The 72,089-nt window shown below is 44.4% G+C and overlaps 3 protein-coding genes across 4 annotated transcripts; all 3 read right to left on the bottom strand.

Moving 5' to 3' along the window:
- Positions 1–31,852: 31,852 nt before the first annotated feature.
- LOC133883337 (uncharacterized) lies at positions 31,853–32,883 on the bottom strand. The gene has a single exon (XM_062322633.1). It carries the CDS (start codon positions 32,669–32,671, stop codon positions 32,420–32,422), a length of 252 nt encoding a protein of 83 aa, XP_062178617.1. The 5' UTR covers positions 32,672–32,883; the 3' UTR covers positions 31,853–32,419.
- Positions 32,884–36,845: 3,962 nt separating this feature from the next.
- Positions 36,846–41,547, bottom strand: LOC133930523 (pentatricopeptide repeat-containing protein At3g61520, mitochondrial-like). Of its 2 annotated transcripts, XR_009911770.1 has the most exons (3): positions 39,695–41,547; positions 38,458–38,565; positions 36,846–37,878 (listed from the first exon to the last, which is right to left on the bottom strand). XR_009911770.1 is itself a non-coding variant. In XM_062377184.1 (1 exon), the coding sequence occupies exon 1, from the start codon at positions 41,359–41,361 to the stop codon at positions 39,568–39,570; it is 1,794 nt and encodes a 597-aa protein (XP_062233168.1). In that variant the 5' UTR covers positions 41,362–41,547; the 3' UTR covers positions 38,900–39,567. The 2 variants fall into 2 exon arrangements, 1 of the variants encoding a protein (XP_062233168.1); XM_062377184.1 differs by lacking the exons at positions 36,846–37,878; positions 38,458–38,565 and having other exon boundaries at positions 38,900–41,547.
- Positions 41,548–42,305: 758 nt separating this feature from the next.
- LOC133930522 (potassium channel KOR1) lies at positions 42,306–49,770 on the bottom strand. Its single transcript, XM_062377183.1, has 13 exons — positions 49,463–49,770; positions 45,815–46,039; positions 45,510–45,573; positions 45,070–45,409; positions 44,657–44,952; positions 44,399–44,479; positions 44,197–44,295; positions 43,878–44,099; positions 43,581–43,769; positions 43,426–43,501; positions 43,032–43,326; positions 42,814–42,935; positions 42,306–42,714 (listed from the first exon to the last, which is right to left on the bottom strand). The coding sequence occupies exons 1-13, from the start codon at positions 49,696–49,698 to the stop codon at positions 42,437–42,439; spliced, it is 2,523 nt and encodes an 840-aa protein (XP_062233167.1). The 5' UTR covers positions 49,699–49,770; the 3' UTR covers positions 42,306–42,436.
- Between the last annotated feature and the right edge of the window lie 22,319 nt (positions 49,771–72,089).

Raw genomic sequence — 72,089 nt, 5'->3', positions numbered from 1 at the left:
CAATTGAATTGGAGTATCTTCGAGATAAGGGATCAAGCAGGAAATAAGACACGTGATGTATACAGGTTCAGATCCCGAAGAGGACTAATACCCTATATCATGTTTAGATGATGTTGTATATAGATTATCTCGAGTACAAGCAATATGGTTAAATCTATTATAATGGAGTAGATCGGATCTAAACTAATTTGCGGTTAAAGTTGCCAAGTATCTCCAAAGCTAAGTTCTTTATGCTTGCGTCAAGTTGTATAGGTGTTGATCTGTCATGAGTTCCTCTCGGGGGGTCAGAGTCCCCACCTTATAAAGAGGTCCTGGCACCGTCTTAGTCACAGCCATAGTCGATAGGGAGTCCTTCATCTTGTCAGTCAAGGCAAGGCAGTCAAATATAGCTTAGATACTATTCGTGCTCAAGTAGGTTAACCCGGTCGAGACCTTCTTAGTATAGGTAGTCGTGATCTCTGAGTATATCAGGTCTCAAAGATTCTGATCCGCAATATCCTAAGGTAGCCATCAGGTATATGGTATACCCTATCCATGTATATTATACTCCTTATGCATATATACCCAATAGTTAGATATTCGATAGTAGCCTCTAACTATACTCAGCGGATAGGATTTCCACAAGCGCCTACTTGAGTACTACCAAGTCTAAGCCTAGTCGAGCAAGGTAGATCAAGCTTGCAGTTGAAAGAATTGAGCAAAGGATTTTCTGTTCTATCAAGTGGAAATGCTATTGGGTCGAGTGCCGTGCTGTTGTCCGCACTCGAAGCACAAGAAACCTTGAAAACTCAACTTCTCAGCATCCGTCTCTGGGTAGAGTTAAAAAGAAATCTCCAAAATTTGGACCATTGGGTATAGGTGCATTTAATACACTTGAATGGGTGTGCAAAGATTTCGCACGATGCCATCACCCCATCTTTCACACCGAATGCGGCACCACAGTAACAGGAGTAGTTACCTAAAAAACATTAAGTACTAGGCTTTATATTCATACGAACATAGACTTTAGCTATTCTTCATCCTCTCACCACAGTCTCTTGCTTCAAGCTTTCACCTCTTTTCACCCAAGTGTGCGTCGCCGCACAGCAATCTTTCACCATGGCCTTCGGCCCTTCTGTGAACGTCGTTGCTCCTTCCTCACCTAAGAAAGAAATCAACTTGAAGGCTGTCAATGCCTCCTCCGAGCAGCTGGACAAGATGAAGCTCCTGATCGAAGTCTGGGGGATATCAACGATGCAAGAATCAAAACTCCAGGAACTCGAGGGCAAAGGAATCATTTATCCTCGTGATCTGGCCAACTGGAGACCGACATCCGGTGAGGAATTCCCATCCTGCCAATTTGATCATGAGATTGTAGTTTTTGAATCCTTTTTCCGCTGCGGTTTTAATGTTCTCCCTTCCAAGTTTCTCCTTAATATATTGGACGGTTATCAAATTGAGCTCCACCACTTGAATCCAAACTCGATCACTATGCTTAGTGTCTTTGTCCATCTGTACGAAGTTTTCATTGGTATTGAACCAAGTTTGAATTTGTTCAAGTATTTTTATCATCTGAAAAGGAATACTGAGTATTCTTATATCCCGGTTGGTTTGATCTTCTCCTGGCAAAAAGATTGCAAAATTCTTTGGCTTTATGTCTCCAACTCTGACCTAGTCGTCTCTCCATTAATCTATAGGGGTCTCTAGCCCCACCCAAATCCGTCCTGGTCGAAGAAGCATCGCGAGCTCGACCATACTGCCCACTACGTCAAGAAGATTGACGAACTTAGCAGAGTGGCTTAACCGGGTGGCATGTGATCAAAGACTTCATTAGTCTAAGGTCAAGCCACTTGGAAGCACAGGATCACTTCGCTTGGGACTATGCTGGAGATAATGATAGCTCCCGGGATGTGGTTGGATGTAAGATTTGGCTAGCATTTTACTGCTTCTATAGCGACAGTCAAACTCTTTCGAGTGACTCCTTTTCCTTCAACCTTGTCTCTGTAGGACACCAATGCTCAACTGAGCAAACTATTTACTAAAGAGGCACAACCATGCTACGTTCAGCCTTACTCCCTCAAGAATCCTCGACCACCAGTGAGAATTTGGTCATATTGAGAAAATAGTACTAATGATTATTTATTCAACCTGATTCATCTTTTTATTTCAGATTCCAACCCTTCATCAAGAGGATACGCCCTCCACTGGTGCCAACGATAAGGGGAAAACATCGACTGGTCAAGATGTCAAAGGGTCTCTTCGATCCAAGAGATCATCCTCGCCATCCAACCCACCGCCCCTCAAACACACTAAGGGAAAGAATCAACTTGTGTTAAAATTGAGTCCTTCAATGATCACTTGTTTATCTAAAACTTTGGTTGTCGAGCATATACCAACTAACACTTAGTTTGTACGAGTGGCATTTTTCTTGGGAACAACTAGTTCACCCCCTCAATCGCCCCCTCAAGAGACTGTTGTGCCTGATGACACGGCAAAAGAGGTAACTCTTATCAAGTTATCGCCCTTTCATTGGTCATTCTTCTTAAGGATCACTCGATAATTTCATAATGATGATGTTTTATTGTTGGTTGGTTTCTTACAGGCAATGATTTCTTTAGCTTTATCGAACTCCTTGGTTATCCCTTCGACCCAACCAGCTTCAGCTGCTAGTGTGATGAACAAAAAAGTCACATCAAGAGGTAGAAGTCAAACATTGTTTCGCATATCCTGATCGGTAAAAGTTTTTCTTGGACAATTATCTTGTCTCGCAGCCTTCTTTGTCCTTATGCTGCTAATTGCAGACCTTCCTCCCCAGAGAAGACAAAAGAGCAGATGATGAGCGGTTCAGCCAATCAGCTGATTCCAACCTCTCGAGTCTCATCACCCCCTCTTCCTCGAGTAGAGCAAACTTCTACAGATACGCCCAAGGCAAGCTTAGAGCATACCACAACCACAGTCCATGGAACAACCATTAACCCTTGGGCAGTGATAGAGGCTCACATAGCAGCTGCCAAAGCTCAATATATGGTTATCGACCATGCTAGTCATAGAAAAGCCTTAGAGGAGAAAGATGCCCTACTCACTGCCAGTAAAGAAAGAATTGATGGTTAGTTTACCCACAGATTACCAGTATGTGATTCAAATGCTAGGCAACTGATAAGAATTAGTTTTTGTTTGCTTTCTTAGCTCTTGAAGACAACTTAAGGATCCAACTTGAAGTTGTTGTTGAGTCAATAAGAATCCACAAAAAGGATGCTAATCAACAAGAAGAACTCAGAGATGCCTTGAAAAAAACAAAAGCTGATTGGGATGCCTTGGCCGCCAATCGGGACACTATGGCCACTGAACGAGATCAAACCCTTGACCGCCTGAACCAGGCAGCCTCCATAAGTACCAAGACAATGCTTGGTCTTCTCCAAAGCTACAACCCCAACCTTGACACATCAGTAATGACGAAGGGGTTTGGATGTTCAACAAAAGAAGCAACAAAAATTATTGAAGATGTTAAGCCCTTGGTTCCTGAGTTCATCGAATCTATGGCACTTGAGCTACCTAACGATGAGAACAAAAGTAGTCCTTCTGGCTAGTTTTTTGTGATTTCTAGCTCGAAACTTACTCCATTGGTTGGGGATATCTGTAAGCATTACTATTATTTTGCTTGTCCAATATACTCTTACCACTATTCCCTTGTTGATGACACAGAGTTAGCATAAGTAGATGCAAAAACCGGATAGTACATGCTAAAACCATCCTCAAAACCTACTTACAAAATATTTATCGATACTTGAAAGCTCAATTGAACATTTTATTAAATGCATTGGACCTCGAGTGACCAATCAAATTATTCTCAATAACAAGAAAAATACTAGTATAAAACTAAAAAGAGCAGAAAAAACACGATGATTTTTGCAAACTTTTAGCCAACTCATGTATTTTGACCAACGGGCAAACTTGAACTCGATGGAGAACACACCTGAGATCGACTAGAGCTTCAAAACCTTGTTGGTCATTAAACGAGAGATGTCTAACAATCTCTTGTGCTATTATACCTTATGAGGTATAGTTGTTCATCATCGACCCAACACATGCATCTATTGATTCTATCCAATGCAGTCGACGCAAAGTTAGATAAACTTTTGCAAAAAAAAATATGTATTTACAGAACTTGTTATTACTATGTAACCCCACACTCTCAGGCCGAGGAGGAGATTTCCTGAACGAAGAGTAAGAAAGAATATACATGTTTTTGGGGGAACGTCCCAGCCTGGAGATATTTAGACGGTGCACTATGGTATTACTATAGCTGTCATATTATCTTAGCCACCCATGATATGTAAAGGGGTGAAAAGCCAAAAGTACCCCTCTAGGCATATAATTGTAACATAATATCTTAGGGGTAGGCCGGTAATTTCCCTTGCCCCTTCTCTCTATAAATATGCCCTCCAAGGGCAGGAGAGGGAGGATCCTGTGGTTTTTTCCCATTACACAAATGATATTTCTTTCTCTCTCCTTTCCACTCACAGGCTCCGTCTCCAAGCTTGAGACTCCTCTTATGAGTGGGCCCTCATTGTATCTGTTGGGGAACGCCCTTCCGTGCCCCCAACAATGCGACATCTGTGGGGATGCGAACAAAGAGTCTTGCCGGAAGGAGAAAAAGAGAGAAAGCACCAAGCATCGCGAATAAGACGCTGGTGTGCAAGATACCTCCGGCCCAGATGTGCCGTCACCACACGATTAGGCGCGGTTTGATGCACGCGCAGCGACCACGCCCTCTGTGCGAGCGAGTTGTGATCAAAACTGCATGTGTACGCGCACGCCAGCCCGTACTTGGTTACACCTACAACTGCAAGCCAGAGTACGCCCTTGCCCACCCTCCGGAGAGAACACGAGGGCCTCTTAGACCCCTCTAAACATGCCCAGGATAAAGAGGATGCAGCTGTGAGCACCACTCCGTGAGCATAGCCCCATTGGCGTCTTGTGAGTGAAGAGCCCACACTTGCATCGGCCCACGCGAGTGTGAACAACGACTGTGGCGTGCTGCGAGCCGCTCTCAAGATTGTCCAGAGGAAAAGCACGTACGAGTGTGGCTCCCCATGCCCCTCCGGCCTCGAGCGAAGGCTAACCAATGTGAGAACAAAAGAAAAGGTAAAACCCATGCAAACCTCCTTGCACAAGGTAAGTGCAAGCACCCATTTATTATGCAGCAGTTAGATATACCTTGTTCATTACTAGTGTCAGCTGGTGGTCAGTTGGACCTGCAAGTGGACTAGCTAGTACTCCTGCTAATATTTTCATCGTTACGTGTGATTCTCTCGACAAGCGTCCACTCCACCTGGTCGCTGTCAGCTTTTGGGCGTTGGAAACCTCCGTTTATTAACACCAAAGATCTACGCCCAAGCTAGAAAGATAATGATGAAAAATGGAGTAGACCCGTTTAAATACCACGAGATAAGGTTATAAATGCTCCACCGTGCATGTAGTGGTAGAGATAGAGCGGAAGGCTAGTAAAAAACAGACTATCCCACCTAACGCACACACTGTCCACAGCAGAGCATGACGTTGCAACACTTGACAAAAGCTTTTGCATTCACACCATGACCAAGGGATATTTACTCTCATGATGTAAGAAATAGTAGTATATTTTATTTACCATACGCAGAAGAGATAGTAGCATGCATGTGGACAGTATGGGAGGATAATTCTTAACTTTTGCGGTACCCATGTTTTCTTACCGCTAGCAAGCTTATCTTATGTCAGCGTATCAAAACATTTAATGCACCTTTACTGTGGCCACTAGCTCCTATGGGTTGTCGTACTACCATATGCATATTCTAACAAATGCATGCAACTGGCCGAGGACAACCTCGAGCGTGTGCTTAGCTTTGATAGGTCCTTGAGTTGAATCAGCATGCTATCCGTCGGGTCGCTCCGGAGGCTGAGTGCCATGCGCCGTCGCCATAGACCATGTCGGAGGATGGGTGCTCCGAGATACGCTGGACGATGGGCAAGCCTGGCCAGACCGGAGCCTCCCCCAAACTCGGAAGCCTCGCCATACTTCGACCTCGACGAGCTCCAGTCTCACCGACCTCCGACACCTCCATGCCTTGCCATACTCCGAAGCCTCATCGGAGCCCTTTTGCTTGCCGGACAACCTCCGCGCTCACTACCGGAGCCCTCCGCAATCACTGTCAAAGCCCTTCATGCTGACGACCAGAGCCCTCCTCACTCACTGTTGGGTCAGGCACCAAACAGGGAGCACACAAGCTCTCAAGGAGCACATGCAAGCACTAAAGAGAATCTAACACTCAGACTCAACATGAACACACATGCAAGCATATGCACACAAAGAAGAAAGGTAACACTTCTCACACCACAGAAGCTTACAAATTGAATACACATGAGAGGAACACCTCACGGTCAAAGCTCCGTCCAGCTTTCAGAACCCACTCCGCTCTACGGCCGGAGTTCGTCTGCCTTGCTACTGACAGTGCCCATCTCCGGCCACCAGAGCCTCTAAGCCGTGTTGACTCCAGCCTCCGAAGTCTCTGGCCATGACTACATCGGAGCCTCCAAGCCACACCTAAACCAGCCTCCAGAGTCTCTAGCCACGACTACACCAGAGCCTCCAAGCCGCGCCTACTCCAGCTTCTGGAGTCTCCGGCCACGACTGCACTGAAGCCCCAACCGTGCCACTATGGAGTCACCTACACTAGCTCTGATGCCTCCAGCTGTGCCACTCCGGTGTTGCCTACACTAGCTCTGAAGACTCCGGCCACTCCACTCTAGCGTCACCTACCTCGGCTCCAATGTCTCCAACTGTGCCACTCTAACGTCGCCTACACCAGCCTCCGAAGCCCCCAGCTGCTCCACTCCAGTGTCACCTACACTAGCTCTGAAGCCTCCGACTATGGATGGGCCTCCTCTGGCTCGCTGCCATGCTAGAGACCTCATCTAAGCTCCTGCCATGCCGAAGGCTTCCTCTGGCTCTGGCCACCTCCGTGCCAAAGTCGGAGCTCCAACCCACCTCATCAGAGACCGTGCGTACTCACTAGAGGCCAGGCAGTGCTCTAAGCGCTTGCGCCGGCCGGGCTACCCTCTGGTCGACTCTCCGCCGGGGGCCGAGCTTCGCATGGCGGAAACCCCTTCGTGCACCTCTCCGAAGACCTTCCGTGCCCGAGCCGAAGGCCTCACCCAGAGGCCACTCACCCAGAGCCGGGCTCCCCACCGGAGCTTCATGTCCTCGACCTAGGTGCTCATGCATTAGACTGGCTAATGTTTGTTTCTTGCTAGCCTTCATCATTGCACTAAGCTTCCCATGCATGCACGTTCCATGGGCTCCGAGCTACTCGCCGGAGGAGGTGCTCTGGCCATATTCCATTTCGGGGGCCGAGCTCCTCACTGGGGGCCTCACTCTGGCCGCCTGCCTCGACAGAGGCCACACTCCGGCTGCCACCCTTTGCTCTCGTCGGCCAAGAAAACCCACCTCCTCAAGCTACGCCTGCTGTCGCAGGAGCTCGAACGAGCTAGCTTGCCCCTGCAACCTATCAGCAGCAATGCGGATTAGAATCCTGTGTCGCATGGGGCAGGTTGGCTACATGCATAATCAATATAATAAGGTACGTGCTAGACCACCAACGCGTAGTCTTTGCATGCATTCCTTTGCAAGGTATGTGTTACCCTGCTAGTGCATGTTCTTTGCATGCATATCCTTTACAAGGTAGTACTGGTGCATGGTCATGCCCATCACAGGCAAAAAAACCCGATGACTGGCACACATGTGCCAGGCGTCTGAGCACAGCATGTGTATTTAATGCTTAGCAGGCATGCACTCTTTTCCTCACACATAAAAGGAGCAGGGCATTAGGCCATGAATGCCACGTCTGTGTGTAGCTCTTGTTTTTTGTGATATATGCATGCATGCACGCACAACTTTCTCTGATTTTCAGGAGCCAGAAAGAGGACCTTGAGTGGGCCTAGGAGCAAGGAGTGGATGAGACTCACCTTCGCAAGGACCAGACTGGTGGACCCCCTCCAGACACGCGCGAGCCCCTCTGGCCTCGCTGGCTCCACCTCCGGTCCGATAGGACTGTAGCCTCGCATGCCTGAGGTAACATGCCTGAACTCCTACTGATCACTAGGTACGCCCCACTGCTGTTGCCTCAAGTTCAGCATCACTATTTACTTTCGACCTTTATATGGCATTCTAATACAATTAGCTATTCACTAGCAATAGTAAAACATCAAAACTTAAAGTTATACCTTAGCCTGGCATGCGCTAAGAATAGCCATATGACCTAGTCATAACTTATGCTGTAACTAGCTATTCACTAACAACAGTAAACAGCAAAACTTAAGTCATATCTTTATTCACAGTAGATAGCAAAACTTAAGTTATATCTTAGTTTAGCATATGCTAAAAATAGCTATCCAACCTAGTCATAACTTATACTACAACTAGCTATTCACCGATAACAGTAAGGTACCAAACTTAGCTTAAGTTATGCCTTTGCTCAAACAATGTATAGACATCAAAACCCTCCTCATCGATAGCATAGCCTCGGTGATGGAGATGCATTAAAAACCTCTGCACTAAAAGATGTCTTAAAAATCTCCTTACCGATAGCCTAGCCTTGGTGGCGGAGAGGTCTTAAAGACCTATCGTATAAACCCTCCGGCATCTTGAAGGCAAAGCCTTCATGCCGGAGAGGTGCAAAACCATCTGGCATCTTAAAGGTAAAGCCTCTATGCCGGAGAGGTGTAAAAACCTCCGACATCTTGAAGGCAAAGCCTCCGTGCTGGAGAGGTGCAAAATCCTTCGCATCTTGACGGCAAGTCTCTGTGCCGGATTAGTGTTAGAACCTTCATCATCTTGAAGCCTAGATAGCCTCCGTGATAGCTGTGGCATGCACCCTTCGGCATCTTGAAGGCAAAGCCTACATGCCGGGTCAGCATTGGACCCTCCATCATCTTAAAGGCCTAGCTAGCCTCTGTGACGGTTACAGCATGCACCCTTCGGCATCTTTAAGGCAAAGAGTCCATGCCAGATCAGCATTGGACCGTTCGTAATCTTGAAGGCCTAGCTAGCCTCCATGACGGCTGCGGCATGCACCCTCCGTCATCTTGAAGGCCTAGCCAACCTCCGTGACGGCTGCGGCATGCACCCTCCAACATCCTCAAGGCCTAGCCTCCGTGCCGGACCCGCGAGGACTCTACGGTATTTTGAAGGCCTAGCCTTTGTGCCGGAGAGGTCTAACACCTTATGCTCCAAAAAAATACGTCGGTCATGGCAAACTGCTAGCCAACATAGAATTCAGTTTTACCCCCAACTAACACAACTAAGCGCCCCTAAAAAATCGCATCCTCCAGCCGCTAGCGGCCGCAAAGTGCAAAGGGGTCAAGAAAGGGAGACAAACGAAGCGTTGGTACGACCAAAGTTATAAGATGAAAGTCAACACACTATAATTTCATTCATACATACATACATACATACATACATACATACATACATACATACATACATACATACATACATACATACATACATACATACATACATACATACATACATACATACATACATACATACATACATACATATACACATACATTTATACATCATACATACATACATACATACACACATACATTCATACATCATACCTACATACATACATACATACATACATACATACATACATACATACATACATACATACATACATATGTGCGTACGTATGTACATACGTAGGTATACACATGGTACAATCGTCTTAGAAGCTTCCCTGCCTCGGCTAAAACCATGGCATTAGCACTAATAGAACGTGCCCTCCGCCCGCTCATGGCTGAAAAGCGTGAGGGGTTCGGGGAGTCAAGGAGCCAAAAGGATTGGTCGATCCTGCACAAGTTACATAATTGTGCTATTCCCTGTCAGAACACATTATGTTCGAAACACTCCGGCATCTTGAAGGCAAAACCCTTCATGCTAGAGAGGTAATTATTCTCCAAACAATTACAGGAACAATGCAAGAGCTGAGATTCCAACAAACTTGAGTGGGACTTGGAATATGTTTGCTCCGAATGGCCCCACTTCACCTCAGCCTTACCATTGACTCCGCCCCCGGCTTCCACCGTTAAGGGCTCTGGACGGCTCTGCCCTGTCACACCCCTCAGCCTCACCGTCGACTCCACCTCCAGCATCCACCGCTGAGGGGGTAGTGGGCTGCATCAGCCTCGCCAATTAATCCACCTCCGGTTTCCACCGTTGAGCTGGTTGCGGGCTACCTCAACCTCGCCGTCTACTCAACCCCTGGCTTTCACCGCTGAGGGATCCGAACGGCTCTGCCCCCGTCACACCCATCAGCCTCACCGTCAACTCCACCCCTGGCATCCACCGCTAAGGGGATAGCAGGCTACCTCAGCCTCGCCATCAACTCCGCCTTCGGCTTCCGCCGTCGAGGGCTCCAGATGACTCTGCCTCCATCATGCCCCTCAGCTCCGTCGACAACTCTCCCCCTGCTTCATCGTGATGCTCTGACCAATCTAACCTCTATCGAGCATCATCATGGGCTCCAAACCATGTCATCTCCATCAAACCTCATTGCTGCCACTTGCGGCCATTGCCGAGAGGTTTTACAAGGATGAGAAGTTGTTCGGGGTATCCTAACACCTAGGTGCGGCTGGAGCTAGTTCTCTGATTATCCGCTCGCCCCTCGTAACCTGAGAGCCACAAATGAGGGGGTACTGTTGGGGGAATACCCCAGCCTAGAGATATTTAGATGGTGCACTGTGGTATTACTATAGCTGTCATAGTACCTTAGCCACAACTTGTATGTGAAGGGGTGAAATGCCAAAAATACCCCTCTAGGCATATGATTGTAACATAATACCTTAGGGGTAGGCCGGTAATTTCTCATGCCTCTTCTCTCTATAAATATGCCCACCAAGGGGGGAGAGAGAGGATCCTAGTGGTTTTTTCCCATTACACAAACGATATTTCTCTCGCTCTCTCCTTTCGACTCACAAGCTCCTCTCCATGCTTGAGCCTCCTCTTATGAGTGGGGCTCTCGTCGTATCTATTCAGAGCATACCTTGCGTGCCCCAACACATGTTCCATCAAAAGTATATGATGTAGCCCTGACTCTTTGCTCAATGACTGAATCAAGTGGAGAGTAAAGCTGCAGCATCAAAAGTATGAGATGTAGCCTCTGACTCTCTATTTGATGTGATAATCAAAACAGAGAGTAGAGTTGTAGCATCAAAAGATAACCAACATGGCCCTTGACTCTTCACTCAATTATTGAGTTCAAGTAGAAAGTAGAGCTTTAGTGCTGACATTAAACAATGTAGGTCTTGGCTCTCTGGTTAGCCTGATAACTAAACAAAGAGGGAAGTATAAGTATCAAAATTATGCGATGTAGCTCTGATTCTCTGCTTGATAACTGGATCGACTGGAGAGTAGAGTGTAAGCATCGACCCATTATGCTCGAAGGCGTAACCTTCAAGTGTATTGATATGGTTATGTTATGGTCATCTAGTGAATTCGAACAATCGGGTAGGTGAAAATTAAAAACACACTCCCGTTTGTGCTCGTTTTCACTGCAACCTCTAATTTAACGTATCATAATGACGCGACATGCCTCTACACAGAGATTGGATGTGTCATAATACCTTGGCAATGTCTCGGCTTCCACACAACGTGTCAGCCTTGAACTACCGCACACCCAATATAGCCTCGCAAATTTAACTGTCGTTATCGGATCTTAACGACTCCAAACCTTTCCATTTAACCTGTTTTTGTGACTATAAATAGGGGGAACCCGAAGCCATTCATTTCCGATTCTACTTTTTCTCTTCCCTGCACATTGCTCAGTAGCATTCATAGAACTTGAAACCATGGCCTCCGCACCACCGTCGTCTCCCAAGCAATATCCAGAAATCGAAGAAGTTGGATCTCTCACCCCCAAAGCCTCTTGCCATTGTTCCGCTAGGAGTCATCATCATTTTTGCCGATGAGAGGAATCGAGTGAGAGGTATGGGAGGAGAGGGAACCAAAAGTCCTTCGGAGGTCATCAACTGTCACACCCTGATTTTCAAATTTCTCAAATTTCTAAAATTTCCCAAGGTTACATGATAGATTAAATAATTATAATAGGGAAAAGCCTATTTTCTAAATTCAAATTCAAATTTAAATAAGGTTATTATTTGTTTGAATGCATTCATGCTGGAAATAGGTGTATAGGGTTTATTTGGTTTTTGTTAGATTTTATTTGGCTTTGTTTGTTTTGGTTTTTCTTTAGAATAGAAATAGAAAGGACAGAATAGAAAGAAAAAAAGAAAAGGAGAAGGAAAATACAAAAGGAAAATCCTAAACCCTAAGCTGGCCCAGCCCTTCCTTTTCACCCGGCCCAACCTTTCTCTCCCTCTCGGCCCGTTTCCCCTTCCCTCAGCTGACCCAGCCGCCAGCCCGGCCTGACCCCTCCCTCCTGCCTGGACCACGCCCGAGCTAGTCTAACTCCTTAACCTACTATCGTGCCTCCCACTCGCCCGTGGAAGCCCCCACGCCCCGGCCATTTTCCGCCTTCCTCCCACGCCCGCGCCCATCGTCTTCGCTTCGATCTCGCCCCCCCCCCCCCCCCCCCGAGTCCGAGTAGAACTTGACTCACGTCGTCGCCTTTGAAGATCCGAGCCGCCCCACATCCTCGAGCCCGCCTATATCTCGTCAAGATCTCGAGTTCTAAAGCTCGTCGAGTTCCGAAGCCTCTCGCCGAGATCTTGAGCTTCCACCACCATAGCTGCCGCCCCTCGTCTATCCTCGCCGCCGAGCTGCTCCCGTGTCATATCGCCTCACCTGAGCCCATCCGCCATCTATGCTGTCGCTGAGCCTCCTCCAGAGCCATTCTGACGAGGTAAGCCCCAAAAACGGAGGCCCCGTCCCCTTCTCTCTCCGATCTGCCACTCATCGTCGTCCTCCGTGCGCCGGAGCACCGTCCGGCGACTTCTTTGGCCATCCGTCGCCATGAGCCCCTTGGTTGTCGCCATGTGCCTCCCCTCTGGCCGCCCTTCTCCTCTGTGCCATTGGATCTGAAACCTAAGGCCCAGATTAGAGCAGCCCTTACCCCTTCAGCATCCAATCACAAGTCGCCATATGTCCCTTCATAATCCTAGTCAACATCCTCGCCACGTCAGCCCGCTACCTCAGATCACCGATATCGCTGACGTATCAATCTCGGTCAGCAAATCCATGTTTTTCAATACAAAAATAAATCTAATAATTATAGTAATTGGTAATTTTGCAAATAAGACCCTAAACTTTCCTGTTATCATAAAAGAGCCCCTATCTTTTACACTTTAGCCCCTATACTTTTTCTTAAATTACAAAAAGGTCCCTAAAACTTTCTCTTAATTACAAACTAGTCCTTTTCTTTTATAAAATAAACTCTAAACTTGTTTTTAGTATAACTTCTGCGTCCTAGCTCCTTTTTCAGTGATTATTGTCCCATTAGATTCGTTTTTCAGAGCTATAGCTTTATAGATAGGATTTGTCTTATTGTTCTTTTGTTTTGTGTATTGTTTTTAGTGTGTTTTGTTTATGTGCTTTGTCGGTAATTGTGCGATTAGACGTCAATGCCCCAGATCAGTTTGAGGAACGTCAAGACCAAGAGTTAGAGTACACTAAGCAGCAGCAAGGAGAAGGCAAGTGTCCTTGATCATCTTGAGCTTATGTTTTCAAATGTTTTATTTTACAAATTGCATGCAGTGGCTGTCAATATGATGGGTAGTCACCTATGTTAGGGTTTTTTCTAGTTTTCCCTTATCATCCCTTGGAACCTAGATGGTTTACGGTTAGGTGTCTTTTGTGGGTAGATGTGCTTAGCCATTCTTTTGAGATATTAGGAAGTGTCATATACTTGAGTAATGAACATATAACAATGATGGTTAAAATGATGATGAATTTGACATAGCAATATGGAACCTTAGGCCTTGAGCAAATAGGTGGTTATGAAGGTAACCATAGATATGTCATTGGTTTAGTCTTTGCTCAAGTGACCTAAATAAGGACCGGTTCATGGAGCGATAATCAAGACATTTCATACAATCACGAGGCTGATATGGGTAGGCTTAGTTGATTAATTAGGGTTCTCCCAATGTTGTGTGGGCCAGATCGGAGGTATGGATGAGGGACGTTAATTCTTAGATTCCACAAGGTACAAGAGGGGACTTCTGGCTAAGAGTTAGACTCGCGTAAACCCTGGCGGTGAAACCTGAAGTGATGGTGACACATACTGGGTGGATTCTTTGTAAAGGCTTCGTAGTGATCTCCTGGCAACACACCCCGAAAGTGTGAAAAGTGTTTGGCCAACACTGCAACATGGAGACTTTAGTCATTTGCTTGCAGGTGATGAAATCACGACTCATGGAAAAGTTGTACAACCTCTGCAGAGTGTAAAAATATGATATACCAGTCGTGCTCATGATCATGAGAGACTTGGATCCTCACATGATGAGTTGGTTGTTGGTATGGTTATGGTCATGGTTTTGGTATAGTATAGGTGGTACTAGTCGGTTATGGTTTATGAGATGGTTAGCCTTGGATGTTTAGTTGTTGGGTGGTATGGGTTACATTCACTTAACAACTTTATAATGCTTTTCAAATACATAACTATTTTCTTTACTTGCATTTATGCAAATATACCATGTGTTAGCACATTCTTGTTGAAAGCCTACATATCATTATTTTCCCACACTTGCTGAGTACTTCATGTACTCACCCTTGCTATCTCCCACAATATATATGATGCTAAGTAGAAGACTTTGAAGACTTCCAAGATGATGACATGGTGTTCTAGGAGCGTGTCTTCCGGTTAGTTCCTGTGGAGTGCTTGATCGTCGATGCTTTTGTCCCATTGCCGTAATTTAGTTGCTATTGCTTAGCTTTTTAGAGTTGTTTAGGTGAAGTATTTAATGTAAGAGTTGAACAATTATACGTTAAAGTATTGCTTTTGTTACTCGCCTATGACGTCCTTATATGTGATGAACTTCCTGGGCACACATAAGCTGTATCTGGTTTTGGCCGTTAAAACTAGGTGTGACATCAACCCTTCACTCAGCACCTTCGGTGCTTCCTCAACCCCGATATCACGAAGCGAACGACGCTTGAGTTAGCAAAGTGGTTTGCACAAGGAGGAGATGAGGATGGTGGTGATCTTGATGAGATCATCGACCAGGTCGCTGACGAGGTCTTCAGGATGGAGCCCTCAAGCCTCCAGTGGTGAAGAAAGCACAATCATCTTCTTTGTCAACAACCGTTAGATCGCCTCCGCGTCCAACAGAGGGTCACTCAGCATCGCCGACGCTGGTCAGTAGCTCCAGCAGGGTCTTCGCCTCGGCCACTCTCCCTGGCCCTTATGCTAGTCGGTGATCAGTTCCCAGGGCGATCAGTTGTCGCCCCCAGGAGGAGCAAAAGAGGTTCCTCAACTTGTTCGAGAGCAAGTAGGGGTCCACATACTTCTGAACTCTTGGAGGTGGTGTACCCTCACTATTTGCAAGAGCTAGGCGAATCCTTTCTGTCAACTTTGCAATAGCTATCATGTCAAAAATGAAAAATATGTAATAGGATAGTTAGTCTGATTAAAATGTAACCAACTTACCTTTAACCTGCCTTATCTATGAATGAAACTATCGGAGTTGATCGATGTTCCACAAGTTTTTTATTTCTTCACCGTTTGGAGTAGATAGTCATACTGATCCGGGTTAAGTGATTTCAACTATTTGGTAGGGTCCTTCCCACTTAGGTGATAACTTATGGCGTCCAGTCTGTTTCTGCACCTTTCGTAGAACAAGATCCCCAGCAGTGAGTCTCCTAGGCTGGATTTTTTGACTTTAATATCTACACAATGCTTGTTGATACTTTAGCTGCTCAAATGGACGCTCGAGCATGGTACTCCTCGAGTAGAGATATCTTCCACTCGTAACTACTCTTGTGCCTCTTCCAAGTAACTTTTCACTCGAAGCGATCCAAATTGCAATTCAGTCAGAAGCACTCCTTCTGCTCCATAGACTAAAAAGAAAGGAGTTTCACCGGTGGCCCTGTTAGTCGAGGTACGAACGGCTCATAGTACCGAGGAAAGTTCCTTCACCCATGTTTTGAGTAAGCTTTTAGCCTGTTGAAAACCTGAGTTTCGATACCCTACAAGAGTATAACATTGGCGCGCTCAACCCACCTGTTACTTTGAGGGTGAGCTACGAAAGTGAAACAATCTTTGATGTCAAATTATTCGCAGAACACAGTAAAAGTCCCACTGTTATTTGTAATCATCTGATGCAGAATGCCATATCGAGTAATTATGCTCCTCATAAACTTCTTAGCCACTTATGTGGTTATTTTTTTTCCACGAGTTCAACCTCGATTCACTTAGTCAATGTGTCGATAGCCACAAATAGGAATTTGAAACCTCCTTGGGCCCTTGGGAATGGTCCCAGGACATCCAAGCCCCAGACAGAGAAAGGCTAAGAAAGTGGAATTGTTTGTAGAGCTTGGGCTACTTAAGTGGTCTGCCTTTCAAAAAGTTTGAAGCTTTCGCACTTTTTCACCAACTTAGAAGCAGCCTGGAGGGTACTCGACCAATAGAATCTGTAACACCTTGATTATTAGATTTCTCAAATTTCTAAAATTTTCCAAGATTATTAACTAGCTTCACCAGTAGTATAGGTTTGAAACCTATTTTCTTAATCAATCAATCAATATAGGTTATTATTTTGTGTGTATTGCATGCTGAGTTTTGTTAGGAGCCAGGTAAATGCATTAGAATTCTTTTTTTTTCTCTTTTGTGTTTTGAGTGAAAAAGATTTTGAAAAGGTTTTTACAAAACTCAGTAGTGAATAAGTTAAGGATCTTAATGGTTGGAATTCAAAGTCCTTGAATTCATCATCCATTCAATCCTTTATCATACCGGATCCTTCTCCAGGTCAATTCAAATTTTATCCAAATCCTTGTTTAAAGTCAATCTCTTCTCTTTCTCAAATTCTACCCAAATCTAAATTCAAATTCTTTATCTACTCCTATTCTTGTTCAACCTCAATTTTTCGCTTCTCTTAAATTCACTCCAAGCTCAATTCAAATTCAAACCCTATTCAAATTTCTCTGTAAAAGTTTCTTTTCTAAACCCTAGATATATCTAAAGTGTCTTTGGGCTCAATCTTGCTCAAGTCCAAACCCTTAGCCAAGTCTTCTAGATGGCCCAACAAAGGATCCACGAAATCTATAAATTTTCGCGGAGTCCTAGACAGCCTCATCTTCTCATGAAGTTTCGGAGTTTAAAACGGGCTCAAATGCAAATCTTGACAATACCAAAGTTGTAGATCTCATCCAGAGCATCAGTTTTAAACTATGGAAGTCCTCTTTTGGATAATAGAGCTAGGAGTTATGGCCCCCGAAATCAGTGCTGCGCGGATAAGTCCGAGTTCAAACAGTATATTTTGTGGTGCATTTTTGGAAATCAAGATAGCATTTTCAGAAGTTCCAATTAGTACCAAAGTTGTAGATCTTTTCGAGTACTACAATTTAGAATTAAGAAACGTCCAATTTAGAGTCCAGACGATGGAGATATCATCCTCGGAATACAGAGCTGCGAAAAAGGAAACCGTAACCGACTCGAACTCGAATCCGATTCGTGTTCGGTTTGGACTCCACCTCAACCAGCCGCCCCTAGCCCTATAAATATGAGTTGCACGCCCTCTCCTACCCCTATTCCATGCTCTCAAGCCCTAGAAGTCGTTGCTGCCATGTTCGTACGTCGCCGGAGCACCGCCATTCGCCAGAGCCGCCGCCGCCGCCGCTCGTGATGCGCTATGTTGTCTTCTCCATGAATCCTCCTTCCTCGACCATCAAAGCAAGGTGAGGACCCCTTCGTCTCCTCCCTTACTACTATTTTAGCATCATACTAAGTCCCTAGCCAAGCCCTAGCCTTGGCCAAAGTCCGATCTACACCGCTACGGACGTCGCCATTGTGGACAGCCGCGGGACAGCCGTGTTATAGCCGATTGGCATCGACGTTCCCAACCGACCAGAGGTCAAATCACCAAGCCCTTTCACCAGTGCATGTCACATGATGTTCCCCACGCCCTCACCAACCAGGTCGGCCAGTAGAGAAGCCAAACTACCGCAATCAAGGTCGACATACCCACTGTCCGGTTTCTGGACGCGTTCTGCGCGCACACCATATTTGCATTCGCGTTCCCCGTCAATCCGAAAGTCGTATGGATGCACCAACCACGTAACGGAGTGTCCTATGGAGTCTTCTACCTTACCCTAGGAGCCCATCCCCGTTTGTGCAGCGACACGACCAGGACGCCATTGCAAACTACAGCACGTTGCAGCCATCAACCGTCTCATCTCCGTTGATTGTTCTTCCTCTCAGTGGATGATCTACCTAAAACCCATGCCGTAGCATTGTGTTCCCGGGATATATGAACATCTCTATTCAAACAATTTCTCAAATTTCATAGCCAATCTCTGGGAACGCTAGCGTCTTCGTTCCTGCATCTGTTCGCAGTCACCACCAAACCTAGAAGCAGTCATCGTTGTTTTGCCACTACCTCGGATGACCCTTTCCAAAACCAACCATACTGCTGAGTTAGTCTTTCCACGTTCTACGCTATGCTTCCCTTGTTTCACTAAAACACCACCGAAGCCGACATCAATGTCTATTGCCACATGCCCGATCGCCATCTCCGATGAAACCCAAACCACCACCGCTACATAGAGTCACCAATAGAATCCTTAACCTAGAAGCGCAACCTTCGGCCTTTTTGATCCATCATAGGTGATCGATACTAGATCTCCATGTATTCCTTTAATCCAAGATGGTACTTGCAGAGTATGCCAAGTCAGCACCACATCAGTCTCCTTAGCCTAGTCAGTGAAGTCTAGTCTGCCCTACACTTCTTGAATCTTGCATAAGGATGTTGTCAATCCTAGAGCAATGATTGTACAATAAACTATTTTTCCATAAGAAGATAACTCCAGTAAACTAGTTTCTCTTTTCAGCCTAATCCATCTCCCGAAAGTTGTTCTCTTTTCATCTTAACTTCGATTTAGACGATTCTTGTGTCTAAATGTTTCTAAAATCATCCCTATCCAACCATAGTGTTTTTAAAGTGTTTTAATGATGTTTGGTATGTTGTTCTTAGTGTTTTCTTTGTGTTGTTTGTCAGTAGTTCTCGCACTTAGTCGATAACGTTCTATAGCAGTTCAAGGGACTTCAAGACCAAGATTTCGACAACACTGAGCAGCATTGGGTAAAAGGCAAGTGTCCTTGATCATCTTGAACATGTTTTTAAATATTTTGTTTTACAAAATTGCATGCAGTGTCAATATGATGGGTAGTCACCTATGTTAGGGTTTTCCCTAGATTTTTCCTTATCATCCCTTGGAACCTAGATGGTTTATGGTTAGGTGTATTTTATAGGTAGATTGCTTAGCCATGCTTTTTGGGATACTCGGAAGTGTCATAATCTTAACAAATGAACATATGCAACAATGGTCGTTAATGTGTTAATGGTCTAGCAACATGGAACCTTAGGCCTTGAGCAAAGTGGTTTTGATGGTTATCACGGTTATGATGCTGGTTTAGTGTTTGCTCAACCTAAGTAAGGACCAGTTTGTGAAGTGACAACCCAAGAAGTAACGTACCAACCACGAGGCTGATATGGGTAAGACGTGACATATTGATTAAAGTCTATCTAGTGTGTGTTGCGTCAGTGCAAAAAGGTGCTTCTGGGTAGGAGTTGAACTCGCGTAAAGCCTGGCGGTGAAACCTAGTGGGCAGACACATACTGGGTTAGTCTCTAGTTAGTGGAAAGTGTCATGCAGTGATTCTTGACGGCACACCACTGGCGTGTGTTAAGTGTTTGCGCAACACGGCAACATGGAATTCACTGACTCATGGGGAAAGCTGGATAACCTCTGCAGAGTGTAAAATCTAATATATCAGCCATGCTCACGGTCATGAGAGACTTGGATCCTCACATGATTAGATGGTTGTGGTTATGAGTTTGGTTGTGGTTATGGTTCTAGTACAGGGAGTACTATATGGTTGTGGTTATGGTTCTGGTACAGGGAGTACTAGATGATTATGGTTTTGGTTATAATACAGAGAGTACTAGACGGTTATGGTATACAAGGTCGGGAGCCTTGTATGCTGCGTGTTGGACTGTATGGGTTACATTCACTTAATAATTGCTTAATACTTTTGAGTCCAAATATGTTTTCATTACTCGTATTTACGCAAAAATACCATTTGTTAGCCTATTCTTGATATAAGCCTGCATATCATTATTTTTCCCACACTTGCTGAGCGCGTCATGTGCTCACACTTGTTATTTTCCCAACACCATGCGACATGTATGCTCCTGCTTAATGAGTGAAGATGTTGAAGACTATCAAGACGAGGTTGTGACGTTCTAGGCACGTGTCTCCCGGTCAGTTGCCTGCAGTGTTGTTGGGCACCAGTGCTTCTGTTCCACTGCAGATATCTTTATAGAAGACAATTTATGTCAATTGCTGTAAAAGTTTAACGTTATTTAATAAAAGTATTGTTTTTGTTACTTCACCTGTGACGTCCTTATGTGTGTTGAACATCCTGGGCACACATAAGCTGTATCTGGTTTTGGCCGTTAAAACCGGGTGTGACAGAATCCCTGGTGGAAAACCTTTCCAATGAACATATGGTAAGACACATGATTACCACACATGCTTCCATCGATATCAAGCAATATTTTATTGCCCTCTTCCTGAGTGATGCACTTGCATTCGAGTAGTGCATCTTATGTGTCTATAAATTCTACCTCTCTGACCCAACCAGACTGCTGGCTAGGTTGGGCAACATCTGCACTCGAGGCTATCGAGATAGATGGTTCGAGGAATTTCTTGATGAAGACTCTTACAGGTGTGGGTGAACAAGACGAAGCGAGCATAGCGAGTTCATCGGTAGTGGAATTGTCGCCTCTCTGGATGTGTGTAAATTCCAGCCCTTCAAACTTTTTCTTGAGCTTTCATACTAAGGGTTGTTATGGATCCTGTCAATTTCTAAACTTTCTTTAGTGTTCAAGGTGATCGTATTTGGTCGAGAGCTTCTATTTTGCCTGAATTGGCCTCAATTCCTCAACTTGACACCAGAAAATCGAGAAGCTTGTCGGACGGGATGCCGAATGTGCACTTCTCAGAGTTAAGCATCATACAATACTTTCTAATGTTGTTGAATGTCTCCTTGAGATCGTCAATCAATGATCTTCAATTCTAGATTTGACTACAATATCATCAACATAAGCTTCTACATTATGCCCGATTTGGGGCTATAGACAATTTTAAATACACTGTTGATAGGTAACACAACATTATTTAATCCAAAAGGTATTTTTACATAACAAAATACACCAAAATGGGGTACCAAAAGCGATTTTTCCTCATCCTCGACTCCCATACTAATTTGGTGATACCTCGAGTAGGCATCTAGAAAATATAGCACTGCACAACCCGCAGTAGAGTCAACAATTTGATCGATACGAGGGAGAGGAAAATGATCTTTTGGACAAGCTTTATTTGGGTCGGTGAAATCAACATAGATTCTCCATTTGTCATTAGCTTTCTTCACAAGGACAGGATTAGCAAGCCATGTAGGATGACAAACCTCTCTGATGAAGCCCGCTTTCAGGAATTTACCGATCTCCTCCTGGATGGCTTGTTTTTTGACCTCCGTAAATCTTCCCTGCTTCTGCACCACAAGTTTGGCGTTGGGTTTCACAGCTAGTCTATGCTCTATCACTTCCCTGGGGACCCCAGGTATGTCAGACGATTGCCATGCAAACACATCCTGGTTTTCCCGGAAGAAAGTGATGAGCTTAAGTTCCTATTTGGGATCAAGGATGACCCCTATCTAGATTGTCTTGGCTGGTTTAGATGAGTCAAAGGGCACTGCCTTGACGCTGCCACCTACCTTCTTGTCATTAACATCGTCATTGTTCTCACATTTGGCAACGTCATCGGATCTGGAAGCATTAGCGAGGTTGACGAGCATGGAATCCTTGACCTCGGGGGCAGCATGGTGCTTTTGGCTCTTAAACTCTGCGCCTCTTGAGGTAGTTGCTGCTCAACCGAAGTGTTCGACCATATCCAGGCTCTACTTGTCGCACTTGACCGCTGCACATTTTTCTCTCTTGATGGTTATGACCCTATTAGGGCTTGGGATCTTGAGCACCTGGTATGCATAGTGCACTACGGCATGAACCTGCCTAACATTGGGCAGCCTAGGATCACATTGTCGGCTGTCTCGAAATTCGCAACATCGAAGGTAAGCTTCTTTGTACAAAAATTGTCAGGCTCGCCAAACGTGATCATCAACTCGATCTGGCCCAGGGGCATGGTCAATGAGTTTGGAGTTATACCATGGAAAGGCTCAGCTCCTGTCTTGAGCTCTGACATTTGGATTCACATCTTGTTTAATGTTTTGGTGAAGATGAGGTTGAGCGAGCTACCCCTGTCAACCAAGGTCCTATGGACTTTGATGTTGAGGATAGTAAGCTGGATTGTACCACAGCCAGATACCGGCCTTGGTGTGGAACCACGGCTGGATGGTCAGCTTGATCAAGGGTGATCAGGACTGCCGAGCACTTAAGGTATCAGGGAGGCCTGGTTAGAGCTAGGTTAACCTCTCTCTCGACTGCCTTGTACTTGTCACACCCGGTTTTAACGGTCAAAACCAGATGCGGTTTATGTGTGCCCAGGATGTTCAACACACATAAGGACATCACAGGTGAAGTAACAAAAGCAAATATTTTTATAGGATAAACGTTAAACCCTTACAACAATTGACATATATTGTCTTCTATGAAGATATCTGCAGCGGAACAGAAGCACCGGTGCCCAACAACACCACAGGCACTGACCGGGAGACACGCGCCTAGAACGTCACAACCTCGTCTTGATAGTCTTCAACATCTTCACTCACTGAGCAGCAGCATACATGTCGCATGGTATAGGGAAAATAGCAAGTGTGAGCACATGACGCGCTCAGCAAGTGTGGGAAAAAGTAATGATATGCAGGCTTATATCAAGAATAGGCTAACACATGGTAAATTTGCGTAAATGCGAGTATTGAAAACACATTTGGACTCAAAAACATTAAGCAATTATTAAATGAATGTAACCCAAACAATTCAGCATCCAGCATACAAGGCTCCCCACCTTGCATACCATAACCTTCTAGTACTCCCTGTACTATAACCAAAACCATCTAGTACTCCCTGTACCAGAACCATAACCACAACCATCTAGTACTCCTTGTACTAGAACTATAACCACAACCATCTAGTATTCCATGTACCAGAACCATAACCACAACCCATAACCAACTAATCATGTGAGGATCTAAGTCTCTCGTAACCGTGTGCACAGCTGATATATCAGATTTTATACTCTGCAGAGGTTGTCCAGCTTTCCCCACAAGTCGTGATTTTCATATTGCCGTGTTAGCTAGACACTTAACACACGCCAGTGGTGTGTCGCCCGGAAAGTCACTTCAAAGCCGTTACAAAGTTTCATCCAGTATGTGCATGCCCGCTAGGTTTTACCGCCGTCAAAGTGGCATTCACACCACCCAGAAGCCCCCTTTTGTGCCTTGTAGCTCCAGAAAGTTTTCACCCTTTCCTTCCACTACACATCTCATACCACTAACCAAATGGTTCTGGCCTTTGCCATCCCCACACATCCACTCTTCCGTTTGGCACGCACAAAAACTGGAATCCACTAATTAATAGGCTAGGCCTATCCCATACCAGGTCTCGTGGTTGGTACAATACTTCTTGGGTTGTCGCTCCACGAACCAGTCCTTACTTAGGTCACTTGAGCAAACACTAACCCAACATCATAACTTCATCATCATTGACCCAACTTTGCTCAAGGCCTAATGTTCCATGTTGCTAAACCATTAACACATTAACGACCATTGTTGCATATGTTCATTGGTCAAGATTATGACACTTCTCAACATCCCAAAAGCATGGCTAAGCAATCTACCCACCAAAAATACCTAACCATAAACCATCTAGGTTCCAAGGGATGATAAGGGAAAATCTAGGGAAAACCCTAACATAGGTGACTACCCATCATATTGATAGACACTGTATGCAATTTGTAAAATAAAATAGTTTTAAAACATAGGTTCAAGATGATCAAGGACACTTGCCTTTTACCCAATGCTGCTCAGTGTTGTCGAAATCTTGGTCTTGAAGTCCCTCGAACTGCTCCGGAACGTTATCTACTAATCGCGAGAACTACCGACAAACAACACAAAGGAAAACACTAAGAACAACATACCAAACATCATTAAAACACTTTAAAAACACTATGGTTGGATAGGGATGATTTTAGAAATATTTATATGTAAGAATCGCCTAAATCGGAGTTAAGATGAAAAGAGAATAGCTTTCGAGAGATAGATTAGACTGAAAAGGAAATGCTGATTTTTCGGAACTATCTTCCTATGAGATTAGACTTTATTGCACAATCACTGTGTCAGGATTGACAACATTATTGCGCAAGATTCAAGAAGTGTAAGGCAGACCAAACTTCGCTGACTAGACTAAGTAGAATGATGTGCACTGACTTGGCATGCTATGCAAGTAACATCTTGGATTAAAGAAGCGATACACTGAGATCTAGTATCGACCACCTATGATGGATCAAAAAGTCCGAATATTGCGCTTATAGGTTAAGGATACTACTGGTGACTCTATGTAGCGGCGGTGGTTCGGGTTTCGTCGAAGATGGCGATCGGGCACGTGGCCACAAACATCAATGTCGGCTTCGGTGGTATTTCAGTGAAACGAAGGAAGCACGGCGTAGAACGCAGAAAGACTAACTCAACGGTATGGTTAGTTTTGGAAGGGGTCATCCGAGGTAGCGGCAAAACAGCGATGACTGCTGCTAGGTTTGGTGCTGAGCGCGAACAGATGCAGGAACGAAAACGCTCGCGTTCCAGGAGATTGGCTATGAAATTTGAGAAACTATTTGAATAGAGACGTTCATATATCCCGAAAACACAATGCTACGGTATAGTTTTGGGTAGATCATCCACTGAGATGAAGAACGATCAGCAGAGATGAGACGGGTGATGGCTGCGATGTGCTGTGGTTGGCAATGGCGTCCTGGTCGTGTCACTATACAAACGTGGATGGACTCCTAGGGCAACGTAGAAGACTCCATGGGACACGCCGTGACATGGTTGGTGCATCCATACGGCTTTCAGATTGATGTGGAATGCGAATGCAAATCCGGTGCGCGCGTAGAACGCGTGCAAAAACCGGACAGTGGGTATGTCGACCTTGATTTCGATGGTTTGGCTGCTCTAATGGCCGACCTGGTTGGTGAGGGTGTGGGGAACATCATGGGACATGCACCAGTGAAAGGGCTTGGTGATTTGACCTCTGGTCGGTCGGGAACATCGATGCCAATCAGCTACAGCGTGTCTGTCCTACGGCTGTCCGCGACAGCGACGACCGTGGCGGCGTAGATCGGGCTTTGGTCGGGGCTAGGGCTTACCTAGGGACTTAGTATGATGCTAAAACAGTAGTAAGGGAGGAGAAGAAGGGGTCCTCGCATTGCTTTAATGGTCGAGGAAGGAGGATTCGCGGAGAAGACGATGTAGCGCATCACGGGCGGCGGTGGCGGCGGCTCCGGCGAACGGCGGCGCTCCGGCGACACACGGACAGGGCAGCAGCAACTTCTAGGGTTTGAGGGCGTGTAATAGGGGTAGGAGAGGGCGTGCAACTCATATTTATAGAGCTAGGGGCGGCTGGTTGAGGTGGAGTCCAAACCGAACACGAATCGGATTCGAGTTCGAGTCGGTTACGATTTCCTTTTTCACAGCTCTCTATTTTAAGGATGATATCTCTATCGTCTGGACTCTAAATTGGACGTTTCTTGATTCTAAATTGTATTACTCGAAAAGATCTACAACGTTGGTAGTCATTGGAACTTCTGAAAACATCATCTTGATTTCCAAAAATGCGCCACAAGATAAACTGTTTGAACTCAGACTTATCTGCGCAGCACTGATTTCGGGGGCCATAACTCCTAGCTCCATTATTCAAAAGTTTACTTCCATAGGTTAAAATCGAAGCTCTCGACGAGGCCTACAACTTTAGTATTGTCAAGATTTGCATTTGAGGCAGTTTTGAACTCCGAAACTTCATGAGAAGATGAGGCTGTCTAGGACTCCGCAAAAATTTACAGATTTCGTGGATCCTTTGTTGGGCCATCTACAAGACTTGGCTAAGGGTTTGAACTTGAGCAAGATTAAGCCCAAAGACACTTTAGGTATATCTAGGGTTTAGAAAAGAAACTTTTGCAGAGAAATTTAAATAGAGTTTGAATTTGAACTGAGTTTGGAGTGAATTTAAGAGAAACGGAAAATGAGGTTGAACAAGAATATGAATAGATAAGGAATTTGAATTTGGATTTGGGTATAATTTTGGGCAAGAGAAGAGATTGTCTTTAAACAAGGATTTGGATAAGATTTGAATTGAACTAGAGAAGAATCAGATATGATCAAGGATTGAATAAATGATGAATTCAAAGATTTTGAATTCCAACCATTAAGATCCTTAACTTATTCACAACTAAGTTTTGTAAAAACCTTTTCAAAATCTTTTTCACTCAAAATACCAAAGAGAAAGAAAAGGAAAAAGAACTCTAATGCATTTACCTGGCTCCTAACAAAAGTCAGCATGCAATGCACACAAAATAATAACCTATATTGATTGATTGATTTAAAAAATAGGTTTTAAACATATTCTACTGGTGAGCTATTCAATAATCTTGGAAAAATTTAGAAATTTGAGAAATCTAAAAATCAGGGTGTTACAGTACTGCCTCTTGGACTCATGTGAGGCAGATCCTCTAAGATGTGTGCCAAGCTCTGGTCGACCCCATGGAATTCGGGCTCATCGTCTTTGGTGTCTAGATTCATCTATTTTTTATGATAACCTGCAATTGCAGCCTTAAGATTGTCATCGAGCTTCTTTTTGATAACGTGACATTCATCAAAATCGTGTTGGTTGGTCCGATGGACAGGACACTATTTTCCACCTCCACGGCTCAAACCCATATTATCCCTGATGCTACGCGACTTGCTCCTATCGACCGCAACAACGATTGTGTCCGGGCCTTTGCGCTTGTCACCAGGTTTCTTCTTCTTCCCCTCATTCTTTAAGGACTCGGGCTTGTCCTTGCAAGGCTGTGGAATTTTGGTATGTGCCTAGGCTTCAACACGCTTTGCGTACTTATCATCCAGCTCAAAGAGTTCTTTCATTGTATTGATTTTCCGAGTAGCAAGCTTCCCGACCAGATCTTTGTCCTTGACACCTCGCTTGAAGGCGATGATGACCAAGATGTCGGAGATGTCAAGGATCATGTTGTGCCTATCACTAATTCTGCAAATTAAGTCCTGAAGAGACTCGTCCGTACCTTGGTTCAGCTATTGGAGATCATCTTTCATTCCCGAGTGCTCAAACATTCCCTAAAAGTTGGCGATGAACTGAGCCTTCAGCTCGGCCCACGATTGAATCGAGTTGAGCAGCATGTTCAGCAGCTAGGACCTTGTAGGTCCATCAAGGGTGGTTAGTAGGTAATTTGTCATTGCCCTGCTGTAACCACTGACCGCTCGAATAACAGTTGTGTAGATTTGTAACTACTAATTGAGGTTAAGCTTCCCGTCGTACTTCTAGATCGAACCCGCTTTGAACTTCTCAGACCAGAGCTCGGGTGCTTAGGCTTCACAGCCTCCATCAAATTCTTTAGTAGGAGATGGAGGAGGATTGTTATGCTTGTTCCATCCAACGAGGGAGTCACGTTGACCGTCTCGCCATGGAGGTATGTAATCATTATAACGACAGTCATCATCATGGTGTTCCTCATGGCAACTATCTATCACTGTCCGTAGGTCGTGCCTATCGTGAGGGATGCAATTTCTTAGGTCTTCCTGGTTCATGCGCCTATAGAATGGGCATTTACAGTTTGGCCCATAGGACTGTACTCAAGCTCGACTACCCGAGGTTCCTGTTTGGGATCCCTCAACTTAGGGATGTTCGCGTCTGTGACTCCTCAAACCAGCGCCTTGCTAGCTGGGGTGCCTAGAGCCGTTGCGGTTATTGACACGAGCTGCCAAGATTTGAGCCACATCAAGCAGAGTCTTGAGTTGATTGACCATCGGGGTTAGGGGATTCATCAGATCCAACTCGGGGAACGACCTCATAATCATATGAGCACCTTGTATGTTAGCTTCTAGGATATTGAAAAAAACGCTGCCCAAACTTGGATGTGGTCGAGACGATGTTGCTCCCTGTTCGCTATGTTGAGGGAGTTCGTTACGCGATCTTGGAATCGTTGGGAGTGGGGGCACCACCTAAAGAGGAGGTGTTCTCAGGCCAAGTCGATGTCAAATATCAAGGTTCCCTTGATTTTCCTCTGCCCATCGGTGATGGGCAGTATCGGGGGCCTACAGAGCCCAAGCTGCTACCGCTGGGTCCTTGGGGATTTTTTTCACCATCATTCATCACGGAGTTCGAATCATCAAAATTTTCCTCGAAGGGTGTGTCGTCGACCCTAACCATAAACTTGAATTGATCTATTTGGCTGCTCTGGTCATTGAGGGAGCCGTCGTTACCACTTTCCTGACTTTTGTTGTCATTGTTGGTGTCCATGAACTAAAGAACGTTAGGCTCCTTGGGATCCTACTCGAGTTGTCTCACCTCGCGGTATATGTCCAAAGGGCTAGACTCAATGATACCAGTGTGGATCAATTCACCTTGATCATCCCAGTGGTATGTCATTGTTCCAAAAGTGATCTCTGAACCGGCAGGTAGTGATGTGAAGATGACCTCCGCTGACTCAAAGTGGTCATAGAAGCTGGTGTCAGAGAATCCAACACGAACATGCACTTGAGACATGATCGATCCTAAAAAATAGATGAAGGCCCCATACCCGGCGCACCAACTATTAAATATTAGTTCATGATAATGTGTTCGTGATTAAACTGGGGTACCTTCGAGATCAGGGATCAAGCAGGAAATAAGCCACGCGATGTATACAGGTTTGAGCCCCTGAAGAGGAGTAATACCCTATATCCTGTGTGGATGATGTTGTATATAGATTATCTCAAGTAAAAGCAAGGTGGCTAAATATATTACAATGGAGTAGATCAGATCTAAACTAATATGGGGCTAAAGTTGCCTAGTATCTCCAAAGGTAGGGTCTTGGTGCTTGCGTCGAGTTGTGTAGGTGTTGATCTGTCGTGAGTTCCCCTCAGGGGTCAGGGTCCCCACCTTATAAAGGGGTCCTAGTGCCGCCTTAGTCCTAACTGTAGTCAATAGGGAGTCATTTATCTTGTCAGTCAAGGTAAGAGAGTCGAATCCAGCTTAGGTACTAGTCATGCTCGAGTAGGGTAACCAGATTGAGACCTTCCTAGTACATGTATTCATGATCTCTGAGTATATCAGGTCCCAGAGATTCGGATCTACACACTACTACATAACTAGTCATAAGTGTCGACTCATCAGTGTATGTTCAGCCAAAACCGACACTGATAAGATATCACTACCGGTTTATAGAAAAACTAGATATCCACCCATCCATTCAGACCAAAACCAGCACTACTACTATTTGTGTCGGTTCGTAATAAGAACCAGCAGTGATACTACTCTCAGACACGAAGTTTCATTTCAATGTTTTTTTGGCTCATCAATCTTCATGTCCGCCAGCTCTCTCTCCCTTATATCTTCGCACTGGCGTCTGGCTCTCTATCCATTCTCTCTCTTGCTCTCCATTGACTCTTTCTCCATTCTCTCCCTCGCTCTCCCCCATCGTAGCTGGCCCTGCTCCTCTCCCACCCCTGTCGTAGGTGGCCATCCCCTTCTCCCTCCCACCGCCAACCAACTCCCCTCACCCCCTCTCCCTCCCAAGCGGATGGATCCAAGCGAGGTGGCGTAGGGATCTAGGGCGAGCGCGTGCAGCAGCTGAGCGAGAGCGGCGACCGAGTGGTGGCCGAGTGGGAGCTGTGGCCAAGCAAGAGCGGCAACCAAACTGTGACTGAGCATGAGTGACGGTCGGGCGGTGGCCGAGCGGCGGTCGAGCTACGGCTGAGCTGTGGCCAAGCAGGAGCGGTGACTGAGTGCCAACCGAGCGGCGGCCGAGCTGTGGCCGAGCGGCACTCGAGTCACCGCGCTATCTTGTGCATGTGTTGTGGCAGCGGCCTTCGAGCTGCTGTGTTATCGTGTTTTGCAAGTGTGCCCGATAATGCCCAACGGCAGCGGCGACGGTAGCGGCGGCGGGAGCGGCATCCGAGCCACTCCCGCCTCTGCAAATTCTTGTTTTTTTATTCTCTGGAAATGGCAACGTTGCTGGGTGATCAACCGGCACTAATAGCATCCGACTATCAGTGCCGAGTAAAGAGTGTCGATTGAAAAACTGGTAGTGAAGTTATTTTTCAATCGATACTGATATGTCTTTTTTAGTAGTGGCAATATCCAGATGTGTCCATCAGGTATATGGTATACCCTATTTATGTATAGTATACTACTTATATGTATATACCCTATAGTTAGATATTCGACAAACTATCTCAGGGTAGTCATAAAAATCTGGTGCTTTGTCTAAGTCTCGACATTATAGGAAAAAATCCATAGCTGAGGTGGTATCGTACCAGTTACACCATTTCCAAGCATTTGTATAAGTTCCGCTATATTAATTCCCAATAGCATTTATCTGGAGTATGATTCAGACAAATTGCACAAAAATTTCAGATGAACACAATTGGATTAAAGATGAATAGATTAGATTTTATGTATACGTACTTTGGATGAGTTAGGATACCAGCACAAGATGTAGAAAAGTCCTGTGGGTATGAAAAACATTTATATTGGTATAAGTTGCTAAGAAATCTTCAAACTTAAGAGAAAAAATTGTGAAATAGATTATGCAATACTTGTTTGTTTGGGTGAAAGTTAAAGTGGTAAAAAGAAATTGTTTGGCAGCATGGTCAACAGAAATGCGAGGTAGATGTCGGTGGCGTGTTGGACGCAAGCAATCTGCGGCGAGTGGCGCATCTAGGTTTAAGATTTGGATTCGGTGGTTCAACAGAATGCAAATTGCAGTGCGCACATTTCTAATTAACTTTTTTTTCAAAAGAAAGAGCCAAATGAATGTAGTAGTATTTTGTCTCAGACCATTTAACTAATAGGGTTACTTTACCTTTCAATTTTTTGGTTTTGGTTTGACTTACTTTTAGAAAGAAAGAAAAACCCAACCACCTAACTTTAATGGCGGAGGCATTACAAAGATTATAAATACTATTTCTCAACGATTCTCCGTTGATCTTTGGTGATGGTAGTGCTAATCTTGCTGCAAAGAATTCATTTTTGTTAACAGCTGGACTTTGTTTTCACCAAAATCATTTTGATAATTGTTTATATAGACATGACCAAATTTTTGGAGTTGTCACTAAAAATTGAATTTGCGGTACTTTTCAAGAGAAACGGTAATGTCTTCTTAATGCGTCGATAATTGAAGAGACATGTTCTCAGGGGTGAAAATACAATGAAACTATTTGGCAATATATAAGTCCCATAAAAAAAATTGAGTTTGGGATCATTGAATTGTGAAGTTGTCTTAAGGCTTAAGTCACGATTAAAGTGGTAAAACTATGAATAGTCTATACAAACAACTGTTGGGTATTAAACTCTAGTATTCTGCTGCTAGAGAGACGAGCTGCAAAACCATCAAGCTATATAACGTACAGCTCAAAAACCAATAACAAATAGCAAAGGAGTGAACATGATCTTCAATTGAGAATTTGATCTGGCGATATACATATCATGTAAAGAAAAGATATTTTCCAAATACACAAAAATGGCTGGATAAAATTGTTTAACTCTCTTCGCTTGTGCATCCTCCTCTAAAAAAGTTGCTTCCAAAATTTGTCAAAATTGAATCTAGTTATCCAGCAAAATCCTTTCATGTTATTCATTTAAAAAAATCTAACCGAACTTATACATTCCTGTTTCTGTACTCAAACATACATGCTGTGCCTGTACAAATTGCCGCCCACCACCATACGTACGTGGCCAAAAATTACCAAGAAATTAACAAATCAATTAACAAGTCCGACCATCGATCACCAATGGAAAAACCTTTGAGGTCCAACACATCGCGATGAACAGCGAGCGAGGCCAACCATTGGATCCCCGGCCGATGCCATGCTCATCCTTTTGATCCGTCCGCCCGTCGATCGACGGAGATCAGATCCTCCACGCAAAGCTCGGAATGGAACGGCCACAAGCGCGGCCGCGCGCGTGACGAACGCACGGCCTGGATGTGTCGTCCGGCCCGGCCCTACGGCGGGCACCTGTTGTTGGGGCTGTTCGTCTCGCACGACGGCCCCGGCCCTCCTAGCTGCTGCAGGTACAGCTGCCGGATCGCCTCGATGACGGAGACGCCGCCGTCCGGCAGCGGCCCGCCGCTGGTACTTCCGGCCGCGAACGCCCACCCGTCGGCCGCCAACGGCCGCGCCGTGCCGAGCACAGCCGAGAGCAGCTGCACCGCCACGATCACCGGCAGAACGAGCCCCGCCCTCCTCATGGCCATGATCGGACTTGGTACCTTCCGATGCCTCTCTTCTCTTTCTTCTACCTCTTCCTTGCAGAAGTGTCTATGGCTTTGAACTGATTAATCCCTATCAGATAGAATGGGTCGTGGGTATATATAATGCATCAGGCACTGAGATCTGATGAGAGAGGAAGTTGCATGGCGGTTCCGTGCGGTGACTTGGTTTCGCGCCTTCTTTTGAAAATTCTTGGCCGTGACGGACGACGGCGCCGATCGTACCAATTTGAGCATTGCACCGGCGAGCCGGCCGGGTGTCTTAATTTCCGTACGTGGCATGTATGCCCGTGCGAATGTCTGATAGTAGAATCAATGGAGCAGTTGGTACGATCCGTTCCTTTTCGCGGTTGGTCAGTTGCCGCCATGCATGGCGGTGACGAACTGCGCGCATGATTGTCAAACGCCGGAGCCTGCCGTGTTGACCCATGAATGCATGGTGACATTGCAATGAGCTAGCAGCCGGCCGGCTGATAAGTCAAGCAGACCGATTAATTGGACCACCATTGTCGTGACAACGTACGATTCTGTAAATCCATTTGGGCTCTTGCAAAAGGGGAGAGAGAGAGAGAGAGAGAGAGAGAGAGAGAGAGAGAGAGAGAGAGAGAGAGAGAGAGAGAGAGAGAGAGAGAGAGAGAGAGATGTGGTTTGAGTTTTTCCCTTTTTTTCTGTTTTGTTTAAAGGGAGGTGGTTTGAGTTTGACCAGGAGATTGCCTTGTGAGACAAGGAAGAGGTTTGGCTGTTTTAGGGGGTCTAGTTTGACTTCAGAATCCTATGGGCTGGGAAGGATGCACGAGATCTGATTTGACTAGTTTCAGACAAAACTATATATCCATCTGTACAACGACAATAGCTACGGCCGCTTCAAAGTTCAAACGAGAGACCCAAGAGGCCAAGACTCTGTGACTTGCACAACTCTCTCTCTCCCTCTGGCAGGCAGGCAGGCAGCAACAGCTGCTGTTCCCTGGCCCGAAGCATTCTGCTCTGACTTCCGGTGAAATACCCAAGTAACTGTAGCAGTCCAGGGCGAGGCTCTGCCACTGTTACAGTTGATCCAATTGCAAGGTTGTCCATTTGTCGCCTTCCTGATCGTGCAAATGAGCAATTTTTTGTGTCACAGTCTCACAGACACATGGGACCCATGCGGCAAAAAAATTAAATGCCTCCCGCACGACAGGTTATACAGATCAATGCACAGCTTCGTCAGGAAACGAGATTTCTCTCACCAGCTAGAGCAGAAGATCGATCGTCAAAGATACAGGAGGCATGGTCGCGCGGTTCTTTCAATTCTATGCCAATTTGGTTTTCTGCTGACTTTTATAGCTCATGAGTGCCCAGCATCAGAAGCAGCAGTTAGCAGGAGCAAGTCAGCACACATGGCTGTCATTAACTGACAAAATGTGCACCTCCGCCAACCTCGCCAGGAGATCAATCTATACATCTAATCTCTGCTCCAGTTTGAATGAAGCTTACTGGTTGTGCTGGAGTTTTTTCTTTTCCTCTCTCTCACGATGGCGCAGAAAGTGATCAAGTTCACTCTTACGGGAGATTTGCTGGCAGAACTGCATGCAATTATCCTTTTGACATTCGCATGGCCAACACTTAGATGATATTTCCTCTAGTCATAAATATATGTTGTTTTTTTAAATATTTGGTTAAACTTTTAGAGCTTTTAAAGTATTTAGTTTGGAAACCTGCTTAAAAGCATATGCGTAAATTTGTCTTGAAAAATATTTTCATAATGTCACAAATTTAATATATTTTATAAATATATTATAATAAAAAATAATTGTCAAAGTTATGTATTGTAAACCATATATTACCCAAAACGGCACTTAACATTTTACAAAGTCTGTTGCTTGTACCTGAAGTATATGCTTAGACAAATGAGCACTGCACTGGAAAAGTCGTGCTTAGAGATTTAAAAAAGATGGAGCTTTCTTCGTGATCGCCTAATTCTGCTTCATGATTGCACGGCTCTTACTCTTTCGAAATTTTTATAGTGGATCTGACACCACCTGGAGCTGCATAAATCATAACATTGTTCAGAACACCCGGGTTCTCTTCAGAGGTTTACCCTTTTAGGTCTGTTCGTCATTGTGTCATTGTGTAAGGCATCCCAATGTTCTTCTCCTAATTTAATCGACCACTATGACTTTAAAACAAATCGTGTTATTTTTTAGCTTACATGGACACATCCTTTTTTAAGATAATAGAATAGAATATCCCAGCCTTCAACATGAGAGCATCCGGCCACAGTAATTATTACAAAGTCACAACACTCAGGCTGCTACATCACACATCGTGATGATGGAATAACTTGAACCAATAAAAGCCAATATAGTTTAGATATCGATGATTTATTAAGCAGTAATTCTATTACTAAATCTCCATCCATGATCAGCGAAAACTTGCATCACCTTAGCCTCAACAGTAATCCTATTACATGGACACATCTGTGTAAACAAGGACATATGAGGGATAGGTCAGGCCTAAAGACCTGAAAGGGGAAACAAAAAAGCTCGTAGAGCAAAGAAATAAAGATCAAGATGCATTCTCTCGGTTGTCTCGAAGAGATTTAAGTGTTGTTGCACCCACCATTCCTCATTCCATCGCTTCTTCTTACATACATTGTAGTAACATGATTTTTAAGATCACGCATCCCCTTATTTTTGTAAGGTAGCAGTAACTATTGCATGTAACGGCTGACCTTCCATTGCCGTTCAGGGCGATGGCCGTGGCGGGCACTCTGGGGTTGCAAGCGGGATAATTGTTCTTGCACCAATCCCTCTTATCGTAACAGCAAGGTCACTGGCCGCCTCTTGACCCTGTAGGTCGTTGTGTAATCTAATACTCAAGCCGTGCAGCTCTCCTGCGTATTCGAGAAAAAAACAGCGAGGCCCCGGCTTTTGGTTCTGGCAGCAGTAGCAGATGTGGTGGTTGTACCCGCAAGAATTCTCCGTGCAAAATTTCGAGTTGATATTCCTCTCATCTACTGATGTGTTGTGGACTGCAATAGGAAGGCCTCATTTGGAACACAGTTTTTTCACAGGATTAGTTGTAGGAAACCGATTCCTATGGAATTGCTACTGTTGCTGCCTTTGGAATGTAGGAATGATTCCATTTAAATCCATAGGATTCCTGTAGCTTTCAAGTGAACCCGGAGGAATTCCAAAGGAAAAAAAAAAAGAATCCACTCAGAGTGGATGGAAGCTTGGCTCCGTGTGTTTTTTCCTGTGTTTCCCTGTAGCACATCCAAACAATTCATCTTATACGATTCCTATATTTTGCAATTCTCTGCTTTCCACCAACCACACTATCCTATTTCTGTATTTTTCCAATCTTGCATTCTAAAAAAGCCCTAATTGTGTGTTGTAGCTCTTCAAGTTGATATTCCTCTCAACTACTGATGTGTTGTTGAGACTATTTGTGTACCTCTTTATTGCACCTTCGGCGTCGAGTATTTGAGGACAACCTATTGGAATATTTTATTTTCATCAGTAGACAAGATGGTGATTTATACGTACACAGCGTGGGCATTGCTACGCACCCAAAAAGTACAAGGAACAACCCCCCCCCCCCCCCCCAAAAAAAACAATACATATTGAATCTTTACCTATTCCTCGATTGACCGAAATGCACGAGAGATAGGTTGGATGCGAGTATGCCATGTTTAATATATGGGGGTATTACTCTTTGGAATATTTTGCTTTGGAGGAATGTATGGGCTGTTGTTATGGCTTGTCCTTCATTCACGTTTCATGATGAGGGTATAATGCTTATGGAATAGGGCAAAGCTTTTTGAGAGAAAAGAATAAGGACCTTCGGTATGAGAGCACTAGAATAATCCTTTGCTCTTCTGTCTGAGATCAGGGGAAATGTCATGGCCTGGCAGCCGAAGCTCCCTTTTTTTTTAACACCGGGTCCCCCTTACCTGAGGTCTATATTGGAGGCCAAATTGGGGAAATGCATCAGAAACTTGGAATTCTTGCTTGCTTGCATGCTGTTCAACAGTTGAAGCAGGCACCCTCCATCGTGCTTTGGTCAGAATTTTCACCTTCACATGTTTATCATGGTCAAAACCTGCGCTGATTTCCGAGAAAGTGCTCAAAAAGTTGGCCAAAAGTATGTTACCTGCTTCATCTTTTCTTCAGCATCTTACGTGCAATAAGCTGCGTACTGGATAGCTTGTTTGAGATAAACTCGTATTGTTAAGCCAAGGTTCCCAGAGTTTCAGGGCAGCACGGTATCTGAGCATCTCACAATGTCACGAGCCAAGGTTCCCAGAATTACATGTACTTGTAGTTGGTAAATCAAACATCTAGTTCTTTCCCCATGCATGCCGGTGCACGAGATTTGATTAGTTACTGGCTTACTGCAAACGAGCCAGCTGCCAGAGCGCCATCGATGTTGGCAACACAAACCTACAACCATTTCAAAGCTGAAGCAAGAGATGGAAGAATCTGACCTGTGCAACTCTCTGTCCTGCCTAAGTGATGCGCCATGAATTTCTCCCTAGCGGGTGGCAGGGTGAGCAGCTCGGCTCGGTAATGGAGACGTGGAGTCGTTGGTTGCAGGGAAGCAGGCAGCAACAGCTGTTCCTTCCTCAGGGTGAAAATTCTAACACCCTGGTCTGAAGCACTGTATTCCGAGAAAATACCCGATAGACTTGCACGACAGGTTAGTTAGCACATCCTCATCACCGGCTTAAACACAGTATCGCAAAAGTAAATTGATGAGCTAAGCTACGCAGATGAAAAGGTCTGCGAAATTGACGCTGTGATGCAATCAGCTTTGATCAGAATTACCAAACATTACAAGAGGCATGAAACAAGCAGCAAATCACCGAAGTTGCAAGAAACATGACGTGGTCCTTGCATGCCAACTTGGTTTTTGCTGACTTTTATGCTTGATGCAGGAGTCTAGCTCAAGACTTTCCAGTAGCAGAACAAACAATTGGCAGGAGCAACCTTTTATCTTAGTACTGGTACATCTCAGTTGAAGGCAGTGCTAAAAAAACGTGTCCCGCTGTCCTAAGTAGAAGGCAGTGGCACACGTTTTTCTCAGTTGAAGGCAGCCACTGTCAGCCTCGCTAGGGGTTCAATTACATTTAATCTCTGATCCAGTTTGAATGTTAGGGTGGCGCTGGAGTTTTTCCTTTTTGATGCTATGAGTTTAAAGCATGTTACAACCTGCATTTGTTACAATTGAACATAGATTTCAAATTTTAATCACATAATATATAGAGCTGTATACTACTGCATGCACGTGTGAGGTGTCATTCTTAGGTGAGATTTGCTGGCAGAAATTGACTCGCACTACGAATGAGGCTAATATGTTTCTTGTCTTCCGTATGGCAAAGACATTTAATCATAAATAATCCATTTGTGTAAATGAGATGTCCACGTGACACTTTGTTTATGCTACTTCAATTTTTCAATGTGTGTTGCTTGTACCGAAGAATAGCTTAGACAAAAATGCACTACACTGGAAAAGTCATGCACGGGTATTAAGAAAGTGGAGCTCTTTTCTTGATTGCCTACTTCAACTTCATAGTTACACGGAACTTACTCTTTCAAATGTCCTAAACTGGACCTAAAACAATGGGAGTTTAAATGGTAATGATGTCCAGAACTTGCAGGCTTATGCTTGGCAACTTGCGCATCAGGCTTGGCAGCATGATTAACTCAAGGATGTACCACTATGTAATCCTTGTTCACACAGATATTTGTCAATATAAGCTCAAAGCTAAAATGTGAATTCATATTTACCTTGCAATGATGGCCCATAGGCATTGCATCTCTCGGACTGCAATCTTGGAGCCATTGTTACTACCTCCTTTATGCCCCTCTCTCCAATATGTTCATTAAAGATTGATACTACAGAAGAAAACAAAAATTAGCAATCAAGATGGTATAAGGCTGAGATATGGTGGACAGATCAGAAGTTTGTCCAGATGAAGAGTTACATTCCAACTGGAAAATGGTGACTTAGATCCACCATCCCCAACTGTCATATAACCCTGCACAAATTAGAGCTTCCTTCCATGATCTGAGAACCCATATGCGAACAATTTCATGACAGGTGAGATTGGGAGATAAATGGTGAATATCCCATTCCTGAGTAACTCCACATGCAATATGCATTTAGATTGTACTGATGAACAGAGATTTGCACATTTGTCAAGAAAACTGCACGTGAAGGATTGTATCATTGAGAATTTGGACTCAATCACAGCACATCCATATATGAATCTATTGTTTACAAAAAAATCCCTTCAGTGAGATAAAATATGAATAATTGATATATCCTATGCTGAAAGAGTTTTGTTCTATTGAAGGTTAACTGGACAGAGGCTCCCAAACATTATACAAGCATATCTGTTTTCTTAACTTCTTATTCTTTCCCATCAACTATCCAACATTATCAGATGGAGAATATGAGCCTCAATTGATATACATAGTCGAATGTCAAGCATGGCTTGGTATCTTGGTATATGTTCCACTATGTCTAATAATAGACAAAGGAAATGAAGTAGCACCAACCAACAGTGTCATGATTAGCAGCATGGGAATAACCTAGTGAGTTGTCACAATATGTGGTGAAGAGGGTTTATACGAATTCAGCATGCCATATGTCCCTAAAATTAAATGTACTCTTGTAATACAGGCTATGGTTGCAACCAAATCTGAACAAGGGAATCCATTCAATAAGGCCAGCTTTTAGAAACTGGTTTTCTAATTCTGGTCAAGTCTGGTCTTTACATTATGCCCTAAACCCAGATCTTGGAACTCTTGGTTAATCTATCGCAAAATCCTTGCATCCATTCACGAAGCAACATGCAAGACAGATTTTTTAGTGCCTACTAAGACCACATGTTCTCACGTGGTTATCCTACTGAATGGACTATGATCCCTCTGCTGCATGAAATGTTTTAATCTGTATGTTTCACCGATGTCAGGCAGCCATTCCATGAGAACATCCATGGTCACAAAATCAGGAGTGCACCTCTCTTCCTTCATTCGGTCCATAAGTTCAAAGGCCTTTTCCGGCATGTTCTCATCTCGAAGACCCTTCAATAATGCGTTGTAGGTTGTTACATTTGCAGGCACATGCTTTTCACTCATCTCATTAAACAGCTTGATAGCTGAATCGGCATCTCTCCTCTTGCAGAGGAAGTCAATGAGGGTATTGTATATCACAGTGCTGGGCTGAATCCCGGACTCATCCATAGACCTGAAAATCCTAAAAGCCTCATCAATTTTACCAACTTTGCAATATCCATGTACAAGTGTACCGAAAGTAACCACAGAAGGCCGACAGCCTTCATCAATCATTTTCCCCAATAATTCATCCACAGCCGAGAAATCTCCTGCTTTGCACAAACCAGACAACAAGGTATTGTAGGTGCAAACATCTGGCTGAAGACCAGCTCCCTTCATCTCCCCGAGCAACTCATAAGCCTCACGCAACCTTTTCTTCTTGCAAAATCCACCAATCAAGATGTTGTACGCCTTTGTGTCCAGCTTAAACCCTGCCTTCTTCATCGAAGACGCCACGGTGCAAGCATCCTCCAACCGCCCTGCTTGTGTCAATCCCGATATCATGGTGAAATACATGATTGCATCTGGCGAATGCCCTTGGTCCACCATCTCATGGAACAACTCCATGGCCATGCCCACGTTGTTGCAGTGGAGGAAAGCCCCAACCAAAGTGCTATAGGTCACAGCATTGCCCCTGGCGTCCTGCCAAGCTGTCCTTTTCTCCCGGAAGAACTCCAACGCGGCTCCAATCCTCCCAATCCGGCAGAAGCCACCAACAATCGTGTTTATCGTGATAACGTTCGGCACCACACCCTCCCTCTCCATTCTCCCGACCACCTCGCAAGCCATGGCAACATCCCCAACCTGGCAAAACGCATCGGCCAAGCAGTTATACGTAACCGTGTTGGGTGCGCACCCGTGCACGCGCTTCATCCGCTCCTCCACGAACACAACAGCTTCCTGGAGCCTCCCGCACTTGCAAAGCCCGTCCAATACAGTATTTAAAATGATCGTGTCCGGACGGACGTCGGAGCTCGGAGCAGACATTCCGTCGAGCACCCTAAGTGCGTCCCCGACGCGGCCGGCCTTGCAGAGACCGTTGATGAGTATCCCGTGCGTCACAACGTCGGGCCGAACGGAAGCACCCCGCATGGAGGCGAATAGCTTGTTCATGCCGAAAAGGTCGCGGGAGCGGCAGAGCGCGGCGAGAAGGGAGTTGAAGGCGGAGACATCCGGCGCCGGCGCGCCCGCGGCGAGGGAGGCGCGGAGGAAGCGGGAGGCATCGGCCGGGGAGGGGAAGCGTGCGAGGAGCCTGGAGAGGAGCAGCGCGGAGGGAGGCGGGAGACGGTGGTCGGCCGGGAGGGAGTGGAGGAGCGCGAGGGAGGCGGGCGTGAGGCCGTGGGATGGCGCGGCGAGTAGGGAGTAGAGGTCGGCGGCGAGGCCGGGCGTGGAGCGGAGGAGGGAGAGGGTGGAGACGGAGGGGGGGTTGGTGGAGAGGAGGGAGGCGAGGAGGGAGGCCGCGGTCGGGCTGGAGGTGGGGGTGGATGGGGAGGCGGCAGCGAAGGAGGAGGAGAAGCGGCAGTGAGGTCGGAGTTTGTGGACGGCGGGCGCGAGACGCAGGGCTGAGGACATGGCGAGAAAGCGGCGGCGGCGGTGGAGGGAGGACGCGGTGGCGGTGACCAGCGACTCAACAGGACATGGAGAAGGGAAGGGCCTCTGACTCTCTGTAGTCTGCACTGTGCACGGCGACGGCCACCGGCGAGCGCGGCGGGGCTAACGCGAAATTGGGCTTCTGAATTTTGTGGGATGTGCTAGGCCCGTGAGTCATTGGGGTGCTGGGCTCTTTCGACAGGCCAGGTAAATATCCAAACAGGCCGTCTGACACAGATCAGGATGCAGAGGATACATACTGCTACTGTGGGTGAAATTTCGGGAATTTCAGATGGAAGAAATATATAATTCCAAAATTTTCTTTCATAGGCATGCATAGCAGAGGTGCGAATTTCGGTCTTTTCATTTACGAACGAAAAAATTGTAAAACGAAATTGAAATCCCTGACATTGGGCATGATATAACCAAGCATCCTGGGAAACTGAACAGAAAATATGATGTGCGAGAAGAAATCAGAGAAGACAATGTCCGTAAATAGTATATTTGTATTGTTTCACTTCTCTCCCTTTTATTTCCAAATTGCCCTTTTCAGAATATTTGTTCTTTTCTTTGCTTTTCAGTATCTTGTTGGTGTTCAGACTTAAAATCCGCGGCATAGTAGATTTGATTTGGTGGCTTGTTCCAATGTTGGAAAAAATTTCAGAATATCATGATCGTATGGATCAACTTTTTTTTAAGACCGACAATTTGGACCAACTTTTTTTTAAAACCGACATTTCAATCAACTGTTAACAAATTGGTAGCCCACGAGGCTGTGTGGCTAATCATCACAGCAATTTGTACATGCCATCTTTGAGCAGTTCCAAGTGCAGTCAAGCTGTGGAAATCATCATATTCTTATTGCATTTTTCATTTCACGTCTTTTTTGCATTACATTGCCAATCTGTACAACACCGATACTTTACTCGATTCTTTTCCTCTCTCTTTTTTACTGTACATATCTACAGAGATACAACCGGCATGCAAAGGTGAAAAAAAAGCATGCAATGCTGGGGATGAAGCCACGTAAAATCACCTCAACAGTAGAGGCCTTCGATCACTCGCCATCCTCCTCGTCGTCGTTGCCTCCGACCAGGTACAACTTCTGGCCGTCATTGACCATGTCGACGTCGAGCACCCTCGCCCCGTCCTCGCAGAGCAGCCGCAGCCGCGAGCCCGGCCCCGGCACGTCGAGCTTCTCCTGCGCCGACGTGACGAGGCCCTCGATGGTGTGCGGGATCCACAGCACCACACCCTCCTTCCGCCGCTCCTCGCCGGTGCCCGCCCGCCACGGGTGGTACGGGAACACCGAGCACCGCCGCGGGTGCATCTTGTCTGCGCACAACAAAGAGTTCGTGCACTCCCGTCAGAACTAAACGCATGGTTAATTTGCACGTAGCTCTTGCAGAGATCGTGAGAGGTTCCGAGGCTTGCCTCTCATTTCCTCGCCGCGCTCGGGGAACTTGGAGAGCTCGTCGGCCCGCGCCTGCTCCAGCAGCGCCGCCAGCGTCCTGCTGCCGCACTTGAGCCCTTCGTCCAGCGGGGTCGTGCCCCATCTGTACCACAACAACATGGCAACGTCAAGCACGCGTTCAGCCTCAATCTTGTTTAATCATGGCGCGCGGCATACTTAAGATATCAGGAGTCAGGACCTGTCCGAAGCGAAGACGCTGGCGCCGGCGTTGACGAGTATCTTGGCGATGAGGTAGAGGCCCTCGGCGGCGGCGATGTGGAGCGGGGTGCGGTGGTCGTAGTCCTTGCAGTTGGGGTCGGCGCCGTAGGCCAGGGCGCGGCGGATGAAGTCCGAGTCCCCCTTGGCGACCGCCGTGCACAGGTGGCTGCCGGCGTTGCTGAGGCTCAGCTTGGCGCCCCTTCCGAAGAGCAGCGACGCCACCCGATCGTGCCCCTGCTTCACCGCCTCCATCAAAGGCGTGTTCCCAAATTGATCTGGGTTGAACAAAACAAATTTGAAGATGGACACTGAAGAAGCAATACTGTGCAAGAAACCGGAGATGGCAATGGCGTTGGATCGAGCGAGCGGCATACCGGTGAGATTGATGTCGACGCCTTCGTTGACGAGGAACTGCACGACGTCCTCGTACCCTCTGGAAGCCGCAAGATGCTGCGAGGAAGACAAACATCACATCACAGACTCGTCGGAGAGTGAACTGCCAATTAGATAGGCATTAATTTGCTCGTACCAGAGGAGACCGACCGTCGTAGTCGGTGTTCTTGGGATCGGCACCCGCGCGGATCAGGCCTTTGAGCTGGCTCAGGTCGCCGTAGAAGGCGGCGTTGTTGACCCGCAGGGTGAGCTCCGCCTCCTGCTTCCCGATGTGGAACGTGATGTCCGACTCCAGCTGCTTGATCCGCCCGCCGTACTCGTTGCTCTGCACCCAGTCACAGTGTCACACCAACTCATCAGGTGACATCATCCACTGGCCATGAACAGCGAGCGGAATTTGATGGCAATAAGAGCCATCGTTTCAGCTGCGTACCTCGGAGAGGTTGCTCAGGATCTTCCTCCCGTCGACGAAGTATATCTCCAGGATGTTGGTGAACGACTGCTTGTCGAGCCGGAGGAGACGGCAGAGCTCGCAGACGCGGACCGTGTAGGGCTGCGGGATGTTGCAGAGGACAGAGATTTCGCCGAAGGAACTCTCTGGCTCCAGCATCAGGAGAGTCTCTTCTTGGCCGTCTTCACCAATGCCAACACCTTCCTGCACAGCACAGGAACATTTTAACATCAGTTAAGCATAAGGTGGTTATGAAAACTGCATTGAAGCTTTGATGGTTGTTACAAGGGCTTGAACTCACCAGTGCACCGTGGCAGACGAAGTATAGCTGATCGACTGCACTTCCTTGCTCCAAAATAACTTCTCCTGGTAGGAAGAACTCCTCTTGCAGCCTGATCACCTACAGAGCACAAGAACATGTTACAGAAATCTTAGGAACAATATCCAAAAAAAGTATACATAGGATGAGCATACATGATTGGGACCAAAGTAGTAGTACTTACAATCTGCTGAATGAACTCTGCTGAACATCCTTTGAACAGTGGAATGCTTTCGACATAGGGCTTATACAGTGTTTGCGAAATCTGCAAATGCAATACAATGTATCGTCAGTCGCAACTCGCAATAACACTGTTGATGCTCCATGTATAGCAGGAAATACTTCAGAAGCACTAGTATTATAATCTAACAGTAGTAAGAAAGATAGTATTCAGAACTACACCACAGAATGATGCAAGCATAAGCAACCTATGGCTCATCACCTTTGCGCGAATAGAAATTGGGATATCCTGAAGGACGGAGGCTTCAGTGTAGCTGCTCTCGTACTGTAACCTCAAGTGCCCTTTGATCTGTTCTCTTATTTCCTTTCCAAGTTTATTTCTGTTCATATACCTGATCACTTCTTTCATCTTGTCCCTAAATCGCTCAGTCCTGGAGCCTTTCACAATGAGCGCAGTCATGTTACCAATAAGGTAAGCTCCAAGAATCATATCAAAGGAGACATAAATCATTATGAATATCATTTCCCTGACATTGACAGCATGAATGTCACCGTAACCTGCAGAGTAAAAAGAATATTTCAGCTATCTGAAATAAACAAATGTGCTACATTTTTCACAATAATGAGGCGGAGCGGTGAAAGTTGTGTGTTAAAAATTAAGAGACCAAAACTTACCGACAGTTGCCATGGTGACAATGGCGAAGTATAACGATGTTATATAACGCTTGGTGATATCAATCTCCCTGAAATGCGAATAACTGTAGTCCCCCAACTGCAAACTCCCTATCCATGTATATCCTTCCATTGATTCAGGAAGTGTTGTAGCCAGGTAATAGAAGATGCAGGCTGCTGTATGTGTACAGTAGAGTTCCACAACTATGAGTTTCACTATCCTTGTGAAAAGGTAGTTGACACGTATGTCCTTTTCCAATTGCCAGAAGAACTCCGTGACCTTCATAGACCGTGTCAAGCGAATCCAGAGCAGGTATCGTACTTCTTCTTTACTTCCACAAGCCTGTTACAGAATTCATCATACAAGAAGCGAAAAGTTAACCGCAGCATAAACACCAATCCCCAATTAACCAGCTCCAAGTTTACTTTAGCAGAAGGGTAACCTTGTAGATGGCATCCCATGGGAAGCAACCAAGAAGATCAAAAATGAAGCTTGACTTGCAATACCTGAATGCAGAGAGCACGAAACCAGTGGTTAAACGACACATTTGAGCTACTAAAGAACATGTCACTATAAAATCAACTCATTTTTATGATTATTATTATTATTCAAATCATTGATAGGTCCATTATAAATCACTTTAAAATCAACTAATTTGTATGATTATTAGTTTTCCAAGGCGATGTTGCAGCTCAGGCTCCATTTATCCTACTTGTACCATCCGATCAGGAGCTGACAGAATGTTACCGGAGGGCAATAGCGGTGGGATCGCAGACGATTCGGTACGTGTCGGGGTCACGGTATGCGACAAAGAACTTCAGAACAATGTCGATAAGGAACGCGATCTGTCCAGCTATGTCCAGGAAGAACAGGTTTCTTGGGAGCCCCCTGAAGAAGCCGAACTCCAGGGGCGTGAAGAAGGAGCTGTACACCGCCCAAACCAGTATGAAATTGGTCCATAACCGATACCACCTGCAGAAACACCATCCGAAAGAAACCAGTATTAACACCTTCAACATAGTTCACAATGAAAGTTTTTTATTACGAGATATGTCTAAAATGACATGGATGATCACTGACATTGCCCAAAGGGAGGTGCTTCAGTTCTCTCCCTGAAGCTGAAAGTGATAATCAAGTTCTAAACCCACTTCTACTACTGCATTGCTGACTTTAGTGCTTCAAGATTTGTGAGATTTGAGATTTAGGGAGAGCAGGCTCCAGGTTGACAAGATGCTCCTTTTTTCTTTTTATTGAAAGCAAAAAAAAAGAAGTAAACTTTGGTTTACAAAAGTCATATGATCTCGTAGCTTAGGAAGGTTTTTCCAGAGAGGCAGAATCTACAACCACAAACAGCCTCAGATAATTAGGTCAAAAGAAGTAGGTAGGCCAATGGGCCCTCGATTAAGCACTGCAGGGCACGGCATGGGTTATAGTTAATCACTTTTGTTTCAGGTGAGTTCATGCACACACACATCCCATCAGCACATGCGCACGTCTGCGGTGATGTGGCCGCGAGTGGGTTCCTCTTGTGCACCGATCTGATTCTGATGACACTGGCAGTAAACTAATCAGGAAAAGGACCACTTGAAACGATGTGAATCGAGGAGACGCTACGAATGTTGCAGAGCACCTAATCACCATGAACATCATCTGTCACATTCACCATGGAAAGGGCGAAACAAAGGGCCAGAGGCGTAATAGTTATAGAATTTTTCACAACCTTTTACGATACAATTAATGCCTTGAGCCTAACCGATAGTTCATCAGAAAAAAAAAATACACGTTGGTGTTAACAAAGTGTTATCAAAGTCAATTGACCTTGGTTACTGTGAGATTTAGTAATGTGCCAGGAAAAATTGGAATGCACTTCTCTGTTTAGCAGAGACACAAGAATAACATTTTTTTTCCGTTGAAACAACACAGGAATAACAATCGCGATCTAGTTACGTAGCCTGCTGAATCAAAATTTATGATTCACCAAATCCACAAACCATTGGCCCCTCATAGCTTGTCAAGCTAGCGGTCAAACCGCAAAATATGCATGCTGTCGATAACACGGTTTGATTACGCGCGATCACGGCTAATCAAAACTAACACAGTCCATGTCAGACACATAAATTAGCTGCCAAGTAGATCCATCATCCATCACTACACGACCTTACAGAGTGCTGACCTACCTACGCATCCCCTTAAACATTGCACAGGACAGTGAGCCCAGATGCTGATGCCAAGGATTAATATATCTGCTACCCTGTAAACAGTCCACATCAGCTCCGGCCATCCTGACCGGATCAAAGCCCACCCGTTCAAATTGAAAGTAAATTTTTTAGGATCCGGTTCTACGAAAGACCCTCTTCTCTGTGATAACACATGTTCACTCTCTCTCTCTCCTCTTCAGCACAGTCATTGGATCACAGGATGGATGATATGAATAAAATTTCACGAGGATTTTTCTGAATAAGATCCTATAAAATTTGCTTCCATCCAAATTAACCAAGTAATCAAATCGAATTCGGGGTGTAGAACGGGATGAATGGAGCCTCCCGGTCGGCGTTGGAGGACGATGGGTGATCGCATAAGCTATAGCTTAGTTGTCTTATTGCGATAAGCACGCAGCTTGAGCCTTCTATATTGTATATTGGTTGGTGTTGTGTGGTAACTACTACGCACACATGTAGATGTAGATAGCTCCGATACTATACTATGTTGATGTTCATTGCCTTCAAGAATGAAGAAGATCATGTGTACCTCAGTGTTCAGCTATTTTACGCCATGAGGATGATACGTAGCAAAAGCAACCTCTGGAATATTTTATTCGTAAAGAAAAAAACTCTGGAATATTTGAGTGTTCATGCAGGAGAAAGAAATGAAGAAAGCAGAAGCTACAGCTCCCTCTTAATTTTCTGTTGAGCTTCCAGAGAGAAAACGGAGGCGATTTTTTCAGAAATTAATTCACTGTCGGTGTCGCTTCAAAAACTTTTTCACATGTTCTCTGTCTATTGCCCAGCACATATTTCGTTTTGTCCACTCATTCTGCTAGCGCAATCAGGCGGCGGCGAATGGCTTTCAAACGAAAAAAAAAAACAGAACGCAAAAGATGAGAGCATAGGTGCTGGAATATTCGAGTATTCATGCAGGACTGGAAGCATTTTTTTCCTCGTTTCCTTTATGAAGTTTAACTATTGATTTTTCCCCCCTAACTAATAAATTATCAAACGAACATGTTGCTCATCAGTATTTCACATCTTATTTGTTTATGGGAAGTGAAATTTTCACTAGCCCATGTGGGCGTATGGTATTAAAACCATTTATTTACATTAAGATTTGTGCTAAAGGTATAGGTGAAAAAAAAATATAAGAAGTAATTAACAAATGAATGAATATTAGGTCATGTAGAGTTGACGAGACAGGTCATGTGCATGTGCATGTGGATTGTATTTTCCTTGTTTATGTTTTTTTATATATTTCATTCTACCGACTAATTGGGCAGGTTTCCCTTTTGTTGAGAAAAATTCTGCAGTTTTCAAACGATTCAGTTCTCATGCTAGAATTAAGCCAGCAATTCCACTGATGCTAATAACCTCAGGAATCTAGCAAGTACGTTATTTTCCCCGATTGATTTGACAAACAGTAACTGATTCATTTAGCTCCATCGGTCCAGCGACCACTCTGCTTGCAAAAACGAAAAACAAAAACAAAAGAGAATTCCGTGCAACAATAGCTACTTATGTTGCTTTGTGGTGTGCTGCCTTTGGTTCCGACTATAACAATAAACGGCTACGTGCACCTTCTGATGTAGAGGTTGAAATAATCTTATTTTATTATGAAAAAATAGCTACTGGCTGAAGTCATAAATTAAAAGTGCGTAGGCTAGTGTTTCTGTGGTCATCAGAGCCAACCCCGTGAACCAGGCCACCATACATGTCGTCTGCCTGCCTACCCAAGCAAGCTTTCCCAGCTGGCGAGCTGATCAACCAGCGAGCGATTTGCGGCTGTGTGAGTTGTGACGCACGCTCTGTTAAGCATCAGCGGTATAAGGCTCTGGAGAAGGTTGATTCAAAGCTTGAAAATAGAAAGAAAATTCAAGCGAAATCCGCACCGGCAGAGATCGCTGGTAGCTCGGAATGGGCAAAATCAAACGGACAAGATGAAAAACTAGGCGGATAAAGTTATTTAAAAATAGGATTTTTCTGGTCCGTGTTGGTCAGTTATAGCAATTTGCGGGAGCCATGCATGGGACCGGAGGCAGCCGACCGATCAAGCGCGTCGCGTTCCAACGCCGCCATGCAGCTTCGAGAGCACGCTAGGCAGGGCAGGCAGCCATCGCGCGAAGCGGAAGCTTCTAGAACAAACGAGATTGCAAAAATAGGGAGCGGGCGTGCAGGCGGTACGTACTTGTTGTCCGGGTGGATGACGAGGTCGTGGAAGAAGCCGCCGCCTGCGGCGTCCCCGGCGAGCGGCCGCCTGCGGCGGCGGCGCGAGAGGAGGTCGGAGCCGAAGAGCGCGAGGCGGCTGCCGCGGGACGAGGCGATGTGGTCGCGCACCACGTCCACCTCGTACTCCTCCTCCTCCTCCACGGGCTGCTCGTCCCTCTCTGCCACCCTCCGCTTCGACCCCAGCCCCCTCCCCATCGTGCTGGCCGCGCCGGCGCCGATGTCAAGGCGGGCGGCAGGCAGGCAGGCGCTGGTGGTGGGGGCCTCGGCCGTGCGCGTGCGTGCGATGTGCGTTTGAACTGCAACTGGTTGGGACTTGGGAGGGAGAGAGGGAGGCGGAGCCGCGGAGGGTTATTTATAGAGGAGTGACTGAACGGTAGGAGCGGCGGAGGGAGTGAAGCCGAAGAGGTTTAGTGCGAGCGACACAACCGCGGTGGGGTGTGTCATCTGTCGCTGGTGGAAACGCAGAGACGCAGAGCACTCCTGTATAAAGATGTCTAAATGGTCAGTCAGATCACGCCGATACGGATCTAACTAGGCATAATCTAGCTACAGCCCCATATAATTAACAGGTTATATTGTGTGAGCCCATATATCGAAGGTATGATCCACAGTATGACCTATTAATCATTGTAATTGGTCAGATCAGCCCAGTGACCTGACGGACACAACGGGACGAGACGGAGAGGGCGGGGGGTGATGGAACAGGGGCAGCATGGTGGCGGGGCAACGCGATTGAGCGACGGGGCGAAGAGGAGAGGGCGGGGAGCAGGGGGGCATGGCGGCAGCATAAGGCGGTCGGGCGGCGGAGGGGGGAGGCTGGAGGGCGAAGTGGCACAGTGACAGTGTGAGGCTGGAAGGCCTAGGGACGGGGCGGCGGACCATACCTGTACTGAGACGACAACTCAAGCATGACCCGATTAGCCTTGTCATGCTGGCTCAGCCTATCTACCCCTTAGGTTGTATTTATAGTGTCATGTCTTGGTCCGATCTAATAGGCACGATCTATTTGGACAGTACTACTCTTGCCCCCTCCTCCGAATAGGGCAGAGAATAGGTTACTCTGACAGCTGATATCATTGCTGACATATGGGGTTCATTAAGAGTTGAGTCATATGTTAACGATTACATCATGTGAAGTTATGTTAGAGATCTCTTTTCCGAAGCGTAAGAGCACAAGAATTTATTTTGAGAAAAATATAGGATTCTTTTATCTGAAGTCACTCTCCTATATATCTACTGGAATTGAACTGCATCCCGTAAAATTCCTACGTCCTAAGAATAACTTGATGTAACTTTCGAAAGCGACGCAAAGTGTATGTTCTATCGTGACATCCTTTATTCAGTGTCGACATTTTGCATAAATTTGAAGTCCAAATAAAAGGAACTATATCTCTGGTTCACGTCCGAATGAGATATTGCAAATACCTTGTGTACAGTGAAGGGCTCACGGAGTCAGGGAGCCTCATCGTACTCGTACATGTGCCAATTAAGATCAATAAAGTTGGGAAGTTCTCAACTACACATTGTGTATGGTGCAACTTCTTTTTCTTTGAAATGATATATCAGGAGGCTCTAGCGTTCACTTAATACGTATATGAGCTCTCAGGTTTGAGACTCGACAATAGTAGTGCCAAGCACGCACTCGGTTCCTCGTTACGTATATCAATTTCTACCTCAGGGCATATAACATGAGGGCATCACCGTGGAGACGAAGAACATGACCACCTCAGGGCATTGCCGTGGAGACGAAGAACTCCATGGACCGGATACAAACGACCTACCAAAAACAAAACAAATATCCTCCCGCTTCTCTGGAGGAGTAGGTAGTAACGGTGGACTTGAAGTAAGAGGCGTGACGGTGATACACTTGAAACTTATCCCGACTAGAATATACTATAGATCACGATACCGTTTCTCTTTCACTAGATACTTTGACAAAAAGCTTCACCTAAAATTATGACTTCATTATTGGAAGAGCTCCAACACATGATCGGTGGTATTACTATATACTATATCCACCATAACTATAGCATAACCAGCATGTATCGGGACCGTACGTAAGATAAGGATGTCTAGATGCACATAGCCCCTTGCAACTTTGATATAATACCGGTTAGGACTGATTACAAGGCTGCAGGATATGGGACCTTCTAGCAGGCCAATCGTATCTGGCTCAGTCACAGTGGCTACTGATTGATCGATCTTCTTGGAGGCGTAGCTACTCTTCCGTGTAGTTCTGGGATGGAAATCTATATTCGCTTTGCTACAAGCTGCCCCATGATGCTTGTATAAAATTTTTAGGTGATGTCCTGTGTCAATGCATCTATATCCACTGCACCCGACCTCTTCCTCTTCTTGTACATTCTGAGGTATTCGGAAAAATCATATTTCTAGCCTTGGGAATTGGATACACCTCGCACTCGACCTGGGTGCAGCAGATTTCCTAGGGTCGCTATGAGAATATCATGTTTCTTGACCCCGGTGAAATAACCTTAGCTAGTTTCAGCTGTCTTTTCTTTTAATTTGTCAACAATTGATTGTGTTCCGTTGCTTTTAAATGTGATTTGTTCGTTTTTAGACAGCTCACCCCTTGCATGCAAATATGATCACGGTCATCTTGGAAATTGCAACCAAGGATTCTCACAACCTTCTTTCGCTAACTTTTCATCCTCTGCCTGTCATTTCGTCATTTCCCCATGTACCCGGTTGCGCCAGTCCTGTGGTTGTCCTTGTTCTTAGCGCAAAGCTACTTCTTCTCACTCTCTTTTTTTGAACTGCTATGAGTTCTTCATCTGCACAAAAGCATCTCAACCTTCCTCTTTCAAGTGTTTGTAGCTCTCAAAGAGCGCCACCCCTTTAGTCAAGAACCGATTAACAAGCTTGATCTTAAAGCTTCAGTGAAGATTCATGATCGTTTTTATTGTTGCATTGATCGCGACGATTGTTTGACGCTCACTCATATTTCTAGGGTACTCCAAATACCCCTTGATGACATTATCGAATGAGTCTCTCTTCGCTTCATCACTGAGGTCATCGAACTTCGTCGTTATTGGTACCCTCTCCCGAGCAATGATTCATGTGACCCTCTGGAATCTGTTTAAGGCCTTTTCATCCGTAGGCAGCCCATCAACATCAATTCCCGTGACGATAACCTATATTTGTGACATTGGCTTTCGGGCTTGTGCACCACTACCAGTTGTATGGCTTGGAGAGTGTGCTTCCTCCATCTAGAGAGAAAATAAGAGAAGTTGACATAAAAAAAATATTTCTCCATTCAAGAAGTATAAAATGCATTAACTCATCTCAATATCTCTTCGGCAGGATCATATTCTTCACTTCTTGTTCAACGCCGGCTCTCCCACTCGCACAGAACAGGGCTCAGACTGTGATACTGGCTTTCGTTGTTGCCGGAGGAGGACGACGGATGCAGGCTTTGGCTCCTATCCGCCCCATCTTGTGTCAGGGTGACCTCTAGTGCTAATATCATTTGTGCTTGTGGTTTCTGAGAGGTGATAGTCCTCTTCTGCCCTATGGTTTTCTAGAGGAAAGAAAATAAATCAGGGTTAAGAACATGGTAGATTCAGAGGATTTTCTTTTGATCAAGTATATATGGTTTCTAAATATAGTTCGTCGATAATACCTAGTATGGTATGCGGTATAATTACACTATTGCACACAAGGCCCAAAAAATCAATTCAATCAGGAAAACCAAAACAAGATCCACTTGTATGGTGAAAAAGAGACTCATGGCCCATAAATAATAGGTTAATTTTCATATCATTTTTTAAGTCAATTCTAATTTCTAAATATACCTACATAAATTGATATATGTAATCATGGTATACACTTGAACAATCGCAAGTCAAAATGGAATTGACACATAATAATAAGATCATGTATATGCTTGGGCTAGGTCAAACGTAAGAAAGGAACTACTTGACAATTAACTGCAAGGGTTAACTGGGATGTAACAAAAATGGTTTTCATGATAAGAAACTTTATTACTCTTACAATCAATCCAAAATGTGAACATACATTTCTACTTTATGTGGTTCATATTGCCAAGTTTAGGTTTAGATCGATCAATCAGCTACGAAAACAAAAATATAGATTGAACAAAGGGATATAGAAATATATACTACATACTATAGGATAACTGGCATAGCATGGGGATCTAGAGAAATAGTAATTTCATCCTTACAAGTCCACTTCACATATGATAACAACATATTACATAGTATCAATTTAACATGAAACATATCACAGCCTGCAGCATATCAACAAAACCTTTTCTTAACATGGAAACAGCAAAACAAAACAAACAGATCATATCCCATGGATGGTCATGGCCCATATTTCACCCATGGATGGTCATGACCCATATTTACAAAGATCATGTTCACCCAACACCTCAAATCTAACATTTACTAGTGCATAGATATATTTGTGGTCTGAAAAGAAAATGTATCAAGCTGAAAGCATCTTTCAGTTTACATTCTACATACCAGCACAAAACATGCTTAAAGTAACTAGCAGACCTTCCTAAGCAAAATTTCAACATTCATTTCTAAAACATTGATTCATTTGAACTTCTTTGTTCTTTCATGCTAGGTGCTGACAATCAACAATGGTAGAGAAGTGGTAGCAGTTAGCACTTTCCCCAAAATCAAACTGAGCAATTCCGGCCAGGACAAGCGAAACCCATGTAGCATACCACCAATTCATGAGCTACAACAGCCTCTAGGGCATAATCTCTCCAAAACCTAACCATTTGCCTCGTGGGGACGGAAGAGGCCAAGGCACGCACCTCATTGGAAAGGAGGAGGTAGGGCGGCGCGTTAGGGATGAGGAGGAAGCACAGCGGCATGTGGGGAGGCCAGGGAGTGTTAGGGACGAGGGAGGTGGTGCTCCGAGTGTGGTAGCGCATGAAGGAGAGGGCATCGATGGCGGCCGGGTGCTCAGAGGCGACTCGGGGTCGCACGGTGGAGGGTGGTGGGGCTCTGAGAGCAGCAACGACTAGAGGGCAGAGGGGCTCTAAGGGCGGCGACGACCAGAGGGCGGCGAGGCTCTAAGAGCGGTGGAGAAGCTCTAGGCGGTGGGGCTCCTGGTGCTACGTCAAACCCTAACGTGGGCTAGAGAAATGACTTAAGCAAAATGACACGGAGAAGGACGCGTAGGGACTCAGCCTATATATACATATATGTCATAGGTGACGGGTTATAAATGTCACCCATCACCTATAATAACCACCCATCACTTACTGTCACTTATAATTAGTGACGGGTAATACTATTCACCCATCACCTATTCATTCTAATAAATGACAAGTTAAGAGTATCACCCGTCACCCATTACAAATTTAACATTAATATTATAAATTCAAATAACTTGAAACCTAAAATTCAAATTTGACATTAATATTACAAATTCAAATAACTTAAAACCTAAAATTTAAATTTGACATTAAATTAAAATTTCAAATAACTTGAAACCTAAAATTCAAATTTGACATTAATATTACAAATTTAATATATACAAATTGAAATTTGACACTAAAATTATAAATTTCACACTCAAATTCAAATTTGTCATTTTCGTGCTTTCTTGACATGGATCCCTTCGTTATGATCGTAGTGGAGGTATGGAGTTTTCTCGGTCGGTGAAAGGTGTGGCATGATTATAGTAGCAAAAGGAGGATTTCATCGAATTGATCGAACTCCTCTTCATCAACGACGTTTGCAACTCCGACGATACGTCTTTTCTTAGCGAGAATCACATGGCGTTTCTTCTTTGTTGTGTCAATCACATAAAATACTTGACGAACATCTTTAGCGAGTATGAAGAGTTCAGACTTGTATCCAACATATTTGAGATCAATGCTAGTGAATCCATACTTGTCATTAGTGACGCCCTTTGCCCTATGTACCCAACAGCATCGAAATAGGACTACCTTGAATCTCAAGTAGTTTAGCTCCCAGATCTCCTCTATTTGACCGTAGTATGTGCCCCTCTACATGTCGTTATCATAAGCATCTATACAGACACCACTATTCTAGTATATAATCTTCTTATCTTGGGCAACCGTGTAAAATGTGTATCTATTTATATCATACCTTTAATATGTCATAATTGTGTATATAGAGCTCGATGCCAGTTTTTTTATCAGAGCAGTTGCAGGAGTACTCGATTATCTGATTCGATCTCGGAACCAAGTCATGAACCTTCGCATATATTGCCTCGCAACACAAGATTTGGTCTGACTCGGATTCTCTTCAAGTAGCATCTGCTTGTGCTCATCGATGTATGGGAACATTTCGCTCATTTTTGCAGCACGAGGAAATGAACTGGGTCATATGCCTTCGAATCAAGAGTTATTGCCCTCTTCCCAAGAACCCCTACACCTGCGAGTCTCCTCTCATGGTGAGACTTAGGCATGCTAATTAGGTTATTTGGGTCAATGTAATCCACATACCACTCCAATATCTCCTCCATCGCGTAACCCTGCATGATGCATCCCTAAGAAAAGGCTCAATTCCTTACGTACGACTTGAGAATGCTCATATATCTCTCATATGAAAACATGTGATACATGAACACGGGACCAAGGTAGTGTATCTCCTTCATAAGGTGAGCAGTGAGATATACCATGATATCGAAAAAGGATGGTAAAAAATACACCTAAAAAATACATAGTCTCAAAGTATTTTTTTACTAGCTCCTCTAGCGACTCTGGATCGAGCACCTTTTGTTCAATTACATTGAAGAAAAAGCACAGGTTTAGGATAGCCTCACGAACCTTAATTGGGAGGATGTTCCTAATAGCTAACGCAAGCAGTGACATCATCATTACATGATAATCATGGGACTTCATCATGGCAAAATTCATTTTCAGCTTTTTCACCGAAACAAGTCTTGCGATGTTGGACGAGTAACTAGAGAGAACTTTCACACTGTGCAAGAACTCACATAATTCTTCTTTCTCCTTCTTAGAGAGAGTAATAGCTGTTGGGGTAGATGTTTTCCTTTGTCCATATCATGTGCATGGAGCTCTGGTCTTAAACCTATTTCTTCAAGATCAGTTCGTGCATTCTTATGATCCTTTCCTTTTCCCTTCATTTGGAGCAATGTACCGATCAGACTCTCGCAGATATTCTTCTTTAAATGCATATTATTGATAGAATGGCGAACATCTAATTTTTTTCAATACTCTAGCTCGAATATTATTGATTTTTTGTTCCATATTCCTTTTTGTTCGTCATCCTTGGATGATTATTTTTGCTTGCCGAAGATAACATTGATATTCTTAACCTGATTGTGGACATCTTCTCCGCTGAAATGATTTAGAGGTAACGCTTTCTCCCTTGTACCATTGAACTGCTTGTCCATGTTTCGATACGAGTGCTTTCTGGGAAGGAAACATCGATGCCATATGTACACTATTTTCTTTGAGTTGTTCAACCTTAAACTCCATGTGCCATCTAAGAAATAGGAGAAAGCTTCACCTTTTCTTTTGCTCTGACCTAACAAGCTAGCAAGTGCTGGTAGATCATTGATGGTGACAAACAACATGGCGTGTAAGGTAAAGTGCTCTTTCTTATACTGATCCCAAACCTCGATATCTTCCGACTAGAGTTTCTTAAGATCATCGACTAAAGGCCCGAGGTACACATCGATATTGTTGTCAGGTTGTTTCGATCCTGATATCAAGATCGATAACATAATATATTTTCACTTATTACAAAGCTAGGGTGGAAGGTTGTAGATCTATAATACAACATGCCAGGTGATATGTGAGGTACTCATGTTACTGAATGGATTCATGCCATCTGTGCTTATAGCAAACCTAATATTTCTTAATTCCTCAGCGAACCAACCAAATGTGGAATTAATGATTCGCCACTGGGCAGAATCCGTTGGGTGTCATTTCGTTGTGTCGTTTTGACGACCCTTCTTATACCAACGCACCAATTGAGCCTCTTTTCTATTGGTAAAAAAACGCTTCAGATGGGGAATTACAGGAAAGTACAACACCACCTTCCTAGGGGTACTTTTCTGGCCTTAATCCCCGTCACTACCGTCATTTCTACACTTATATCGATGAGTTTCACAAATGGTAGATTGATACATCTCTGGATACTCTCCATGAAACAAGATACAATCATGCTTATATGTTGGTAAATTTTTCTATTTCAAGTCCTAAAGGATAAGTTTTCTTCTTTGCATCACAGACGATCTCGGGCACCAAGTTCCCCTCCTGTAGCATGTCCCTTAGCAGATTCAGTAAAACTTCAAAACTCTTGTCAGTACAACCATGGGTTGCCTTCAGCTATAGAAGCTTTATATTCTCAAATAGCCATGTGTACTTCTCCTTACAATTAGGATAAAATGGTGTCTTAGAATCTCTCATAAATTGTTGAAATTTAGCAAATTCACCACTATTATACTCGTCATATCACTCGACATCCCGTACCATCTGGTCCACATTCTCCACAAAATCCTCGAGAGCATTATGATTGAAACCTAATGTGTCCTCATCTCCGAGATTATGGTCCATATCACCGGGTGTAAGTCCTTGATACACACTGTCGTCATGGAGGCCCCGATACATCTCTAATTCGTTAAGGCATTCTTCTTCATATTTGTTACAACATGTATAATTCTCTTTAAATTCACGCATGATCAAGTGTGTATGGATATTGTCTGTTTTTGAAAACTTCTTATCATTTCTGTAATCGCGACATGGATAATACATTGTCGTTTTACCAAGATCTTTCATATTTGCCAAAGCACCACTCATGAAATACTTCACCATGCTCAGGTACTCCAGACAAGTCTGGGTCTCAAGGTATATCCAACTTCTATCTGCCATCTACAATGTAAAAAACATTCATTCTTTATTAGTAATTACCTTAATTGCATGATTAAGCATGTGATTAAAAAATTCTAAATAATTACACTAGATCTATGGCAGGAAGCGGTAGATCGTGTCAATCTAGTATCAAATATAACATAAATACAACTCACTTGTACTAAGATTTTGGATAAAGATGTAGAATAGTCGCTTACAACTCATAGTACAAAAAATCTACCAAATAGTGGGTTAGAGGAGGAGGAAATGGGGAGATGCAAACATTCAAAGATCTAGCAACAATTCAAACTTCAAATCAACAAGATATTAGAGAGTCTCTAGTAGAACCGAAGAAAATCATCACAGTTAGGGGCACACGGTACTTTTGATTATTGTTAACTGTTGGGCGCGCAGTATCTGACCAGATCCAATAACAAATCTAAGTCATAAGTGGCGGGTCATAATTACACCCGTCACTTATGACTGGTGCAGGGAGACCCGTCACTTATGACAACGTCATAAGTGATAGGTGTAGTTATAACTCGTCACTAATGTGATAAGTAACGAGTAAAATTATGACATATCACTGATACAGGTCATCAGTGACGGGTTAAGGTCCAGTCTTGACCCAAGGCTATATAAGTGACGGGTTGTTACTAAATCGTGTCTCATTTGTTTGTTTTTCACATAGTGTATATGCAACGTCGACGCCCTATTGGTAGAGATGCGACCAGATTTGCTTGGCTCGCTTGTGTTCTAGGCCAACGGCGTGCATGGGCCATTAGATCTGCGCTCTGTCGCTCGGGTTCTGAGCATGGGTGACCTTCTTGCGCTCCACTGACGAGTGTTCGCCACCGATTGGCACGCCATTATCCTAGCACCCGGTGTAACCCCTCCCCATCGGGTGCGGTTGCTCTCGGCGAGGCCATGACGCTCCTGGTGTGGTGCACCCATTGGCGCTAGGGTGTAGTCCTACAACGTAGCGCCCTGGTCTGCTCGTGCAGGGGCGCGATTCGGTGGCACAGCGTCTTGGTCCGCATGTGGCGTGATTCGGTGGCGTGCTGGCATGTCTGGTGTGTGGCCTTTGGATCTGCATCGATCGTATGTTCTACATCATCTGATGGCTCCTATGCGTCGGTGGCCGATTCTGGTCCTGTGGCAGACAGTCCTGCTTGGTTGGCTAGTTCGGCAATCCAGTTTCCATGTGCTCCTGCGCGTGGCACCCTCTGTGTCTGCAGGCGATGGAGGCTTGTGTACTTGTCAAGTGTGCAGTAGATGTGTGCTCTGCCCTCCGTGTCTTGGTGGACCCCCTTGTTACCGGATTTCCTCTTCTTTGATCCGGCCTACGGGGTGCCTCATGATTTGGAGGAGTGCGCTTGTATGGCCGCATGCTGTGCTTGGCATGCTTCCGCGACTTGGCTTCGTCTCACTATGTCTTTAATTGCCCTCGGTCCCTCTGTGCCATGGCGGCTTCTCCCCTTGATGGATTCTCTTCTTTTTCCGGTCCGGCCCATGAGGAACGTCATGGCATGAGGGGGCTTTGGGGCATCTAATGTCGCGGTGTGCTATCGTGCAGGCGGTGGGGCTCGTCGTGTGCCGTGCTGTCGTGGTGCCTCTGTTGCTGCTCGTGAGCTCTCTCGACATTTCATCCTTGTCGGTCCCAGCCACTGGCATTCTACGATGCTCCTCCCCTTGCCCGACCTCCTCCTCTTTTGTAGGTTGGGTCCGTGGAAAGTTTTGATACACTGGGCTGGTCGGGGGACGGCGCTGCTGCATGGAGGCTGCTTTGGTCATAGCCTTGCGCGGTCTGCCTGTTCCACCTTTTATGCATGATTCCGGGGTGGGGAGTCACAAGCAAAAATTATGCCCGGTTTGCTGGTGCAAATGTTGTTGACACCCTCAGGCACTATTCCCTCCCTGGAGGTGACATTTTGTGTCTCCTCCGCCCTAGATGTTTTTCCAAGTGAAAACATGTTCAGGTGTCCGGACGAGCGACGACGGCTTTGATGTCATTCCTTGTGAGGAACCGTCCAAATAGTATTCTAATTAATCATCAGGAGGATCATTGTTCATAATCACAACCTCGACGATTAATCAGAATACCATTCCGGTAGTCCCGGCACGTGTTTTGTGCCCAGGATCTGAACACATGCCTTCCAACTCAAATATCACAACACAATTTAATAGAGAGCAAGTATTTAAGTTGTATTACAATACTTAAACATGCAACTGCTTCCACAATTTACAACAAAAGAAGAACAACAACAACTACGCAGCGGAAGGTAAACCTATACAACAAAAGAGTATGGAGCCGTATGCCCTTAGGCTTCATACCAAAAGCGCCAGAATTCGGAGTAGAATGTGCTACTCCTGCCCGCCACCCGGATCGGCAGGCAAAAAGTAGCCGAAAACTGCCTCTTCCTCGCCAACCTGTGAACCTGAAAGCAACTTAAGGGCAGCACCCCTTAGTACGAAGGTACTAGCAAGTCTTACACAGTATGAGTATATATATTCTCGACTCCAAGGATCATGCATTTAAAGCTGTAGCAAGGATTAAGACATGTTTAAGTTCATTAAGCGGTAAGCAACCTAGACTCTAGGTGTAAGCAACCAACTTAACCAACCACCGACTCAAATCCTGCCAACCAACTGATCAGAACAGATATATAAACAACAAGTGTACAAAAGTAAACCATTACCACCAAACCACCGACCACATACCGACCAAACCACCCAAACCAACCATGCCACAACCCACATCGAAACTCTACGACCAAAACATGGTCGCTCGGTGGAGATAAGCGATAGCGATGCTCATGACCGAGAGCGCGGCAGTTCGAACTGATTATACACCCTGCAGGGGGATACTCCTGGACCCACACGACACAGGGACCATACGGCTTGTGCCACCCGCTAAGATGCACACAAGGGGGTACCCGTGACAACCTTTCCCAACCAGGCCCAACCATGTGGATCAACCATAGCTCGGCACGGCGGTATTAGAACTACTCCCCGAGCAAACTAATACCGCTAAAAGCCCGGACTCACACCGTCTATGACGAGGCCCACATGACCACGTCTGCGAAGGTAATCGGCTCGCCTACCATTATATCAGCATGTGGTGAGTAAGGTAAGTGCTAAAGCCGACTACACCGACGATCGGTGCTTAACCGGTGCAAGCGGTCTACGGTGTCCGGATTCCCTCCCTGAACTACTTGAGGACTCCTCGTGAGCAGATGACACCCCTAACACCGCCCACACCTCGTCTCAACTCACCACTCATCAAACCGACACATCATCAACATAACCACAAATGCGAACAGGTAATAAGTCCTAGGCTCGCGACAACGGTGGACGCCGTCATCGACTTCTACCGGAAGGCCTAAGTACCACTAAGCTTAGCGAACTATAATTAGACCGCGACGACACCACTAGGCTTCAAGGAATAACACATGACACATGACCGGAATGGGATAATGCATCGGCATAGGTTCTACCCAACTCGGTACCCGACATATGCAATGTATACATAAGCGTAGATAACATATTAGATTTTTAAGTAGACACGGTGCAATATGATAGATGCTTGTCTTGCTGCCCTAGCTGCTGCTCATAGCTACCCGAGTCACGATCACCACTGCGGGAACCTCCGGGGACAGACTCGTTCGCCTCGTTCACCGGGTCGAAGTTCCCTAAAAGAATCACGCGTGCAATATAATGAATATGAATGTCATGAAATGAAAGATGCTTCACTGTAAGACAACAGTGGAGATGCAATGCACTTATGCCATAAGTTAAAAGCCTTAAGGATTTCCTTATTTGAATTATTGTTTAACATTTAACAACTTCCTAGATTGATTAAGCTTAACTCTAAGCTTAAACCTAAAAGAAAACTAACTATACTTAACATGAGGGTAACTCTTTTAAGTGAACAGGGAACCCACTAATAGGATTTACACAATTCGATTTATGGACCAACCAATTATGAAATGTTTAAAGATTGAAACCACTTTGATAACTCATTAATCCTCAGTAAGTATTTCATAAACCCTAGCATTTTTAATGAACATGGCATAATTTAACAAGATTAACAAAATTGGATTTACCAATTTTGGACTTATCAAAAAAATTGTTTATGAATTATTGAAGATTAAACACATTTCATTAATTGAATAGATTTAATTACATATTTCATAACACCTAGTATTTTTCATGTGCAGAGTATGATAATACAAGGCCAACAAAATTAGTTTCATAATTTTTGGACATATATTCGATTTTCTATGTGTTTTACAAATTCCAGTCGATTTAACATTGAACAAATATTCTAATTCGTATTTTCTGGAGTTTCCCGATTATTAAAAATGCCCGCAATACCCTTTGCACACCCGGTCGGCTAGCCACTGAGGCTGACAGTGGGCCCGGCTGGTTTGACCCGGGTCAAAATTGACCGGGGCAGGGCTGCACAGTGCCGGCGGCACGGTCTGGCTTCACCGGCGACGATCGGCGGTGAACTTCGGCCGGCCGAGGGCATCAACAGCACCAGCACGCTTAGGGGGACTCTTCGGTGGCACAAGTGGTCGCCGGAGACAATCGGAGGACAGCGAGCGGCGACGCACGGCGGAACAAGCACGACGGCGGCTCAGTTTCAACGTGCCGACGACGAACAGCGGCGCAACTGATTCGGTCGGGGACTCCTATAGCTTCTACGCAAGCATGCTGTTCTAAGGGCGCAGCTAGTTCACGACAGGCCCGACGAAAATTAGGCCGACAGCGACCGCCATGGCAAGGCGGCGGCTGGTTCCCGCGGAGAACGACGCCGGTGACGGGCCAAATGGAATCCAGCGCGCGCACAAGACTCAAAAGGGGGACGGAAAGCTCACCGAGCGCTTCAATGGGCCGAAGAAGCAGCAACGAGGCAGCTCGATGGTGAGGTGCGGAAGGAGGCCGCCGGCACCGAGGAAGACGGCATGAGCTCGCCAAATCCGACCGAGAGGGGAGGGGATTCGCGCGGGAATTAATTGGAGAGGCTTCGACGATCCTCCTTAGCGCTTCTCGCGGCTCGAGCTCGAGGGAGCTTGCCGGTGGCGCGTCGGATTTGGCCGGCGGCGCGGCGCAATGCTGCTCTGCTCTGTGGTGTGCTGGGCGACAGGGAGAGCAAGGGAGGGAGAGAGAGGAGATAAACCACGAGAGAGCGTCCAGGGGGGTAAGGCCGACGATGCTTCCACTCGAAGGCTCGGCCGGTGACTCGACGGCGTGTTGGGTTTGCCGGCCGCGGAAGTCAACAAAGCCGGCGCCGCCCTCTGGAAGCAGCGCGGCTGGGTGAGGAGGGAGGATGACGAGTGGGTCCCGCATGAACAGTAACCGGCAAAGAAATATCTTCACCACTTTGGTTATCAAAGTGGAGGTCTTACTGTGGTCTAAAATTCGCGGAACAAATTTTGTTGGCTTCTATAAATCATGAATAATTCATTTTACCTTGTTTGACCCAAAAAGCTTGCACCAATTTCAAATGAAAATTCTCCAAAGAGGCAAGCTTTTCTAACTTGTGTTGATTTTTATGCCTTTAAATAATCCCCAAAAATTTGGGAAAATTCATTTATATTCTCCTCCTGGCATCTACTAATTTCTAAATTGTCACCGGCCCTATGTTCCATAGAAGTTTTAGGAGATACTTTACAACGCATCAGTTAAACCTGGTTTAACCAAATTCGGTTTAATTCACATTGCATGTCTATACTGCTCAAAACAAAACAAATGATGCTAATGACGCCCATTAGCACTTAATTACATGTTTTAGAAACTCTGGGCCGTGACATTCCTTCCTAAAGGCGTCGCTTTGAGAAGCCCATGTTCTTTTCATTTGTTATGTTGGCTTCTTCTGTAGATTTACCTCTTCGTCCTCAATTCGTGATGGCCCGTTCTAGATTAGCGCTTCTCGTCAGTGATTTGGTCCAATGCGCTCCTCTGAAGCATCGCATTGCCGGCTTGTGTGTCGGAGAGGTACGGTGTGGGAGTAGGGCTCTGCCGGCCGAGTTGTGAGCAAGGTGCAGCGTGGGAGCATGGGCTCCGCCAACCTTAGTTGTGAGGGTATCAGTTGTTTTGGCTGATTAGCGCATGAGTTGAGTAGGGTTGGACTTATCTGTTATCTAGCTGTGCCTTTTGGTGTGAGCGTCTGTTTTGAGTTGAGGTTGTTTTATCGTCTCGGGGTTGTATGCCGATTTTCTTTTAATCCGTACAATTGTGAAGTTTTCGGATCCAATTTCCTTTATAAATTGAGGTAATTCTCTTCTTCTATATATAAAAAAAAGACAATACTCTTGCCATCATTTCCAAAAAAAATTATTCATGTCGCCTCAAATAAAACGATGCCCACCACGTCGAAGGCACATCCGCACCAATAACTAATTTAGTTGCCCACATTCGATCAAGTACTGGCAAGGAAATGGCGGGATACGGGTGAAGAGTCATGGAAGCGCTAACATTTTCTCGACCATCCAATTCCAAATAAGTGCTAAATTCGTACTCGTTCGAGCTGAATTATATATGACCAGAAGATTTGAGTGCTAAAGACAGAGGATCTGAGTCCTCTCACAGATCACTTAGACTGGTTCCTGCAGTGCCAATCAATTCGGCTACAAGATATCTTTGGTGCAGATCGAGCCGCGATAAGATTCCCGAACCAATCTACATGTAGTCCCGTCCCGTCTCGTCCCATTCTTATAGGCTCACGTTACGTCAATGCTTGCGACGTATAGTACGAGACTTTTTTTTATAAGAATTTTATTGTTGTTGTTGTTCAGTTCCCCGCTGACCGAGTCCATGAAAAACTCGTGTGTGCTCCAGTCAGGTACGCTCGTACGTGCATGCGGCATATGGATAGTGTGTCAACCAGCTAAGCTTGAGCATTGACATGGTAAACTCGAGCTATGTCGAGCTCGAGTCTGAACTTGAGTAGACTCAGTATATAGTTAAAATCTATAATTTGTTTTCTATTTTTAATTAAATATATAAATTATTGGAATAAAAGACTCGTGAGTTTTGCACTCAGTCCATCTAGACTCCAGCTCGGCTCAAAGTTTAGAGGAGCCGATATCAAATCAAGCTTTTAACTAATCGAATTTGAATAGCTGGCGAGGCTCGATTTTTTTTTACCGCCTACACATGGCCGTTCGTAGGGCACATGGATGGATTGGATAGGATGGGATGGAACTTGGGAGACTGTATACGTGACTGACTGATGTAGGGCGCGCTCAGTCAGCTTGCATTGCGTGGATGGAAGGCCAAGTTGCGCATGCAGGTCGCACTCCACGTACGTGCTATGCTGCTCTTACATAGTGTGGAGTGATCCATAAAAAAACATTAGACCCTATGGTGAAATAAAAAAATAAAAAAATAAATCTAAAGTATCTAAAGTAAAAGAAATAAAAAATAAAAACATTAATGAGGCATCATTCATTGGACCCACTAAAAGAAATAAAAAAATAAAAAATAAATCTAAAGTATCTTATTTTCCTCTCTGGACATGTGCTTCTCTCTTCTCTTTTCTTCTACTCCTCTCTCCACACTCTCCTTTTTTTAATCAACTAGTATCAGTTAGCATCGACTAGCTACATGTGTCTAACATTGTATGTTGCAGTATGAAGAGCGATGTCCAAATATTTTCTCTCTATTTCAAACTTCACTTCAAACGCACATTGTAGAGGGCCTAACACCTGCCCCGCGTGTGGCGTTGGTATAGCACGCAAGTGAGGCAGAAAAATACGTGCAGACTGTAGATGCGAGAGGAAGCATGGATATTCTCATTTGCTGATCTATACTATATATATATATATATATATATATATATATATATGATACACGGAGCAAATCCATACTATATATTAAACCTCCCAGAATTAGAGCGATTCTGGAGGCTCAAGCACTGTAGCTACTGTTCATGTGGGCCCTACATATGTATACATGTATATATATGGATACGGATATGTATATATATATATATATACATGTATGTATGTATATACGTGTCCGTATATTTAAATATATAATATAATTTTTTGGAAAGTTTCAGAAAAATAGCGAAAGGCATAATAGTTATATTGATAAATCGGCTGAAATAATCTAAAATGAACAAAAAAATATCTAAAACTAAAAAAAAATATGAAACAAATTTTGTTAGGTTCGTATTACTGTCGTCTACATATTAAAATTATGTGTATGCATAAAAATAATACTGTTTTCTCCATAATTAAATGAATGTGTTAAATATTAATAAATTTATAAATAAATATTGAGAAATTTTGTTAGGTTCGTATTACTATCGTCTACATATTAAAATTATGTGTATACATAAAAATAATATTGTTTTTTTTATAATTAAATTAATGTGTTAAATATTAATAAATTTATAAATAAATATTGAGATGCTTAAAATTAGTGAACCTAATTTTCTTAGTTTCCTTTTATCATGTTCTGCGAAAAAAAAAACAGGCACAATGTAAGCGCACCAATCCGTGCAGTTGAGCCTACGCCCGGTTTTGGAACAGCGGAAATCCCTATGTTCACAGGGGAAATTGCCAATCCTCGAAAATTACAGCATTCCAATCTGATCTTTATAGTTACTTTTCGTGGCGGATGCAAGAATCTAGCCTGGGGGCTATCTCTTTTTTGTCCTTCAATCCCCCCTCTTCTTTTTCCCTTGTCTGTCCTCCCTCTCCCTGTGTGCACAATGAATCCGCTGCTGATTACTTTCACCACGTAGAATGAATAAAATTATATACATATTCAAAATTTATTGTTGGCAAGGGAAATTAAATTATATTACACCGATAACATGTCAAGAAATAATTAAAGAGATTCCTAGCAAAAGAAAAATTAAAGAGGTGAAGTGTGCAGACGGGTCTTCTATGCTGCCGTCTCTTGCTCCCATCCCTGCTCCCTAGTAGCTGGCAGGTTTCTATTGGCTCTGGTTTCCTCCGTGGCCCCGTACAAAGAGATTCCTTTTCGACTGCAGCCCGCAGGTTTTTGTTTCCTGCCATGTCTTTCACGCTCATCAATGAATCAGGCCAGTTCAACGTTCGTTGTAACGTCGAAAATTAATATCTATACTATCGAAAATAACTGTTTGTAGCATCGAAGATATACATAAAAATAGCACATCATACGTATCCGATTTAAAAGAAAAATTCCCACCACAATATTACAGCTTGTTTCATATAATATTTTTATGCAAAACCTATGTGGTGTAAAATTAGATGTCAATAAATTTCTATAACGTCTGAAATATTAAATTTTAACATATGAAACATTGAAAATGCAAAAATATAAAAATTAACTCAAATGAATAATTTTTTCCGGTCCAGATCTGTACGCAAGAGATTCCGAGATACAACATACGAAAATAACTACGTCAATAAACTTTCATAACGTCTAAAATATTAAATTTGAACATCTAAAATATTGAAGAAGCGAAAATATAGGAATTGACTCAAATGGATAATTTTTTCAGGTCTAAATCTGTGCGCAACAGATTCCGGGATGCAACATACGAAAATAACTATATTAACAAATTACTTGAAAGTATGAAACATCGGAGATACGAGAACATAGAAATTAACTTAAATTAATAATATTTTCAGTTCAAGTATATAGGTCGGCTCATCAAAATGTCTGATCGCTTGGACGTCTGTAGGCAAGCATTTCTGCTCATCAAATGTTCTGGTGCGCATGAAAGACCGGGCGATAAGGGCATTGTGGTCGGCCTACAGATAGCAACAGGTTCATCCTCGCTAGCAATGCTTTCCCATCCTATCCCTATTTAATTATTATGGAAAGATTTCTTTTATCTCTATTATCATAGAGAATTTTGCAAGGATCAAGTCTTTAATAGGAATATAAAATTGAATTATATTTTATTATTCTATATATTAACAATAGTATATAGTATAAATAAATAATTTATTGATGCATACGAGAGTAATTAATACAAGATTGATTAAATATCATATGTTAGATAAAAAAAATAAGAGTAGTTTATTATTTACTTTATATAATGTAATGTTTGTATATTTATATACTAATAAAAAAGCATATATATGTGATATTGGGATATAGCGGAGAGCGGGGACGCCCCGTCCCATATAAGTTTGCAAGAGACGAAATCTCTCCATCCCCGTTCTCTAATAGACGAATTCTCCACGGGGAATCAAAGATCAGGTCTCATTAACATTCCTAGATCGGACTGATTGTTAGAGCTGGTGCAGGTGCGCATGAAACACTCGTAGTGCAGTTTTTCTGGCTGTCCGAGAGAAGGATGACACTTGTGACAAGGTTAATGTGTTGTCGGTCGTCCACCGTCTAGTGCCTCGACCACCTTGAGAAGGAAGTCTCGGATGCTCGCCATGTCGTCCGTCACCCATAGGAACTCCACAGCGCGCTTGACTGTGGCCTTGGCTTCCTGTCATCCAACTTGTGCGTCAGAACGGATGACTCGACGCGCGTCACTCTAGAAGGCCATGTTGATGACAAACCCCTTAGGTTGTTATGCTCTAGTTGTGGTCGAGAAGTGGGGCCCTCACAGGGGCTATGCACTGGCAAAACTCTTTTTCTTTGCGAATAAAGAGAGAGTTATATTAGTTACTTAGAGGTGAAGTACAATCCTGAGCTACCAAAAGCTCGACACAGGTAGGGACATGTTCTCACCAAACAGCACTATGACGCAAATGTTTCGCTAGCTGGGCGAGCTCGTGTGCCACGCCGTTCTACTCTCTTCTTATATGACGAAACATCATCTCAGCCATCTTCTTCGCTACCTCCGGTCCCTCTTGAATCGTGAAGTTAGACATCAATAGTTGTATTTTTAGCTTAGACAGATAATATACCATCGTCATGCTATCTGACTCCAGGATTGCTTTTGTTAGAGTTCACTCCGCTGCTAAGGTGAGCCCATCACAACAGGCCATGGCCTCGACCTCCTTCGCACTGTTGGCGTCGAAGATAGCCCGCCATAATAATAACAGTGCCTTTCATGTATGGTCTCTGATTATGACATTGGTGCCTCCTTCTCTAGATGATTCCGTGAAAGCGCCATCAACTTAACGACCATGCACATCATCAAGAGCAAAGTAGATGGCCTTACAGAGAGAACCAGTATAACAACAAGCCACAGTGAATCAAGAAGTAGGCAACCACATATAAATCTAATAGACTTTGGGTACACGAGAGAAATAGAGATGCGTCTGAAAGATTATTGGATAGGGCAATACTCTCAAAATCCAAAATATTCGAGTTTCAAACCGGAGAAGTGACCACACATTGGCTTGTTTGCATTTTGTCTTCCACGTGTGTCACATTGATATGGAGAATTTATTGCCACACTTATGCAGTAATTTCAACATTTTGGATTTGGTGACAATATGGTTACTTTTTTTTTTGACTCTTCACCACTGAATACAGCTGTAGTATCTGAACATGAACGCGCGCACTCACCCCACACACACGAACCCACTCCACACACACCTAACGCACGCATATGCTAGCCCTACAACTACACGCAGCTTGAAGAAAGCGTCGATCCGAAGATCACCAGGACCCATCGAGAATCCTGTAGACGACGAGCACGTCATAATATTTTCTGTAGCACCACGCCGGAGAAGCTGGGGAAACCGAAATAAATCGGAGCCCCCGTGCGTCACCTAGGCTTCGAGTGTATTGTGATGAACTTGTGGAATTATTGTAATTGCAATTTTTTGTTTGTAATAATTACACTACCTCAGAATGAGTTAATACAGATGGATTTTAAACCATATTATAGATGGTTATAGGTTGTGTCTATGTAAAAGTGTTTATGATATCGATCTTGTTACAGACGATTTCAAAACTGTTTGCAACACACTTACACACAGACGAAATTTTTAGATAACCGTTTATGTATAGTAAGAGTCATATATAATGTTTGTTTAAACCTATTTATGAGTACTGAGAGTTACACAGGGTATTTGGTTAAACTCGTATGTGTTAGTTTTCACAGACAGTTTTTTATATCAAAAAAAAAACCATATGTGTCTCCATTTTCCCTTAGTAGCAAATTTTCTTTCAGCCAGGAAGCAAATTTACTTACAGGGAGAAAAAGTCACACATATACACACTTTATGATTTAAAAATTACACACATTGACATATTGTTCAGAAAATAAAGCATATGCATTTATATATCACAAAGGTTAAGAGTATCATGTATTGTTCATAACATATAAAACTAGCTACTTATACATCATTATTGGTCTATCGATGTCATATTCTAAAAGTATAAAATGATTTACATCATGCCGACGCCATCTTCCAAAAAGACAAAAAGTGATAGACAAACTCGAGTCGATCGACGTCGTCTTTTCAAAAAGATGAGATGATATACATCATCTTATCCTCTTGCGTTTCAGCATAATATCAACCCAAATATCATCTTCAATTACCATCTTGCAGTCATCCGGATCTGGCTGCATCTTGATGATCTCGTGCATCAGCCAGAACCAGATTGCGTTATTGCCAAACCGTCAGCCATGGTTCAACAAGAAATGGATATTTAAGCCTATCTTATAGTTGACGAAAATGTCACCGTTCTGACGAACAACAATAGAGAAATTTACATCCGGTATAACCGAATAGAGAACACGGTTGACGACGTATATAGGATCGGCGAAGGGGCCTTTACTGGAGTGAAGAAGACAAACTCCACCGGGACGAAGTCGACGCCAAGCATCCGTGTCATCGAAGCCGCCATAGGTACAAGCCCATCCTATCACATCCTGATTGCCGTGAATTGTGTCATTGCAGATCTACAACGGAAATAATATTTTATCATTAGTTGCACAAATCAAAGCAATGAAAATCTCAGCGCAATGAAAGGAACCACATGATACTCACCTCGGTGCAGTGAAATGGATTTGACCCCCGACAAGATCTAGTTTTTCCGATGCGAATGGCGAGTGGAGACGCAGAATACTCATTGCTTCTCAATGCGGTGGAACTCTCGGATATGACGAGTGAGGAAGTAGAACACTCATCATCTCCTTTATATTAAGGAGAGATGAGGGGTTATGTGTGTGAAGCCAAAAGAGCATTAGGAGATGAGCGGTTTGTATGTGTTGGAAGACATAAAAAAAAAGCTACTAGAGACGAGCGGTCAAATTTGAAAATATTCGTAGATCTTTAAATACATAGTGGTGTTTATAAAATTCATCTGTGTCTATCAACTAGACATAGTCAGATCTTATAAAAAATCATCTGTGATAATATCACAGACGATTTTTTTAAAGTCATCTGTGTTTGTATGATAGAAACAAATATATTTATAAAAATCGTCTATGAGTTTATTCACACCTAGATATTTGGCTTCTTATAGATATGTCTGTTTAGTAATCATCTGAAAATATTTAGTCTGTTGTGGCTCCTAAGAATATACCGTCTATTTTTTAATAATTTTATGTAGTGTTAATGGTTGTCGAGTAACGATCTTGTGACATACGTGATAAAAAAAAACATTATGCCACATTAAAACCCTTCACTAAACCGCGCGCACCTTTTTTACACTGAATCTAGAAAATTCTTGCGTTCGACGTATTTCCTTTTCACAGCTGTCAAATTCTATTTCTCTATAGCGTAATCAGTGGCATCTGATGACTCAAAGTGTACAACGCAGCCGATCGTCCAATTGATGGTGTACATGCCTTTTTGGGCTCTAG

Source organism: Phragmites australis, chromosome 10 (assembly GCF_958298935.1).
Source record: "Phragmites australis chromosome 10, lpPhrAust1.1, whole genome shotgun sequence".
Classification (NCBI taxonomy): domain Eukaryota; kingdom Viridiplantae; phylum Streptophyta; class Magnoliopsida; order Poales; family Poaceae; genus Phragmites; species Phragmites australis.
Note: the sequence above shows the minus strand (reverse complement) of the source record. Positions and strands in the feature narration are given on the sequence as shown.

Coding starts and splice junctions, on each gene's coding strand:
- LOC133883337 (XM_062322633.1), bottom strand. CDS start 32,671: ATGGCCATGAGGAGGGCGGGGCTCGTTCTGCCGGTGATCGTGGCGGTG.
- LOC133930523 (XM_062377184.1), bottom strand. CDS start 41,361: ATGTCCTCAGCCCTGCGTCTCGCGCCCGCCGTCCACAAACTCCGACCT.
- LOC133930522 (XM_062377183.1), bottom strand. CDS start 49,698: ATGGGGAGGGGGCTGGGGTCGAAGCGGAGGGTGGCAGAGAGGGACGAG. Junction 45,410..45,509: donor CATGGGATGCCATCTACAAG/GTTACCCTTCTG, acceptor ATTCTGTAACAG/GCTTGTGGAAGTAAAGAAGA. Junction 42,715..42,813: donor GCGCGGCGAGGAAATGAGAG/GCAAGCCTCGGA, acceptor TGTTGTGCGCAG/ACAAGATGCACCCGCGGCGG.